This window comes from Natator depressus, chromosome 26, assembly GCF_965152275.1.
Source record: "Natator depressus isolate rNatDep1 chromosome 26, rNatDep2.hap1, whole genome shotgun sequence".
Taxonomy (NCBI): Eukaryota; Metazoa; Chordata; order Testudines; family Cheloniidae; genus Natator; species Natator depressus.
The window spans coordinates 14,348,432-14,419,688 of NC_134259.1; the positions used below are offsets into that span (position 1 = coordinate 14,348,432).

Here is a 71,257-nt window from a genome sequence, read left to right on the forward strand (position 1 = left end):
TTGAAGGAGTGGGAGGAGGGGGCTTCATAAGGCAACCCAAAAGGGGCCAGGAAAGTTCTCTCTAGCTTTTTTAAGTTTGTGAGTAAATCTAGTGTGAGTAAAAGTGAAGGGCTCCTGCTAGTGCAGTGGGAGCCGCTCCAGACACAGGCTATTTGCCACTTTATCCGTCTGAAACCAGTACAGTCCAAGGCTACAGCCCCAGCGTGGATGAGTTAAACCAGTCGAACAGTACAGCTCATTCTCCACTTGCCTCTGCACAGGGTTTGTACTGCTATAATTTAAACTGATGCTAGCCCCTAGTGTGGACCTAGGTTTACTGGTATAATGGTAAATATAGGAGAATAAGCTACAGGTATATGGCACCTTATACCGGTAAAACTGGTTCCACAGTAGGGGTTGTAGTGGTAACACTATATCAGTACAAAATCACACCCCTAACCAACATAGTTAACTTGGAACAATCAGCAGGTGTAGAACAGGCCTTACTCTCCACCCATGTTGCTCTGCCAGTTGCGACTCAATCCTGACCTGCAGCCCCCTGCTATTCCAGCCCTGGGCTCCCCACATACAGAATTGTGGGACCAGTGCAGGGAGGGATACCTACTGCCGTTGCTGTTTGTCCACCCCTCAATCGCAGCCTGCAGGTTCCCTGCTATTCCAGCCCTGTAGTCTTCTCTGAGTACCAGCTGTGCTAAATTTTTGGTGCTTTGTGACATGTGTGAACGGGGAACATCCCAGTGATGGGCACATTAGAAATGCCTACAACAGAATAGAATAATATCAGGAACATCAGAATGACCAGACTGGCTCAACCCCAAGGTCCATCTAGCCCAGTATCCCAAGATCTTTAACAGGGGCTAGCACTAGATGCTGCAGAGGAAGGTGTGAGAACTCTGCAGTAGCAGATGTGGGGATAACCTGGTCCCCATGTAGGTCCCATTCTGGGCTCTGAAGGTATGTCTACACAACAAAAAAAGTCATTTGGCAGCAGGTCTCAGAGTCTAGGTCAACACACTCAAGCTCACGGTACAGGGCTAAAAATAGTCACGTTCCACTTGAAACCCTCCCCCCTCGCTGGGTTTCAGATCCTGCGCTCCAGCCAGCTATTTTTAGCCCTGTAGCACGAGCCCCATGAGCCTGAGTCAGTTGACCCAGGCTCTGAGACTCGCCTCCATGGGGGTTTTGCTGTGTAGACACATCCTAATCGTCGGAGACTGGCTTAAACACTGAAGCGTGAGGTTTAATATCCCTGCCAGAATTTGTTATCAAAACTAGGTTTGAGGGAAACTAAGTGGCTAAGACCTTTTGCTCTAGGGTCTTCTCCTCCCAACATGATGCAGCAGCTTAGAAGCACGTAGTAAGTCTCTGGCTGCTCTATGTGTCGAATACTGCGGTTTGCTGGTCGTCAACCCCTTCTGTTGTTGCTCTCATCTGCGATGTGTATTGACTCATACATTCCTGAAAGTGTCCTCTGGTGCATTCTGAGAATTGGGCGCAGAGGCACCGACGAAGGAGGGGAGGACAATATCCCTGCATCCTGGATTAGAGTGGCGAAAGACTGGTAAAGCGAGGGGGCCTGGCTAAGGCAAAGAATCTCCCTGTGCCCCCAATGCATAGTGTTATCCACAATCCTCTGTGCTTTTCGGGGCAGCTCTGTGGAAATGACATAATCTCTGGAGCTGCTAAAACCAAGCGGATTGTGGGAGCAACCATTGTGTCATCATGTGGAGCTGAGCAAGCCAAGAGTGTGAGAAGGGTTGTTAGACATGGTGCTTCATGGCATGTCTCAGAGAAGAGAGCACTCGGCATGTTCCTGAAATGCTCAAACAGCTAGAGCTGGACAGAACTTTTCTGACAAAACATTTTTCCATCAGCAAACGCTGTTGTGTTGAAATGGAACCTTTGCATGGAAACATAGTGATTTCAGGTGGGGAGGGGACAGGACATTTTGACCTTATTGGAAGGGAATGTTTCCATTTTTTGTTCCAAAGCAATTTTTTGTTTTGAAATGTATTGTATTTGATAGTATATTATAAATTATGGTATAATCTAAAATATTTTAAAAGTCAGAATTGGAACAAAACCTTTGGATTTTATCAAAATGAAACATTGCAATTGACCCAAAAGAAAATATTTATGAAAAATTGGTTTCACAGGAAATTTGGAAGCGGAATGAAAACAAATTTGAAATGTGGGAAGGACCTATGGAATGGGGATTCTGAGTTTCAATCAGCTCTGCAGATGACACTAAATTGGGAGGAGTTGCCAACATCTGTGAGGGTAGAGAAATCACATGGATAGACTAAGAACGAGGAGTACTTGTGGCACCTTAGAGACTAACAAATTTATTTGAGCATAAGTTTTCATGGGCTAAAGCCCACTTCATCAGATGCATGGAGTGGAAAATACAGTAGGAAGATATATACACAGAGAACTGAGCAGAAAAATAACAATCTGAGCTTCAGTGTGGAAAAGTGCAGGTAATATGCAACAATCTGAAACCCAGGCTATGTTTACATTGTAGCTGGGAGGTGTGAATCCCAGGTTGTGTAGATGTACCTACGCTAGCTCTGATCGAGCTAACAGGCTAAAAATAGCAGCATAGCTGGAGTAGCACTGGTAGTGGCTTGGACTAGCCACCCAAGTACATATCCTCCCAGACCCCCTGGTACATCCTCATGCAGCCGAGGCACTACCCATGCTACCTGGTTACACTGTTATTTTTAGCACACTAGCTCGAGCACAGCTACCATGTATACATCTATGTGAGCTGGGAATAACATCCCATAGCACCAATGTAGACACAGTCGCAAATGCACAATGGGGAAGAGGCAGTGGGGAAGTAGGAATTCCAACAGACATGGGAGTGAGAGTGGATAGCACAAAAGGCATAAGTTTGCAATGCAAGAGGGAAGGAAAAAAGGCTAATGAAATTATCTATTCCCTGCTCATCAGCCTCAGCATGAAACAGGCATGTGAAAGTCCCCCACTCTGTGGCCCTGGTGCAGCCATTCCTAGAATGCTCCATTCAGGTCTGGGTCCCTGGGTACCAGCAGGATCCTGGTGAACTGGAGGCCATTAAAAGAAGAGCAACGTGAGCAGTCAGTGCAGATTGACCTGTGGAAGAAGATTAAAAGAGCTAAGTGCTGGCTGGCTAAGTGCTGAGACAGGGCATTGTGATAGCAGCCGCAGATAGCCGAGGAGAGGGAGAGAGGGTTCACTGAAGAGGGCACCAAGGAGTGTAAATAGGAGAGAGAGATTTAAATAAAGGGACCTGAAACTATCAGAGAAAACTGCCTCAGAGTGAGGTCTCTGAGGCTGTAAAACCATCTGCTGTGGGAAGGGGGAGAGCTCTGGCCTCACAAAGCCCTAGCACAGTGGTTTTCAACCTCTTTTTATTTGCAGACCCCTCAAAAATCTCAAATGGAGGTGTGTACCCCTTTGGAAATCTTAGACATACTCTGCAGACCCCCAGCGGTCTGTGTACCACAGGTTGAAAACCACTGTCCTCGCAATGTGCGGTAGGGAACAGTCCTGCACTGGCAGGAGGCGGGGCGGAACTGGACCCACTCATTTCTGCATGGAATTTGGGTGGTAGGCTGCTCTGTTGCTGAGGTTTCCCCCTCAGAGTGATGCACCACTGGCCAGGGCACATGGTGGCTTTGGCCTTCATCTGAAGCATCAGGCATTCATCACTGCCAAATGCAGAATCCTGGGACAGACCCAGCAGAGAAATTCCTCTATTCCCACTGCTCTGGGCAGGAAGGGGGGGCATTCATCTCATGGGCTTCTCGGCTCAGACTGCCAGCAAGGGGCCAACTAGTCCACATGACCCCTAGGCTGAGACCCACCAAATCTGTATCAGGCACAAAGCAGCGAACAGGTGGTGAAATCATTTGGTGCCTACCAGCTAGAGCTGGTGTTTTTGGAGGATGAATGGTTCAGTGTCCCATCATGGACGGCAGGGGCCATCAGAGTGCGGAGTTCAGATTGCTGGTTGCCCTGCCTGTCTGCTTCCCAAGCTCTCACTGATGCAGCGGTGCTGATACTACACCCAGCTCGCTGAAGAGGAAGCTTTTATTCTGCTATTGGAAAGTACGGCACACTCATTCAGCGAGCCACCCCGAGCCACAGTTACAACAGCCCCAAAAAGCCCAGGTGTTCCAGTAATGAAAGAGTTAATCACACACACATATATATACACACACAAGCCACTTCCCTGAGTCTTGGGATGACTCACAACCCACCACTCTGTCCGCTGGTAGAATTAACACAAGCAACCACAGAGCTCTTCCTCTGGACTCAGAGATGAACCGGTATTTACCACCACTCTCCTCCATCTTCTGCTTGCATTCTGGACCCAGCTTAACCAGCTAAGGCACCTATTGGAAAAACACAGCAAGTGTCCATTGATTGGACCGCGAAGACCATCTGGGCTAAGCATGGACAGCCCTCAGTGGAACATCTGTAGCAGGACCGTCCAGCTGAACTCTGAGCCCTCCTCTGAGGACAGAGCCCTCCTTCAGTGTGTCTAGAAGGTCGTTTGTGGCCGAAACGGTAACTTTTCCTGTTTCAATACAATAGATAGAAATAGTCTGGTTGAACAAGGCTCGGCCTTGAATGCCATTGACATTCAGAGAAGTACAATGTAAGACATGCAAATCTACAGCACGGCTCTTACCAGGTGTCCAGACTCCTGAGCTCTATTCTCATCTCTCTAATAATTCTTTGATTGGCCTTGGGCAAGTCCTTTCATCTTCCTGTGCCTCCTTTCCCCATCTCTAAGGTGGGGATAGTGGTTCTTTCCTGCCTGCTGTGAGGTTTAGTTCATATATGTTTGTCAGGAGCACTAAGATCCTTGGACAGAACAAGGGGTTGACCTGTATGAGGCATAAGCCCTCTGTGCAATAGTGAGACTAGTAATGATGCTCATGGAGGTTAAGTCCATTAATGGCTATTAGCCAGGATGGGTAAGGAATGGTGTCCCTAGCCTCTGTTTGTCAGAGGGTGGAGATGGATGGCAGGAGAGAGATCACTTGATCATTACCTGTTAGGTTCACTCCCTCTGGGGCACCTGGCATTGGCCACTGTCGGTAGACAGGATACTGGGCTGGATGGACCTTTGGTCTGACCCAATATGGCCGTTCTTATGTTCTTAAGGCCTTGGCAGAGATGGTGCCAGGGGTGTGCGTGGCAGCTGAGCACTGAGAACAGGAGAATGAGGAGTTGACTGTCTGGTTTTTAATGGTGTTGAGCACCTTTGAAAATCAGGCCATGTCTGTCCTCTCCTCTGGTACCTGGTTAACAATTTATGCTGTTAACTAAACACAGGGCTGGCTTCAGGCACCAGCTTTCCAAGCAGGTGCTTGGGGTGGCATTTAGAATGGGGCGGCAGTCCGTGTCCCGCCGCTGCAATTCGGCGGCAGCTCCACCGCTCTTCCCGCTGTGGCAGCTTGCGGCGGCAGCTCCGCCGCTCTTGCGGTGGTGGCAATTCGGCAGCGACTGCTTGGGGCGGCAAAATTGGTAGAGCCGCCCCTGACTAAACAACAGCATCTGCAGCCCAGCCATAAAGGGAAGAGTCACTTCCTAAACAGACGTGTAATGGGCACCATCTTGGCCAAGCAGGGACTCCAGCATTAGACAACTCCTCAGTTAGATGCAGGAGTCTTTACAGCTGGGACTGTAGCAGGCTCACGTCTTCTGTGGATTAAGCTCTTATGAGGAGTTGTCACACACTGACCTGTGGGTTATAGAATCACAGGGCCAGAATTTGGCAGCATCCCCTGGGCCTGCACAATTGCCGTCAATGAAATTGCCTGGGTGTAACTGAAGGTAGCCTTGGCCTGCTGAGTTTGTGCTTCCTCCAGGGCCTGTGTGGATTCTTGTATGAGTGCAGTCCCAGCGGTGGGGTACGTGACATGAGTGAAAAGGTCACTCGCACATCTCAAGCATTTCTAGTCTTTGCAAAAATTACTTTTTGATCACAGGCTGATTAGTACACCAGCCAGTGGTTACCAATATTTGCTATTTGCATGGTATCTTGGGCGAGCTGAGTCACAAGGCATTGTTTCTGGGTTCTGACTGGATGATCTAAGGCAGCTTTATTAAATGGGAGGTGGTTCTTTTGGTCTGTTTTGCAATTCATCCATGAAAATTGGTAGCTTTTCAATTAATCTATTACGCAGGCAATAAGAAGAGATTTTGGAGGGAGCTGCATTGGGCATATCCAGCGTATATACATTTGGGATATACATACCAGTGTAAGTCACTGTTGAGTGGGTTGTCACCCTCTGTGCCAAATCCAGAGAGGATGAGTTCTGTTATAGCTGTTAGCTACAGGAGCCATAACGTCAGGTCAAAAGTCGTCAAACTGTCGTGCCCTGTGCTTTTAGCCCTGGAGCTTACTGGTTCAGTTCCTGATCACGATAACCATTGCACTAGTATTCACAAGGCTTTTGCTTTCTGACAACAGGGGTGAGAGTGAGACTTGCTGGCCTGAACATTTGTGACTTATGGGCACTAGTGCACACCAGTGAGGTGCATAGCAAAGAGCTTGAATCCCAAGAATATCCACAAAGATTTCCTTTGCTCTACAGCTACACTGTAAGAAGAAACATGAGTTAATGCATGAGGCACCAAACAGGGATTGGAAGGTGTGAGTTCTAGTTCTGGCTCTGCTGATTTTTGACCTGGGGTAAAATACTTCTGTGTTCTATGACTTGGTTTCCCCATCTGTAAAGTTGGGACTAATGATGAAACTGACCTTGATGAAATGCTTTAGGTTAGCGATGAAAAGTGCTATGTAAATTCTAAAAGTTATTATTGCCTCTGAGCCAACTCAGCCTCAGCTTCTTGTGGACTTTGTCCTTGTTAATTACAAAACCTGGTGCAGGTCTCCAAAATGCCAAGAGAAGGGGCAATATAAACATATTTTTAATTATTTTAAGCCACTGTCTAATTTCTCCCTGAGTTGTGGATCTCTCATCTGTGTTTTATGTCCAGCTGTTGCTGCTTGGAAGCGAGCACATATTTTGCTCTGAAATCTGTACCCTGAATGAGCCATTCATTTGCCCTCCAGATCTTACTCATGATTTGCAATCCCAGTGTAACGTTTTCACATTGTGTATGCACATCTCATCCAGGCTAAGAGCTGCACTTGGTGATGTAAGCTGATATTTTAATTCTCTTACAAGGAATGGTGTTTAGAGGAATGACTTAAGTGGATTACTCATCTTCTGTAATAACTTGGCAATGCTCCCGTTCTATTCCTAGACATGACGCTTGATGCTTTGATTCTTCTTCTTTTTTTAACGAGAAATTACACTCGTGTGTTTTTCAAAGGCTGACTCCTCCCCTTTTATGAGCACTGCATTCTGGGAAATGTAGTACATCTGCATTAAAGTAACAGGGCAGCTCTGAAAAGCAAACTGCACACTTCTGAGTATTGAGAGCTATATCCTCCATCCAGCACCCACCACAAGTAGCTGGGCCAGGTGCTGAGCAGATACATAATGGGGAAGAGGGAGAAAGAAAAGGATGAATCCTTTGCATGAAGGCTTCTTTACGCCAGCTACGAAGCTTTCCTGAGCCCCCTAATGTGATCTTAGCAGAGGGAGTTAATTACCATTACCAGTTAATTTTCTTGTGATGCATTCAGATACCATGCTGCTGTGTGGGATGGATAGATACATACATCCATCTTCCTATGGATGGAAGGAAGGATCCTCCTGTGGATGAATGGATAAACAATCCATGCCCCTATGGACACTCTGGTGCTGCCCCTCTCTCTGCCAACTGCTGTGCAGAGTCCCTGTGAAGTTGGGCTCTGTGCCATGCAGGGGTTATGCACCCCAATCACAGCACCTTTGCAGGAGAACAGCAGCAGAGGAGTCTCCAGGGGTGCAGAGGAGGGGGCTGATTTAGCCTCTGATTGCACAGGAGATGCATTTAAATAATATTCTCGGTGGAGCTTTAACCTCAAACAGAAATGACAACACAAACCCCCAGGAGTAGGAAAACATCATGCAGGGACTTGGGTGGGGGGACTGTTCTTAAGATCAGCACTTTGCAGGAACCCTTTTCAGGAGCATAACAAGGGCTCAGTCCATCTGGGCAGAAATATAGGCTGCAGTTGGTGGTTTACAGCATGACTATAACTGCTAGCCCCTCACATCTTCTTTCACACCATACAAAAAGGTACTTCATCCAGGGGCTCCCCACACCCTGAGATTGGCTTGGTTCAATTTTGTTTGGCTAAAGGGCCCGCTACCCATGCCAAGCCGCATTGTTATTGGTTGTTCAGATACTACAGCAACAAGCAGAGTATAAATACTGAGTTAGGTTATTACTGAAAAAAGCCACCGAACCATTGTCCTAAGCACACTCGCATAAGAAATGGAAAGGAAATTCACACACGTAGGAGGAAAGTGTGACTCAGTCCCTCTGGTATTCAAGCCTGAAATTCCTAGGAGTCCAGGTATTTCAAAGTTGAGGTTTAGGCATGGGAAACCATCCCCTCTGCTCTAAAATCTCAGTGCTTGGCTGAGGTTAAACAACACTGATTGTGATCACAGAAGCCCATAAAGAGCTATTTTGTGGCCTGGAAACCAATCCAGCTATTCCAGGCAGAAGGACAGAATACAGAGTGAAAGATACAATTATCCAATATGGCCTAGATCCAAAGTCCAATTAAATGAGTGAGAGTCAATCAATTGACTTCAGTGTGTTTGGATCAAGACCTATATTAGCTTTCTTACCACAGTGTCTCCAATTAATTTACAGCTCCACATCCTTTGGAAGCTGTAAACCCCATGTAAGCACCAGGGTTCATTAATTTTTATTATATTAATAGAATAGTTAACACTCAGGCATGAAACCATCATCGTCTCCATCTGACAATACAGACTATATCTCAGACAACGTAGCTCTCAGTTCAAGGCCTACACAGTATTCAGAGTAAGTTCATCCATTTCTAACAGTTAACTTATTACATTATCCCACTCTTACCCCACACCCCTTCCTCAGACAGAAATCTCTGCTAATTCAGTTTTACATCCCACTGCCTTATGAAGCCAATAAAACTGTCTATGATTATATTTTTTGAATACCTATGGCTCTGGGCAATACATACAGTCACAAGAACTATGTATAACACCGAGCAATATTTTACTGATAGTGCCTTCTGTGCCAGTCAGAGATCGATTTCCAGTAAATCCTTAGCTTGAGTCCCCACATGGCTAGATAGTTAACTCTATGTGGCTTTTCTAGGGACTGGCACCTCACTCATCCTCTCTTTCTCTATCTAATCTCATACATGTGGATGATACTCACATACTGTAATGCCCAATCCTGCGAGGTACTGACTGCCTTAACTCCCAGAAATATCAATACGAATTGAGGTCACACAGCAGGACTGGACTCATAATAAATTGAGGAACCATGTAATGAATTGCAGAACCATTGTATTCAGCTGCATTGCCTCACATGAGTAATGTGGCCAACCTCAGTCCAACAAAACCTGTATCCCACATTACCCATCATGTACTATCTAGGTCATCTAGGGACCAGATGTTCAGTAGCATGGAGCAGACACCTCTCCTATTGGTTTCATTTGGAACTTCAGGTGTGCAGCACCACAGAAAATCAAGCCCCATCTCTCTGTCTCTGTCTCTGTCTCTAGCTCTGTCTATCTATCTTATCAACTCATTGGGGGATTATTGTAGGAAAGTTTCTTGGAAGAGATTATTTGAACCAAGAGAAGGAAGTCATAAAAAAGTATGAATCACTCACTGTACCTTACACCACAGCCCTTCCTGTGCTGTCCTTTCTCTCTGATCAGTTACAACAATATAGTAGAATATTTTTCCAGCCTCCCCCTCCTCTCCTGTGCTATGGCACTGAAAGGAGCACAACTCCAGTTTCCTGTTTTTTCACAAAAGAAAGGAAATAATGCAACCCTTTCCTTTTAAGTTTTTGCAATGACAGTAACACAACAAAATGTGAGACAACAGTGCAGTCATAGCTGGAATGTTATATAAAGCCGGCTGGCCTCCCCCGGCTTCACCTCATCATAACAGCCTCTTCCAGTTTATCTCTGACCGTGACACTCACCTTACCCTTCCCTTCCCCAGACTCCTCTCTACTACAGCCCTGAGTCAGCCAGGTACTTGTTCAGGACTTGTCCACATTTCAAAGCGTGGCTGGTATAGGCAGACCACCAGCCCCTCTTAGTTTATGCTGGCCAAAAACAAAAAGGGGGGTGTGTGTTTCAGTGGCACAGATTATACCAGTTCCCTGAGCAAAATAAGTTTCAGTGGCAAAAGCACTTTTTGCCCGTATAACTGTGACGATACTAGGGCTTTGGTTGGCACAGCAATATCATGAAAACTCAAATAGCTCTGCTGGCAAAACTTTGAAGTGGAGACCTAGCCTCACACCTAGCTACATCATTACTGCTTAGAATTTTTTTATTTTGAAATGTACTTTGTTTTTTTTTTAACTGCAGCAGCTACCACTGTGAAGGCAATGAAGCCTATGTGGAGAATTGCCATGTTCTTTCATAACAGAGATTCCAAGACAATTTAAAGATCATTGCAAAACTCCAGAATGTTACAGAGCCTTTTAGCAACACTGTATATAACAGGCTCTGGCAACCTGAGACCCCCCTGGTCACTCCACTGGCTGGGCCATGCGGTTTAGTGGATTCTTTCAGCACAGGCTAAAATCAATTAGTTTTTTGTTTCCACCCAATGAACCCTTATTTTAAGTCTTCCAATTTTTCAGGGTTACGTGCTCCTCACTAGTTGCCATTTGAGTGTATGATTCAAAAGCTGCCCTATTAAGCCCTATTCCCCACGACTGCAGATCACGGCTTTATTTTAAATTAAGTCCTCGCCACAAGGCAGCAGAAGCCAGAGGGGGGGAAAAAAGGGCAAATTTATGTGCAGAATGTAACGTGACCGATGGGCCATGCACAGGCCCCTGGAACTAGAGCCTGGAGCCTGGAAAGAAGGTTGAATAACAGTAACACGCCAATGTCAGAACCAGTGCTTCCGGAGGGACAGACATCTCAAGCCCAGAGGGGGCTGCGCTGTGAACACAGCCCTGCCCGCGGGGCCGGAGCCAAAGCCCGCTGAAGTCACCGCCAGGGCTTGCACTGGTGTCAGCTGGACTTTAAAGGAGCTGCCCAGAAAAGCCTCTGGTTCGGTAACTCCGTCCCACCGGTTGGTCATGCCGGGATAGGGGGGCGGGATAGCTCAGTGGTTTGAGCTGGGCCTGCTAAACCCAGGTGTGTGAGTTCAATCCTTGAGGGGGCCATTTAGGCATCTGGGGCAAAAATTGGGGATCGGTCCTGCTTTGAGCAGGGGGTTGGACGAGATACCTCCTGAGGTCCCTTCCCACCCTGATAGTCTATGAAGGAGCCTGGCACGGCACGTCTCCGCCCGGCAAAGCCACCAGGGTCCAGACTTCCCTCCCCCCCCTGCAGGGCACATACCCTGCCCGCAGGCCGGGGACGGCCCCACGACACCTCTCAGGGGAGGGTCTCTCTCTGGGGTGCCGCCTGTCCGTCCAGGGTGCTGGCGCGGGTACGCGTGAGCCGGCTCTCCGCTGCCCTGTGCCCGGCTCACGTGCCCAGAGGGCCACAGCGCCTCCCCGGTTACACCGGCGTCAAACCCTAGCGATGTGAACGGGTTACACCGGTGTCACTCCGGACTAAGAAAGGAGTCTGAGGGGAGAGCGGCGCGCGCGGGCCGGGCGGGCTGAGGGGACAGCGGCGCGCGCCGGCTGAGGGGAGAGCGGCGCGCGCGGGCCGGGCGGGCTGAGGGGACAGCGGCGCGCGCCGGCTGAGGGGAGAGCGGCGCGCGCGGGCCGGGCGGGCTGAGGGGACAGCGGCGCGCGGCAGAGCGGCCGCGCACCCCGGGCCAACTACAACTCCCAGGGGCCCGAGCTGCGCGGGGCGGGTCCAGCCCTTAACTGACTGCGCCCTTCTCCTATCGGCCGCGCCCACCGGCCACCCCTGCCCAATCGGCGGGGCGGGGCGGGGCGCCAGGCCGGCGAGGGGAGCGAGTTGCTGCCTTCTCAGCCCGGACACTCCGGAGTCTCGCATGGGGCGGGCGGCGGCGTGGGGGCCGGGCGGGCGCTGAGGCCTCGGCGCTGCGGGCGATGGGTAAGAAACAGCCCTGCCGGGTCTTGGCCGGGCAGCGTGTCCCCGCGCGGGGCGGGCCGGGGGGGGTAAGTTGAGGGGGAGAGTCGGGGGGGCCGGGCTGGGCGGGGGGGGGGGTAAGTTGCGGGGCCGGGTTGAGGTGGGGGGGCCGGGGGGGCCCGCGCCCCAGGAGCTGCGACCGGTTCGGGGTTGGGGCGGGAGCCGGCTTCCGACCCCGGTGACGGTAAAGCCCCGCGCCCCTGCCCGGCAGCCGGGGCTCGCCGGCCCTGTCCACACGGCCGGGCCGCAGTTGTCCTCGGCGGCAGGTTCTTCAGAAGAGGCGGGGCGGGGGCGGCGGCGGCGGGGGGGGGGGGAGTTTTTTTCTCCTTGTCTCAAAAGTTTCTGGCTGCCGGGGGCTTCCCAGTCACTTTTTATCTCGCAATACACTTTTCTTTCTAGTTGGTAAATTTCAGCGCCGCGTCGGGCTCTGGCATCCCACTTCCTGTTGTGGTTTGCGATCTGTAGCTGTTCTCAGCTAATTTGTTGTGACAGCTGTCAGCAAGAGCCTCCCTCCCTCTCTCTCGCTGGTTCCCAGAAGAATCTGCCTGTTTTTCCCCTTCCCCGCCGCGGCCCCCAAAGGGTTAAGCGGCGGCACGGTGCAGTGTGTACGCAGAATTCGGGTTCCATTGTACTCTGTCATTTCCCGAAAGCGGCTCGCTCTCCTCCTTTGAAGATGCTAACGGCCCCTCCTTCCGAGCCAAGAAATGGTTTGACCTTTTCAAGAACACTTTTTTTTTCTTTCTTTCTTTCTTTTTTTCACCCCCTACGGCCGCGGAGAGGAATGAAGCTGAGCTATTCCCATTTGCCCCCCTGCTCACCCGAGCACGCTCCCGCGCCTTGGTAGTGTGAACAAGATACATGTTCAGTAGTGGGGGGGGGGGGGGGGTGCCTGCGTGAGTGAGTGACTCTGGAAATTGCAGATTGCTGCTGTGAAATACAAACATCTCCTGTCATTGCTGGCAAAGGCAGAACCAAAAATCCAAAATGCCAGAGGACTCTGCTGTTCCAGATTAGATTGGAGTCGTCCTTCCTTGGGGGCTTCGTTAAATCGCACTCTCCCTTTCTCTATGCGCTGGAATATGTATGAGGTTGAGCACCCCCCCCCCCCGCTGCCCCTTTGGGTAGGGTTTGGATGAGCTCATGGGTCATTGGCATCTCTAATTTCTGTGATTCCCTGAAGTTTGGGAATGGATTTGCTGCACTTTCTTCCTTGCTGGCATTGGCACCCTACTGGTTTCTCTCTCACACTCTTGTTTGTACTGAATCCTTGATTTGTTAGCAAGGTTGGGGTGCTTTTGATTTAAGGTTTCTTTTGTAGCAGGGTAATCTCATGGCTGAAGCACAAGGGTCGGAGCCTGGAAAACTGGCTTCTATTCCTTGCTCTGCCATTGTGTGACCTTGGGTTAGTCCCGCCCGTCCCCATTCTGTGCCTCAGTTTCCCCACCTGTAAAATGATGGTTATGATATTGCCCCATCACATTTGATGCTGTGGTATCAACATTAATCCACTAATGATGGGAGGATAAAGAACTGGTTTAAAGCAGCATGTCCAGCTCTCCTCTCTGGACTGGTGAAAGGAGAGTGCTGGCAGAGGAAGGGACACCACCATAAACTGTGTGAGCCCCCAACTGTGCAGAAGGGCAGCCCCGAAACAGGCACTTTGCCATCCTAGTAAAACTGCCAAGCAGGGTCCTGCGCGCAGCTGCCTTGCAAATAAACAGGTGCTTTTCAGTGTTGCAACCCAGATAAGACACATCCCAACTGGCATGAAACAAAGAACAGTATAATATTGGATCCTCAGGATAGGAAATGAGGGTGGGGGGAAGGAACAACTGCTGGGATCTGCATAGGAAGAATGAAGCAGGAGCAGCAGGACTCTACAGAGCAGAGGGGCAGATTCCTACATGTGAGGAGAGCCAAGTTGTGCTCTCACTCCTCCATATGCAACCCCCCTCCCCCCCATGTCTCCAGTGTCAGCACAGGCAGGGGTCTTCCCTGTTTATATAAGGAGAGGAGGGCACAGCTTGTCAACAAGCTGTGATCCATCCAGTATAACTGTTAGGAGAACTCTCTAATTAATGGTGTTCGGCTTGCGTTGTAATTAACAAAAACACCTGCACTTGACTCCTTTGTTTATTGGGAGTTGTGCTCTTGCCTCAGTGAGGGGTTCAGGTGTCTTTGTCCCTTCCTCTCCCTGCCTGTTCTCTGTGCCATGTTGATGAGCCCAGGCAGTTGGGGGGAGGGGGGGAAGAATTGACTCGCCGCCTTCCTCCCTCCCCCATAGTAGCTTCTGCCATAAGCTGGGTAAAAGACTCAAGCTGTTCTCTGCTCTGTTTCCCAAAGTTGTCATCATGTCCAGTAATCCTCTCAGAAGCCGGGCTTGTTTTGGCTGCCGTGCGTGGTGATCTCATGCCCAGAGAACATTAAACCGGCCAGTTTTCTCTCCCCTTTGTACAGTATGTGAAAGCGTTTTATGAGCTCGCTGACCCTGTGGGGCTGAGAACGACACAGCAAACACGAACTGGAGTAGGCTGGGCGGTCGAGCCTTGGGAACAGATCAGCGCTTGTTGTTTGAAGGGCTCCAGAAGGAGAGGTGGATATTTCACTAGCGTCAGAAGGAGAGACTGATGTGGCCTGGTTCTGATCCACCGGCTCTGGTTCCGATCTGCCCTCCCCTCAGCTTGGAAACAGGGGTTGTTGGAGTAGTAGGTGACCTCAGCCCGGCAGATGTTGCTCGCTCAGGCTCTGGCACCAGCAAAAGTGCAGAGTAGGAGGGGTTTTTTGTTTGTTTGTTTCTCTTCCTTCCTTGTTGTGTAAACAGAATCTATATTAAGCAGTTATGCAACACGGAATGAATCCCACAAGTGAAGAAGGATGGGGCGGGGCCTCTGCCCTGAATTCACAGCAGATCATGTACCATTCCAAGCCCCTTATTTCCAGAAACGTTGTGTTGTGTGGGAGTCGCTCAGCAAGGTTGCTTGCTGGACCACAGTCAAAGACAAGCTATGTCCCAGGTTCTGACTGGGGGTGGCTCCATGCAGTCCCAACTATGGCAATCAGGGGCCCTCCTCAGGAGAGGCCTCAGGACTGGAATTTGGCACTGGAACCTTGCTCTGCCACTGTCCTGCTGTGTGATCTTAGCCAAGTCACATCTCTGCTCAGTGCCTCAGTTTCCCCTCTTTCAATTTAGATTGTAAACTCTTCAGGGCAGGTAGGTGTCTGTGTAGCACCCAGCACGGCGGGGCCCTGATCTCAGTGTGGCCTCTAGACGCTACAGTAATACACCTCTTACAGTGTCCTGGCTGTGCTTCCCTTGGCCTGGCCCTTGGGCAGGAGTTTCCTGCTGGTTCTCTAGTCGGGGGTGGGCGTACTTTTTTGTAATTGCTCAATTGTCAGTTACTTTCGGGCTGTATTGGCAGCAGCACAGACCCAAATACTTGCTTTAGGCCTAATGGGGACAGTGCAGGGCAGTCTGCCCAGCTCTACCCCCCTACTGACTTGGAGGGGTTGGGATTCTTCTATGAGCCAGGTGGGAACTGGTGAGGATTATTTAACTGCTGGGCGGTGGAGGGAGGTGGCCTCTACTCGGCTCTCACTATCTATGGGCTCTTGTTGAAGAGCTTGAGGGGTGAAGGATAGGACGTTTGACAGGGCAGAACTAGCAGGAGTGGTTAGGGGCTGCAGGAGACCTAAGGCAGGTCTCCATGTCTTGCGTTGTCTCAGGAAATGCCTGGGGAAGTGGAAGGGTCTCTCCACTTGCTCGCTGGGGGGGTTTCCCATCCCTCCTCAGCAACTGAAGGGAGAGTGAGCCACCTGCCAGAGGCAGTTAGCCGAGCGTCTGGCAGGAACGGATGTGGCTGAGGTGGGGAAGCGTTCACAGCTCTGCACTGGCTCCCACGGCTCCAGGAAGCCACCCTGAAAGCGAAAGCAGTGGCCAGACGGCCCACCATTAGGAGCTGTTGACAAACATGCATATCTCTGAACAGGAAGCAAGGCAGATACCTGCGTCACAGAGGTCTCTGTTCTTGGAAAGCCTGCTTGTCCTTGGGCCCAGTCCAGGGCAGTGGGTCCCTCTGGCATGTCTGAGGCTGAAGAGTGTCCCTCTCTGGAGTTCTGACTGGGTTCAGCTGCGGGCTGGCCCCCTGTGCAGAGCAGGGACCTCCCTCAGAAAGGGTGGCGTGTAGCAATGAACCATGGGTCTATGCATGAAATCCTGAGAGACCCAACTGTTCCCTGAGTTCAGGGCTGTGCAGATCTGGGCACCCGGGTCTCCATCCATTGGAGAGTCCTGGGAAGTCTGGACTGGGAAGTCTGGATCCAGATCCAGCTCTGCACCCTGCGTTTGAGGGGAGGGAAGGTTGGATCCTGGGTTACTGATGCTGGAAACTGGGGCCCTGCAGCATTTGAGGGACTGATCACATGTATTCCCTAGTACGTGTATCTACCTGTTTGGTGTCTCACTCTGCTGTGTGTGTGCGCAGAGTATGGAGAGAACCTCCCCTTGATTTGCATGGTTGTTTGGGCCTTTCGCTTCTCAATGGTTTCTCCATCTTCTTCCTTGGCCACAGCACTCAGCTTCAAAGGGAAGAGGAAGAAGAAGACATCCACAATGGAGGCTGCTGGGCCAGGGCCTGTGGAAGAGGCTGATGCTGTGAAGCCTGGACCCGAGGGGAGCCAGAGCACTGTGGACCCACTGGACCGGGTGGTGAGTGAGAAACAGCATGAAGTTCTCTCCTCGTCTCCCATTGGAGTTTCTTGAGTCACTCAGCCTTCTCCGTGAGATGAGAATGGGGAGCTTGAAACCTCTGAGGGAGGTGTGTAAAGGATGCTGTCATTTTGTTATTTGGGTACCTGTGTCCATAGCTGCACTGCTGTTCGACAGGCAGCAACTGACAGCAATGCTCCGGGAACAACAGCTGAAATTCCTGTGCAGCCTAGCGCAGGGGGAATCTCTCTTCTTCCCCTTGATGGCAAACAGTTGTTAAAGGCTGTTTCATCGCTGTTCCAGCATACCCCGATAGGTGTCTGTATGAAAAGACAGCCCTGGACTTTGGGTTGGTCTCACTCTTATTCTAGATGAAGGGAAAACAACAAATTGTAAAGTCAAGCCTCCAGGGAAGAGGGGGTTGTTTTATTTGTATTATCGTAGGTGCCCCAGTCCTGGCCTGGGACCTTGTTGAGCTGGGTGCTGTACAGCCCCAGAACAGAGAGAGGGTACCTGCACCAAAGTACATGATGAGAGCCGACCGGCAGAGGTAGAGCACAAGGAAGCAATGAGACAGTGTTGTCTACCTGGGCAGGGCAGACACAGGGTGGGTGAAGGGGCAGAACGCACCAGCAGAGTGAACCATGGGATGCAAGCAAATGGCAAGTTAGTGCCAGGATTTTTTTTCTTAAGATCAGCTAAAGGGAAAGAAAAGGGACAGGGATGAGGGGCAGATGTGGAGTGACACGGAGATGAAGGGACTATGGGGGAGACTGTGTGCATCGCCTTTATAACCTGCTGCCTCAGCTTGGCCTCAGTCGCCCGCTCCCCCTGAAGCCAGGCTCCTTGGATGCAGAGCCATTCCATAGAGTGGCTACGGAATTCTGCATGGGGCCTGTTTGCGTGGGCAGGGCTGACTTGCACCTGCATCAGTCCCTTATTTGCACCTGCAACATGCAGCAAAGGTGTGTCCCTTACCATAGAGAAGACCCAGAACTTGGTTTTTATAAATAGAAGGGGATGATTGATTGAGGCTGCTGGATGCAGATAAGACTCAGGGGTTCTCCTGAACTTCCAGACAAGTGCAACCTGTGCTGCTGAAGCAGTTGTGCAACAGACTACTGATGCTGCTGCACTCCTAGGTGTGCAAACCTGCCCGGTGCTCAGTTTGTGCACACAAATGGCTGGTGTGCACACACAGGTGTGCACCATCTGCAGCAGGGAGTCGGAAGCCAGGCTGCGACTGAGACACTGAGAGTGTTTTGGGGCAAGGCACATTACAGGCCTCTGGAATAATCGGTGCAGCTATGGAATTGAGACCATTTCCAGGAATGGTGACAACCAAAAGAGAAAGCAGATGCTCAGATTGTCCGTCTGCATCACGTGAAACTGAGAGGGGAGCCACAGGGCCAAGGAACTAGTGAGGGGGAAATGGGTGAAGGGCAGTCGGGAAAGTCATGTCCACCTTTGTCTCTCTCTGAGCATTGCTGCCCTTGCTGCATGGAGCATGTTGCATAGTTATGTATGCTGCTGGGTGCACATGGCCCCATGCTGCTCTGTGAAAGGCCTGCAGGAGCGCACCCAGCCCAGTGGAGGTCACTGCATGGAGCATGTGGGCCATAGGAAGCGTGTCCGTTCTCTCTTTTGGGGGAGATGCCCCTTTAGCTCACCAGAGGCCTGTGGCTTCTCCATTGTGGAAGGTTGTGAGTTCTGTTCCTCCTGTTGCTTGTAGGCATCTGCCTGCCTGCGGGGCCTGTTCCATGGCTCCTGGCCACAGAACCTTCCACAGGACTGTCGCGTGAGACTGATGTGTCCCTCCTCATCCACTTCCACTGTCAATTTAAAGTCCTCCTAGGTTGCAGCCATGGGGTGGGTGTGAGTCGCACAGCCTCCCTGGGTCGAGTGTTGGGTTACACTGGTTCTTGTCAATCCATTATCTCCCCAAGCACTATGGAAACTCACATATGATGCCTTGTGCCTTTGTGGGCACATTTAAGGGGCACCTGCCACTTCCATCGTGGTGGGGAGAGAGATGGGATGGATACAAAAGAGACCTCCCCCTTGGTGCTGAGAGTGAGGGGTGTAGACTGCGTGAGTCCTCAGCACTGGGTGGCTGGTGTGATTGCTAAAGATGGGACTAGAGACAAAGTGTCCCCAGCAGTCCCCTGCCGTGGGCCTAGCTGCTGTGACAGCCATGGCAGGACACACCATAACCCTGCTCCCATTAAATGGCACTGGATGTCTTAGGTGACCAATAATGGCAGACCATGCCTCTTGCTCTGTGGGCCACCAGTGTTGATCCAATCTAGGAAAAATTGTTCCTCACTGAGAGTTGTTCTGGTGAAAGGAGTTTGGTGAAGTGGTTCATTCACTCAGTCTGGTGTCCAACAGGCAGGTGGCCGCTTCACCGAAACCACTGCCACAGCCAACTTGAGTGGGTAGGCTTAGGAGAGCGGGCGAGGACCAGATGGTGTACAAAGCATGTCTCGTGCCCTAGAGGAGAGGCCTGGCCCATCAGGGGAGGCCTGAGTGGGTTGTGGTGGTGCTGAGTGGGTTTGAGAAACTTGCCCTGTGGCAGAGGCCTTGAATTGCCAGGACTCTCGCTCACGCACCAGTCTCTTCCCTGAATTCACTGAGGTTTAAAAAAGGAAAAGGAGGCCCAGAAATAGCTCAGCAGCTAAAATAACACCACTGTCACAAGCAGTTAAAAGAATAGAAAGAAGAAAAAGTGCTGGGAGCTGAGCAGCTGCTTTGCCCAAAAATAGCAACAAGTTTTATAACTCTGGAAAATGTAGAACAAACAAACGAGAAACATTTTTAGCCGAGAGAGAGAGAGGATGAGAGCGAGTATTTCTGCCCTTCTGTTTTCCTGGAAGCTGTTCCTCGTGTTCTCACACAGCTCCAGTGCTCTGACCAACTTGGCTGCCTTCCCAGCCGGGAGAATAATAAACTCTGGCTCTCACTCTTTAGTTGCACAAGTCTGTACTCTCTGGAGCTAATAAAATGCCTCCGACCGCAAAACGCCTCTCGATGGTATTTAGAGCAGTGGTACAATGCAGCATGGCATTCGGTGAAAACCCCACTGGTGGGAATAGAACCCAGGAGTCCTGACTCCCAGTTCACTGCTGCAAGTGTGTATCCAGCAGGCAGAGTCGTGCAGATGTGTTTGGGGGTGTCCAAGATTAGGTTGAAAAGAGGCAAGAAGATGCGAAGCTTCAGTAACTCTCTTATCATCCCTGCCATTCTGTAAGTTGCCTTGCATTGTTCCCCTCCTTGCTGAGGGACTCTGGGGGCAACTGGTCCTGGATCCTGGCCCTCCAGCCTGCACAGCTGTTCTGAAGCAAACATGAGCTAGGTCGTGGGAGCTGCTGCTGCTCCTCAGCTGTGCATATCTAGGAGGGTTAAGGAATTAATACAGTCCCCCCCACACACACACACAAATGCAGTCTTCTCTGGATTCAGGATGGCTTTAGCCGGCTCTGTGTGGCAAACGCATGTAAGTTGGGTGACCCAGTGGCAATGGCCTGGCAGTCAGGACTCCTGGTACAATTCCTGGCTCTGATAGGAAGCATGGTCCAGTGAGTAGAGTGCGGGCTGGGAGCTAGGACTCCCGGGTTCTATTCCTGGCTCTGCCATGGACTCTCTGTGTGAGCTGAGGCAGGTCCCCTCCCTCTCTGTCCTTTGGCTTCCCCACCTCAGTTGGTGATTGCCTGGCTGTGTTTCTCTGCAGGACTCGCCAGCGCTGAAGCCAGACAGCAGCTCCGAAGAGGAGCAGAAGAGGCTGGTGGAGGAGATGGGGGATGAGCAGGCATCGAGCAGGGAGAAGGAAGAGGAGCAGGCCTTCCTGGTCAATCTCTACAAGTTCATGAAGGACCGTCACACGCCCATCGAGAGAGTGCCTCATCTTGGCTTCAAGCAGAGTGCGTCCATTTACCTTGCACGCGTCCACTCATTTCTCCTGTCACAGCTTACTGCTCAGCTTCTCATAACTGTGTCTTGAGGTGGGGGGGAGAATTCCAGAAGCCTTTGCTGGTTCCCAGCGCAGGTGGCACTGCAGGAGTGGGTTTAGGAGTGACATGCCAGCCACCTCTTCAGGGCCGGCCTGTGAGAGGCTGACACATCCATGTAACAGCCAGCCATAGACTGGGGGCAGGAAGTGGGGCTACCCCAGGACAAGTGCCAGTGATTCCCCCTCCACGACTGGCAGGCCCAGGCCTGTTGGCTGAGTAACCTGCCAGCGCCATGAGCAACGAGCACCGCTCAGTGGTCCAAAGGAAGCAAACTGTTGCTGCTCATGAGATCCTTGTGCAGGTGGCTCACAACAATTCAAGGGTGGCTTTTTGAGTGACCAGAACTCCCCTTCCCAGGCCCTGCATGGATGGGGGTGTTATCTATGCTGCACCCTCTGGAGCAGGGTGTGGGGGGGTGCTAACGGCAGAGAGTGAAAGGAGAAAGCCATCGTGTGTGGTGAAGCTTACTGCTCTGATCTCTGTCAGTGCCTTGGCCATGCCGGCCAGGCGGGCAGCTTCCTTGCGACAGTGCCTCTGTGCTCACTGGGACCATAACAGTCTGCTAATCTTCCTTGTGGCAGTGCCCTGCCCAAGCCACCCAGTGTCCCAGCACTAACCTCTCCCCAAAAGGCAGCACAGCAGCTGGTCTCCAGGCATGACACGCTGCGGTGCTCCCTATACATCCTGTGTATGGAACCCTGCCCTGGCTGACGACCCTGCGTCGTGTTGCTAATGGCCCATCTTGTAGCTCCCATTAAAGTCAATGGGGCTGCTCTCACACAACCTCCAAGAGTCTGACTGACGGGGCTGCTGGTGACGAAGGGTGAGTAGTGCCGTGGGACAGGTGTCATGAAACATTTACCCAGTGACCTGTCCTCACTCCTTGCCCATTCCTTGTCTTTGTCTAGTTAACCTGTGGAAGATCTACAAAGCTGTGGAGAAGCTGGGAGCATATGAGCTGGTAAGAAGCGTGGAACTGAATTACTGGGGCAGGGACCCCGCTGCCATCACCCTTGTGCTGCCCTGTTGCAGGGTCATCTCTTTAGCAAAGTGGGACACAACTTCCTCTGGAGCCTAAATCTGTTGCTATGTGCAGCAGCTGGGAGCAGGACAGGGTTTAGAGGATCATGGCGGACTGTCCTAGCCTGTGGCCAAACTCCTGTTCAAACAGGTCTCAGCTGCAATGCTGCAGCGCTGGGGCAAGGCTTCTTGGCATGGAAGAGACCTCCCAGAGTCTCTCAGCTGAGGTGGAACTGCCATTGCTTCCAGCCAGAGTCATGCCCGGAGGGCTGAAGGTAGTCCCTGGTGCACAAAGCTGTGGTGGCCAATCCGTGCTGTTGATGCTGATCTCGGCCCCAGTGACCCCACTCGGAACGAAGAGAAGGGGCTCAGAAGCGGGTGTAGACTTTCCTTCGGGCTCTTCTGCAGCAGAACTGCAAAGATGGTATCGCTGGGGTGTCCCAGCTGATTCATGCCTCCCTGCAACAAGCAAATCCACTGCGTTAGAGGGGGAGGAGCAAGGTGAAGCTCATGGTTCAGGTCCTGGAGCAAAGGACAGCGCACACAGCTGCTGATTGGGACAGACAGTGCAGTGCAATAAGCAAAGCACAGTGCTGGACCTGGAGGGAGAGGGGTGGAGAACCTAGTCCCTGGGGACGTTGGCAGCCAGGGCAAGAGAGTTTGGGGGAAAGGGAAAGGTACCCTGCTCAGCCCCGTAGAGCAAGAGCGGTGCGCAGAGTCCTGGAGCTGGCCTTTTAAAGGCCCTGCCCTGCTGAGGCTGGTGGGCATGAGAGAGTTAACCAGGCACCTGGTGATTTATCTCTCTGAGCAGAGCAGCGCTGGCATCTCCTGCTGCCTCTTCCTGTCCCTGGTGGATTTAACGGGCAGAAGGGGGAGGGGACTTTGCTGCAGAATGAACATTTTCCTTCATGTTGGCACTTTGCTTGGCTCAGCTAATTTCCTCCCCGTCGCTCCATCTGTTCCTGCGAACGGCAGCAATGAGAGTTGCTGGCGCCAGCACCTGTGTGGAGCGCCATGGGGAGGGGAGGCTGCCTGGAGCCCGCAAGAGGGGCTCTCCAGCTCCAGACACCAGTGGGATGGAGCATGTGGTGTTTTCAGCAAGTTGACCAAAAGCCCTGCCACCTGCAGATGACCCACCCTGGGGTGAGGGGAATGGATCTAGTTAGCGCCCATCACTTAACTCTTTCCTGGCTCCCAGTGCAGCACGGTGCTGATTGCTGCTCAGGGGAAAGATGGCTTGGGGGGTCAAAGCAGGACAGCAGGAGGTCCCAGCATAAGCAAGTAGGGCCTGCACTGGCGCTGACAGGTTGTGCCTCTGTACACCAGTGCTGTGCTGGAACTGGAAAGCCTGGGTTCTGTTCTAGCTGTGCCGTTGTTGCTCTGTGGCTCTGTTTCCCCTGCTGTAAAACATGATGGTCACAGCCTTAGGCTGGATCCCAACAGGTGTCCCGTGATCTGTGTGCTGGTATCCTGTCCTCAGCCATGGCCCTGTCGTGAGGCTCCATGGAGGGCTGGATGTAGTCTCAGGCATTAGTGCAATGAGCATCCATCAGCAGGTCCAAGAGCCTAGGCCCAAGGATGCCAGCTCTAACATAGAACCTGCGGTCAGCTCCTTGGGTGCTCCCCAACCCTGAGCTTTGGAGGGGAGCTGCTGTCGCCACCCCAGCCCTGCCCAGGCACCCCAGATTCCTGTGCTGGCAGGGCCTCTCCCTGCTCTGCAGCAGGGCACATCGCTGGGGTAAGGCGGGCTGTGCAAGGTGCTCCTGGATGCTGTGGACACAGCGTCCCCAGTAGGTCTCATTCTCCCCTCCTTTTGCAGGTCACAGGAAGACGCCTCTGGAAGAACGTGTATGATGAGCTGGGGGGCAGCCCTGGAAGCACCAGCGCGGCCACCTGCACCCGGAGGCACTACGAGAGGTACGGCCCTCCTGCCCATGCCACAGCCCTGGAGGCACAAACAGGAAGAGCAGCCAGCCCTCCTGGAGTGCCTCACCTCAGCTAGCTGCCAGTGTCACCAGGAGCAGCCACGGACGGCTGCCCTTGAGGCCTCGGTTTGAGTGTCCGCCCTGCCAGCCAGGCTGTGAGGTCTGTCCCGGCGACCGGCACTGTCTGTGGTGCTGAGCCCACACTAGCGCAGCAGGGGGCTTGCTCCCTCTGCGGCACATGAGGTTTGAGCTGGTTACTGTGCCTCTCGTGCAGGCAGCAGAAACTCCTGCTCCTCAATCCAGTGGTCCCAGGTCTGACCCCTGCTGAGGTCACTCTTCCACTCCTGGGTCCCCAGATCAGTAGCTTCCAGTTAACATCACCCTACATCTGCTGCTTCCCGCCTTGTGCCCACCCTACGTGTAAACTGGGTACCCCGGCAAGTCCTGCCCCTTTGCTCTGTGCCTCAGTTTCCCCATCTGTAAAATGGGGTGTGGTACCACCCTTACTCTGCAGGTTGTGGCAGGAATGCACCCAAACATGTTTGAGGTATTTGCGGATCCTCCGATGGAAGGGACCAGAGAAGAGTGGGGTGGGGGGAGCAGCCCAATTGTTGGCGGACATACAGGTCCCTGAGGATGCTGGTTGCACCTGCTAGGGTGTAGTAGTGCTGGAATCTGGTGCTTCCTCCTAGGAACACGGGTACTGCTGCGTAGGCCTAGTGCCATTGCTGTGCTCTGCCCGAGCCCAGCCAAGTCCTCTGCAGTGGGTCATGGTTAGGGTGGGGAGGGCCTGCACGTCTCAGTGGAACTGGGCTCCTCTGGGCCACAGTCCCTGATTCATGCACTTGGCCTCTCTGTCCTGCAGGTTGGTCCTCCCGTACGTGCGACACCTGAAGGGCGAGGATGACAAGCCCCTGCCCCCTGCCAAGCCCCGGAAGCAGTACAAGGTCTCCAGGGAGCCCCGTGGGGAGCAGGGCGATGACACAGCTGAAAAGAGCAAGAGAGTCAAGAAGGAGAAAAGCGGAGACCAGGTGCAGGGCTGGGCCAACCCCTCCTCAGGGTCTCTCAACAGCAGCCTCCAGACCATTGCTCCTGACAGTGCTCATGCTGCAAGGAGAGATACTGGGGGCTGTGCTGGGGCAAGGGACTGGGCAGGGAGAAAAGCTTCTGAGAGAAGAGAACTGCAATGGGCTGTGGAGCAGCAGGGAGGAGGAGGAGGCTGTGACTGGACGCCTGGGGGAAGAGAACAAAGGAGTGGGCAAGTGTGGGAGCTGGAGTGTTGGCCCCCCATGGCTTTCAGGGGGGACTCCAACTGGTCGGTGGATCTGGACAGCTGTAGTTAGAAGTTCAGGTTAGAATGGGGAGCTCTTACTACAGCGGCTGAGGAGGAGTGGGAGCTGCTCACCCAGGTCAGGGGTTGGCCTGGGAGTGCCCCTCTTCATTCAGCAGATGAGTGGGGGCTGTGTCCTGTGCCCCCTCTGACCCTACCCTGGCTCTGCTCACAGGAGTGTGCTCAGCCCTTTCCCAGCGCTCATGGTCCCATCCCTTGGGTTGCAGGTTTTGCCTGAGAAGGTGAAGCCGGATACCTCTGCCACTCCAAAACGGGGCAGGGAGACTGTGACAGATGGCCCCGAGCAGAGCCGACCAGGAGACCGAGCTGAGGGGCTCCCCCTTTCGAACACCAAGGACTTGGCCAAGAGCCAGCCATCCATGAGCTGCCACAGCAACTGCAGGGCCCACGGCTGCTCGGAGGCCTACAAACGGCTCTTCTCCAGCTTTTACTTCAAAGGGAACCATGGCATCATGTCTCCCTTGGCCAAGAAGAAGCTGCTGGCTCAAGTGAGCAAGGCTGAATCCTTGCACTGTCATGAGAGACATCTGAGCCATTGCCCAGAAGGCAAGAAATCCAGGTCTGCAGGGCTCCCCTGCCCCAGCCCAGAGCTCGACTCCAACAGGCCATCAGTCATTCATCAGAGCAAAGAGGGAAGGAGCCCTGTGCCAGAGAGGGATGATGCCAATGACCCAGCCCAAGCGTGTCACCCTCCTAACAAAGGGGAGGGGGCACCGTGCCCAAAGGGATCTCTGAGCCCCAGAGGCAGCCAGATATTTCCGAGGACAGAGGACGGGAGTTCAGGGCGCCACCTCTCCCCTGCTCCTGCCATCTTCACTGGCCACTTCCATGCGTACAGAAGTGAGGTTCTGAAACCCGTGAGCTGCCACCCCCTGCGAGGCCCGATGGAGTATTTTCGGGGCTTCAAGGATTTCCCAGAGTCTCTCTCCATCTATCAGCAGCCAGGCAAGGACCTGCAGCCAGCCAACCTCACTCGGAAGAGGCAGGAGGGTACGGAGGGTTGTGTGGAGCAGCCAGAAGATCTGCGCAGCAAAGCGAGCCAGGCCCCGCCCTCCTGGAGCAGAGACAGCCAGGGACCCTCTGCTTTCTATAAAGGCAGCTCTGCCGGGAGCAGAGGCTCTCCCTTTGCCAGTGTGAAAGCCTGCTGGGTCCCACCCATGGCCAGCTTTGCCAAGGCCAGTCCCCCGCTGCCCAAGAATGGCGGGCTCGTCCAGCCCATCCCACAGAGCCAGGTGGGCAGCCCTGCCCTGGGCCCCGGGCCGAGGAGCAAGCGCAGTCTGGAGGAGGAGGGCTTTGTTCATGGGAAGAAGCTAAAGGCTGTCTCGCCTCTCATCAAGGGAGTGGAGCCAAAGGACAAACGCGGTGAGTCGCCGAGCCTCCAGCAGGGCCTGGCCAAGCCCCAGGCCGTGGTGCCAAGCCCCAGCTTCCCAGCACCACTCCCCTCTGCTGCAGGGCAGGATAGTTACAAAGGGACGATGCTGAGGTTCCCGGTGAACTTTGGCACCCCCGCGGACCATTTAAAGGGCCAGTCCTCTTCACTGATTCCTTCGCTCTCTGTCAGCCCATTTGTCATCCCTGCGTTTCCAGGCCACTTATTAGCTGCCTCCACTCAATCCTCAGACTTCTGCCGGCCGCTGGCTGCCAGCCTAGTGCACTACCCTACGTCTTACGACAGCTCGCTGCGCCAGAGGCTGTACCCTGTGTCGACGTGGCACAATCAGCCAACGTACGCCTCCCCTCACGGGACCACCTTTCACCGGAACAACAAGCTGTAGCCACTGGCATGGACCTTGTCACTTGTGGAGAGAGAGGTTTTCTACTGATGGGAGTGGGTCCCAGCCAGCCATGGCGCAGGACTAGGACACTCAGTAACATTGCAGCTGTGCTGCATCTCGCCTTTGGAGCTGCCCCAGTCCCGTGGCCTTGTATTGCAAAGCAATCAGAGAATATACGGACAGTGTGGACCACATCATTTTTACTCTTGATCTTTGAGCTTTATTTGTAACTGACATCGTACGCTGGGGACTTCAACACACACGTGTTGTGGGTTTTTAAAAAAAAAAAAAACGGGAGCAAAATAGGTTCTGGAGATTCCTCTTAATGCCAGAGGTGACCCCATCCATCTTGTAATCGCTCAGACAAGTAGGTTCCAAAGTGCAGCGCGAACGTGGATGTTGTCGGTCCATGATCCTTAATAGCAGGACTGAAAATAGGAGTGTAAAGACAGGGAGAAAAGAAAAATTCAAATGAACTAACCAGTACTGTTTCTAGGGTATCCCAGTATGCCAGCTGAGTTTTTGGGGTGCTCTATGAGCCATGTTACAGAGCACTAGCTCTTCTGATCTAAAACAGTGCGAGTTTATTTCAGTTGAGTCGCCTCAAGGACAGGAATCATGGGTTTAAATTTCCAGAGGCTTGGGGGAAGGGAGTTAAAACACCCATTGGTTTTGCAGAGCCCTGAAATGCTTTGAGACGTTCCCAAGCTACTCCCATCCCAACGTGACACTGTCTGTGGAAGCTCCTGTGGATCTCTCCAAAGACTGCGTTGGTCTGGTTGGAAGCATCTAGGTGGTCTACAATAAAACTGCCCAAGATGGTGCAAAATGGGTAGAGTGTTTGGGGTCTGTGTGATCTCTGGGACTGTGGCGGGAGGAGGAAGAGGCCCATCAGGAGTGGTCAATACTAAGCAAATAGTGTGTGCGGTGCGTATGCTTTGTGATGATTGCATTGTCACTTAAGGAAGCACATGTGATGGGGACCTGCTGACCCGGCACTATGTCCAGGGCTGGTGAGGAATAGCTCTCTTGGGAACAGGCTGGCACCACCTTGCAAGAAGGTGGTTGGATGCTGCTGCAGGAATGAGCAGCAAACGGTACTGCCTGTCCTCACATAGGGTGTAAGCACTGGTACAACTCCACTGACTTCAGCGGGGTTAATCACACTGATGGGACCAGGAGATGTGAATTCTGACTCCTGCTCCTGTCTGTTTCGATGCCAGACCTGTCCACTCACTTCAGTGGGAGCAAGTTCAAGGCCTTGAAAGGGTTAAAGATGCAGAATCTTAAAGTTGGCAGGAAACTAAGACTTTTTGCCACCTCAGCTGTGGGATCTTGGGAGTTGCTCAGCTTCTGCAAGTGGTGCTGCGTTCAAAACTACTGCTCCGACTGAAATGCCTCCTGCATGTTAGAAATGGGAATTTCTGCCTGCCCCTCTGGCCATCCTTCCCTTGTGTAGTGTTGGTGAAGGGCATATCTGGACTCTCCTTCTAACCCTTGGTTCAGCTTCCTTGAACAAACCCTCTTCTCTAATTCAGTGACACACACACCCCCCCGGAACTCTGGCTAGTGTCCTGTGCTGCCTAACTTCTGCCTTTGGGGATTTTGCAGCCCACAGAGCTCTCGGGAGTGCAGGGACAACTTCGGAGGTGAGAGTGTCCAAGAGTCTGAAGTGGTGTGACTGATACTTTCCGTTCCCTTTGTGTGTGTTGCACTAGTTCAAACAGCCGCTTGCCAACATGTAACTTACGCAGCTCATCTGCATCTGTCCCCACAAGGCTTCAGCTAGACCAGGATTTAAAGGTGCAGTATCAGATCGTGTCAGCTGGCTCGGACTAACCAGCACCTTTGAAAGCCTAATCAAGACCAGGCAAGTTGTACCTTCACATGACCTAGGTCTCAGCTCCCATCTAGCTAACAGCATCCCTTTAAATCCTAGGCTAGGCCAGGCCTGAGTCTAAGATGCTGTGGCTCGTGTGGCCGGAGACTAGAAAAGAGGAAGGAAGGAAGAAAAGCATCAACACAAACGTGGCAGAGAGAATCACCTGCCATTTTACTTCACCCTTCTCTCCGGTCCTTTGATGGGACAGTAGATATATGTACCAAGTTGTTGTGGGAGTACAAGTTAAACCAGACTTGGACCTTACCCCTGTGTTGGTCAGTAACACTAGTCACTGTTGTCAGAGGAGGATCAGGCCCAGGGATTCCAACTTCCATCCTCTCTCAACTGCAGCCATTGCTTTTTGTGCGTTTTGGTTTTTATTTAAAAAAAAAATCTGAATTCAGGCTCTGTTCCCCCCCCCCCCCCCCAACTAGAGCTGGGACTGAAGGGGCTAAGCTCAGGCTTACGGGCCGCTTCTCTCGCGCTGACCATGCCAGCACTGCCCGTTCCTGGGGTGGTAACAGAAGAGCGCAGCTTTTCACTGCAGGGTTCTCAAAGCAGGGAGGTCATTGTTGCATATTGTGATAGGAAACAGGGAATGGGACTGGCAATTTTGATGACTATTTTAGCAGCACAGTCTCTGTGGGATCTGAGCCTTCCAGATCAGGAGGAGGTAGAGATGGGAGTGTTAACAAATGCTGCTGTAGGTAAGGGATAGAGAAATTGTGTCCAGATGGACAGGTGACCTAGCCACGCATTCCCAAAAGAGACAAGCTCCATTTGTCTCTTACTCAGCCTTGTATTCAGCCTTCTCAGGCTCATGATTCTGCAGGATCGTGTTACCAGCAGACTGGCCTAAATCCCTAAAGATGAAAGGCATTCCCTCCCCTGGTTGGCCCCCAAGTGTCTCCTGTGAAGCATTCCTGCTGCAGGAATGCTGCCTGCATTGCCCCCTCCTTTATTTCTGCACAAATACCACGCTGCCTGAGGCACGGCGCAGTGCTTCTAGGACTCTGAATTTTGCCTTGCATGCATTCAAGGGGACATGTCTAAACTAGGTATGGGCCCAAATGTCCCTTGACCTTTGGGGAAGCTGGCTCTCGCTGCATAAGGGGGCATGGTCACTGTTTTATCCACTTTCTCACCCATTTAGAGCTATCTGCTAATTCCACTGAACAGGGGCCTTCACCTCATTGCAAATCAGCCTTCTCTCTGCAGGGAGAATAGACTGGGCAGCCTTTCAGTGGCATGCTTCCCACCCTGAGTCCAAGGAGCCCTGGTGGCCTCCACCCTAAGGGGCCCTGTGGTTATCCTAAACAAGTGCCTTATTCAGGTGAGCCCCATGTGTTTCAGAGAAAGCTGCTCCATTCTCATGTGCTTTCTCCTGGCCTTGGGTCTAATTCCTGCTCCATGGTGCTGCTTTCTCTGCTGGGTTTGACACACCTCTTCTGGAGCTGAAAAGAACACAAGTTGGAAAACAGACTAGTCTCAAGCCGATCCACTTCTCATGGCCAGACCCACATGCTCTAGCTCCAAAAGAGTTGACTGTAACTGTTGGGTGCCAGCACACCTGTTGGTGAAGTGTAGATGCACTGAAGTAGCTCAAGATGCTTTCCTTGAGAGGGCGCTGTAGACAGATTTCCATATAGACATCCCATTACAGCACTACAAGTTCTAAACTTCCCCTTGCAGCCCTGAGGCCCTGTGAAAACAAACCAGAGAGCTCCCTCCCAGCAGGACAGGTGGAATTCGAAGGCTCCAGCACTGGATCTATTTATGGCCACTGTATAATTAGGTATGGGTCAAAGTATACAGCGGTTACTGTTCAGAGCCCTGGGCAAGCTTCACCCAGACCTGTGGCCAGTGTTCCTGCTCATTCACGTGCTCTGCTAATGGGAGTTGCTGAGGGCTATGAAGGTGGAGAAAACTGGGCACAAAGGTGAGAGTTGTCTTGTGAGTTAGCATGATGTTAGAGACTGTAGAATAACATGCTATTTTGAGGAACTTGTGACTGGCTGAGAGGGTTTTAGGCTGTTCTTAGAAGTTACTTGAAAATGACTTGTCTGTTTTCAGTCCCCCAGTGCAGTATTTAAGGTTCCTTGTTAAGCTATTATTTTGAATGAATGTATTTAACTGCAGTTCAGGGTTAGGTTTCCAATAGCCCTGCAGCTGGACAATGTGAGGCCAGTTTGCTAAGCACTGAAGATCAGTGCAGGGATGCTCACTGATTTTGCTGCTGTAAGTGCTACACCAGTGACCCGAATATAGTAGGTCAGCGTCTCTCTCTGGCCACCAGCTCTACACATGCATGCTCCGATTTACCGAGGGTCTTAGCTGGGGCTCAGGACAGCCTCCGGTGACGTGAATGGGAGGTGGTGAATGCTACGTCATCTAGCACGGGCTTAGTTTGGCAGAGTTACTACAAACCACTACTCTAGCCTGAGGAATCCCACTTGTAATGGGGTCTCTCTCCTGGCAGAATCCTGACATAACAGGGTTAAAAAGAAACCTTCTGCAAGTATGTTATGGTTAAGGTGACCAGATGTCCCGATTTTATAGGGACAGTCTCGATTTTTGGGTCTTTCTTATATAGGAGCCTATTACCCCCCACCCCATGTCCTGATTTTTCACACTTGCTGTCTGGTCACTGGTCAGCCTAGATGAAAATCCCATCAGGCGTGTTCTGAAACACCTGCAGGTGTTCAGCGCCCCCAAGTGGCTAGTCAGGAGTAACAACTTCGTGTTCTGAAGCTTACTACTGAATTATGTTACTGCCACATCCTGGTATGTAAATTCATTACAAGAGCCTAACAAGGACACGAGTTACTTTTCCAGCTGCTGCCATGCCTTGGTTTCCAGCGCCAACAAATCCGGCTCTTGCTTCTTCCTCTGTGGCCTTCAGAGGAGTCGTGTAGGAAGGCAAGCATTGCATACTAAGCTCTGCTCTTCTCCTTGGGATCCCTTCTCAAATAAATAAATATATTACATATACTGCACGGAAAGAGGCTTCAGGCAGAGACTGGAACAGCAGCACCAGAACCTGCTATTAGTTGAGGGAGTTATGTAGTCTCACACTTGTTTTTGCCAGTGTGTCCTTTCAGTTTGAATTGTCTCATTCTCTGGTTTCTGAGCATCCACTGTGCAAGATATGTACAGGAGTTTCCCTGTCTGTCTACTTGGAGATCGAGGTGTTCTTATGTATGTCTGATTATGCATATCATTTAATTTCTCTGTTGCGGTTTTGGGCTGTACCTCCTTTTCTCACTGGTTTGCTGAATGTGTGCTCTAGCTCTGACCCAGCTTGTTCTCTTGTATCCAAGGTGAGAATGTTAATTTTCTCACTTACAGCTTTGGTTTTGCTCTCTGGTCTTCCAAACCTTTGCTCCAGTACCCAAATCACACCAGTCAATCTCTGGTGGTGGTGTTTGTTAGCTGTGGTGGGGTGAGGAGGGTATTCCTCCATTCCAAACGCTTTTTCTAGTCTTCCCCTTTTTTCATTTGCTGACCTCTGTTGGCAAATCATGTGCCCTGGCCCATCGTTCTGGTAAACCCATTGCATCAGGAGCTGGTTCCTGTCGAAGATGTTGGAGTTGTGTGTTTGCTCAGTGAGGTGGGGAGCGCTGGAGATGCCAGTTTCACACTGACATGCAACCTTACCCACCTGCATGGCAGGATTTCCTTGGCAGAGACTAGCTGCCATCAGCGTCCAGTGGAGAAGCAGGTAAAATCTGGCAGCTTTATGAGTCTGGCATTAGCAAGTAAACAGTCAGCCCCTGGAAATCTTAGCCTCATGGAGGCAGGCTGTTTTACTCTGTCATTCACTCGCTGTGAGCCCACCAAGGGAAAGGTGCACTGTGCTGTGATGAAATGTCCCTTGGTGCTCTATAAATCGAGAGGCTGAAGATCACGTGAAAATAAAAATGTGAACCTGGGGACATGTTGTGCTTTCTTCCTATGTATTTGTCTAAGGTGCTTCCTATTCCATTGGACTAGAGGTTTATAGCCTTAGAAAGTATCTATTATATATGGTCTCTGTGTTGGCTAAATGGGCAAACACGTTGGCTCCTTTAGATCTACTTAAGGGTCTCATTTAGGAAACACTAACAGGTGTGACGAGGCATGAATTGTAATGTGTTACTGAAGTCTCCTGGCAGCAGGGAAGTGCAGTGTGAATGCATATAATGAAGTGTAAGTCTTACTGCAATTGTGAAATGTTGTTTTTGTTGGTCTATGTATAATAATTAACACTGCCTTACCAAAGCTCTTTGCAAACTGCTATATACAGTAATCACTTCATGCACCGCTAAACTGCAGGAGATGTGTAACACCTCCCATCATGTTTGGAATAGGAACCGAAAGCACTTCTTTCAGCTGGGATGACAGAGTGTAGGGGCAAGATATACTTACTCACGTTGGAATTTGGGATGGGAGAGCTGCTCTGTCTTCTAAAACATGCCAGGGAATGTTTAGGCACCAGGTCACTGAGCCTGAATCTCCGTTGCCACATCCCATGTGCAGGCGTTTACACGAGTGCAGAGTGGATGCAAAATGCTGCCAAAGCTGAATCTCTGCTTTTTCCACGGGTGATAATGACCATGCAAGGGGTCAGATCTTCAAAAGAGCCTGCATTTAGCACCTCTATTTGGATACACATGGTCAGATTTTTCAAAAGAGCTCAGTGCTCAACAACTGAGCTTGAAAATCTGGCTACCAATTTGGGGGCATAAATGGGTGCTGAGAAAGCCCTTCTGAAAAGTGGGGCCAAGGTGCAGGGCACTAGAGAATCAGACCTATTTTCTTTTCCTTCTCATCTGAGAGCACCAGGCCAGCTGCTGTACCTTGCCATAGTTCTGCTGAAGTCCGCTGATTTACACTAGCTGGAAATCAGACCCTGTGGTGCTGATGCAGTTGGAGGCCAGTAAGTGGGGCAGTAGGATAGCAACTGCTCTTGGTGGAAACAAAAGAACAGATTACTTTTGTATTAAAAAATAAATAGGAACTTTCTGATCCCAAGCAGTTCTCTAAGGCAGACAGGACATTATTTCAAAACACAGGTTTCCAACAAAAATATCTGGACAGTCAATTTCTCCTTCACGCTTCTGCCAAGATTTTATTGTGGACCATTGCATACCTTTAAGGGGCCTGTTATCATGTACCCACATTTCATGGCATTGCTTAAATTTTGATGTTTAACATTTCTGAGTTTGAGGAGCAAAACCACGATGCTCCCCTGCAGTTATAAATACAGAGAAAGGAGAGAGACCTTGCCAGTCACACAAAGCAGTGGTAGGCAAACAGCTGTATCAATCCATCTTTCTAAACATGGCCAAGCTTATTTCTGATGGGAGCAGACTGCAGAGGGAGGCAATTCCATTGCAGGTAAAACCGCTGGCTGATATCTCCAGTATCTAAAGGTGTGGTTCTAATCCCTGTTACATGACGTTTCTGTGAGCAGTATGCCGGTTCTCCTTCTTGTGTCCTTCCACCACAATCCTAGGGTTTTCCCAGTGTTGGGCACATGAAACGTCCTGGTCTGTAGCCCTAGTGAGACCTCCCATGGTGTACGGTTCCTCCAGGAGCTAGCAGACCAACAGATGTTCCAAGGTCCACAGTCACAAGTGTGAGAGTTGTTGGAATAATCCCACTGCCGGATATTGGCTTTTGGCCTGCTAACTCTTGTTCAGCAGCAATTTAAACATCTCCAGGTCAACTAATGCTCCTCCGCACCTGCGGGAAGGTAAAGTCCATGTGCATTTTGATGTCCTTGGTGAGTATTTTGAGCGGTGGGCATCACATTTCCAGCCATGCACCTGTCTGTGGTGTTTTTTTTTTTTTTTTTGAGCAGTTTCATTGCAACTAGGAAGCTTTTTTCAGGTGGCAAACTGCCATGGTGTGGCCATGTTGTCTGGCATCTTCAACTCGTCCTAATCATTCCATTTTGCTAGTGACCACTCTGCTAATGTCTGGTGGAGCAATTCCAGCAAGCCCCTACAGGCTGCTCACCCGTCAACTGCAGACATGACTTTCAGCTTTGATGTTTCTTCAGTTGTACTTTTGTCCTTTCCTTCTTTTTTTTTTAGACATTCTAGGATGGACCGGCAGCTGTCCATTCAGCACACGAACCAGCTGCTTTGTGTGAACCGACCTTTCCCCCACCAGCCATGCATATTCAGCCATTGAATAGCAAAGTGCAAGGAGGGTGACTCTTAGTGTTACTGGATTGGTTCCCCATTTTGAATTTTCCAGCTTCCGGAATATGTTGCTTGGTACGCAGGTGCTTCAGCCTTAATGAAGGCCTTCTATGCTGTGGCTCACCCTCCTGCTGCTGCTTGCCCAGGGCCGTCCTTACCCATACACAAAGCACGCAGCTGCGTAGGGCACCAGGAAATTTGGGGTACCAAGTTTCCTGGTGCCCTGCGCAGCTGCGTGCTGCTCCAGCCCCTGCTCTGGCTCTTCCCCAGGCCCCCACCCCCCCCCCCGCCCCAGCCCCCCCCCCCCCACTCCCCTGAAGATTGCAGCCAGGCACGACCCGGCCCCAGCCTGCTCCGTTTCCCTGGCTCCCAGCCGCGCCACCGGCGAGTGCTGGGGGGCGGGTTGTTATGCAGACAAAACTACACAGGATCGTTTCAGGGGACAACACATTTATTATAACACAATTTGATTTATGACCAATAACTAATATCTAATACCTATGTGTACACACACACACACACACACACACACACACACACACACACACACACACACACAATGTTCTGCAGCTGCTGTATAGTTACCAGTCCTGAATGTAGCTTGAGTTCGTGGCTTGGGTTCGTAGCTTGTGGCGGCTAACTGGCCAGGAAAGCCAGGCACAAGGAAGGGCTGGGTCTCTGTGGGGCATGCACCGATGCCCTTCCATGTTGGCAGCAGAATGTTACCCTCCAAAGTCTTCCCTTTCACCCATCCTTTTTGTAGGCTTCAGTTTGAATCCAGAGTCTATAGGTCTCGCTGTGTCACTCTGCCTCTGGGTCTGGTGTGACTGATCACCCATCAATTTCAGACCTGACTTTCAGCTTTGATGTTTCTTCAGTTGTACTTTTGTCCTTTTCTTTTTAGGGTGGACTCTTCTTGCTTTGTCAGGGCTGTTGTCTGCATCTTCAGCCGTTAGTGTTTACACTTATTTCATCAGGACAGGCTGGGGCTGGAGGTTGAGTCCATCATCCATCCATCCCTCATCCCCACATCTAAACTACACTAATCAGATTACAGCCAGGTTTTGCAAAATGAAGGTTGCAGCAGGGTTTACAAAGTGAAGTGAGCATTTTAAAATGGAGTTTGGGACAAGTTAAAATGGAGTTTGAGTTATACCATGGACACGTGTAAGGAACGACAAACAGGGAGCAGAAGTTCCAATGTTGAAGCCATGCAAGTTTCAGCGATTTAAGCAGCAATTGGGTTGAAAGTGAAATTCAATTAGCCAGTTATTGGGATAACCGGTTTTATGAATGAATGTTCCTGATCACTTTCCTCTCCTCTAAGTGCTTCAGAATATAACTTCATAAGCAAAGTTTTATGAATGAAACAACAGTCAGCATGGATTCACCAAGGGCAAGTTATGCCTGACTAATCTAATTGCCTTCTATGACAAGATAACTGGCTCTGTGGATGAAGGGAAAGCAGTGGACGTGTTATTCCTTGACTTTAGCAAAGCTTTTGACACGGTCTCCCACAGTATTCTTGCCAGCAAGTTAAAGAAGTATGGGCTGGATGAATGGACTATAAGGTGGACAGAAAGCTGGCTAGATTGTCGGGCTCAACAGGTAGTGATCAATGGCTCCATGTCCAGTTGGCAGCCGGTATCAAGCGGAGTGCCCTAAGGGTCGATCCTGAGGCCAGTTTTGTTCAATATCTTCATAAATGATCTGGAGGATGGTGTGGATTGCACCCTCAGCAAGTTTGCAGATGACACTAAACTGGGAGGAGTGGTAGATACGCTGGAGGGTAGGGATAGGATACACAGGGACCTAGACGGATTGGGCCAAAAGAAATCCGATGAGGTTCAACAAGGACAAGTGCAGAGTCCTGCACTTAGGACGGAAGAATCCAATGCACCGCTACAGACTAGGGACCGAATGGCTAGGCAGCAGTTCTGCAGAAAAGGACCTAGGGGTTACAGTGGACGAGAAGTTGGATATGAGTCAACAGTGTGCCCTTGTTGCCAAGAAGGCCAATGGCATTTTGGGATGTATAAGTAGGGGCATTGCCAGCAGATCGAGGGACGTGATCGTTCCCCTCTATTCGACATTGGTGAGGCCTCATCTGGAGTACTGCGTCCAGTTTTGGGCCCCACACTACAAGAAGGATGTGGAAAAATTGGAAAGAGTCCAGCGGAGGGCAACAAAAATGATTAGGGGACTGGAACACATGACTTATGAGGAGAGGCTGAGGGAACTGGGGATGTTTAGTCTTCAGAAGAGAAGAATGAGGGGGGATTTAATAGCTGCTTTCAACTACCCGAAAGGGGGTTCCAAAGAGGATGGATCTATACTGTTCTCTATGGTAGCAGATGACAGAACAAGGAGTAATGGTCTCAAGTTGCAGTGGGGGAGATTTAGGTTGGATATTAGGAAAAACTTCTTCACTAGGAGGGTGGTGAAACACTGGAATGCGTTACCTAGGGAGGTGGTGGAATCTCCTTCCCTAGAAGTTTTTAAGGTCAGGCTTGACAAAGTCCTGGCTGGGATGATTTAGTCGGGGATCGGTCCTGCTTTGAGCAGGAGGTTGGACTAGATGACCTCCTGAGGTCCCTTCCAACCCTGATATTCTATGATTCTATGATATTAATAAAGTAAACAATTTCATTGATCAATTCTACAGGTTCTCCTCCTTCCCCAAGCCTGGGAGCCAGGGGAGCAGAGCAGCCCCCAGGCCTCAGCGGGTAGGAGGGCCCCAAGCCTCCGTGGGCAGGAGGGAGGCTGGCCACTTCCTGTGGGAAGTGGAGTGAAGCAGGCTGGGGCCGGATCACTCCACTTCCCGCAGGAAGTAGCCAGCCCCTCCCCCCCCCCCAAGGGAGGCCTGGGGCTCCACACAGCCTCCCTGCGGGGGGGCTGCATAGGGCACCAAAATAGCTAGGGACGGCCCTGTGCTTGCCAGCCATTGGTCTGTGTGTAAGCTAGCCTTCCCTAGAGGACAAGCTGCTCCCAAATGCCATCTTTCCATTTGGAGAAGCCCTTGGAGTTGCAGCCTGGAATTCTCGTAACTGAATGGGGGGCAGGCACTGTGACTGCCAGAAGCAGCGGAGAGGCCAGAGAGGCTCCACATGCTGCCCCCACCTGGAGCAACACCCCTGCAGCTCCCATTGCCCGCAGTTCGGCCAATGGGAGCTATGGGGGCAGCGCCTGCGGGCACCAGGCAGAGCTGTCTGACCCCTCCACCTAGGGGCTGGGCATGCAGGCCACTTCCGGGAGCAGCGTGGAGCCATGGCAGGCAGGGAGCCTGCCTTAGCCCCATGGCACCGCCAACCGGGAGTCGCCTGAGGTTAGTGCCCCCCCCCCGGCCAGAGCCCACACCCTGAATCCCCTCCCCCAGGTGGTAACCCACTCCCGCACCCTAACTCCTTCCCAGACCCTGCATCCAGCACATCCACCCACACCCCAACCCCCTGCCCCAGCCCTGAGCCAACTCCCAGAGCATGCACCCTAACCCCATAACCCAGCACTGAGCTCCCTCCTGCACCCACACCTCCTCCTGGAGCCTGCACCTCACACCCCAACCCCTTGCTCCAGCCCTGAGCCCCCTCCTGCACTCTAAACCCCTCATCCTTGGCCCAGTCCCAGAGCCCTCGCCCCCTCCCACACCGCAACCACTTGCCCCAGCCCAGTGAAAGTGAGTGAGGGTGCGGGAGAGCGAGCAATGGAGGGGGTGGGGCCTCAGGGCAGGGGCGGGACAAGGGTGTTCGGTTTTGTGCAATGAGAAAGTTGGCAACCCTAGGCTACAGAGAGATTCTGGGGCTCTCTTTGCCCCAATTAATATTTAATTATTCAATTAAAGGGAACAACATCAATAGGAGAGCTGGAGGGAGTTTTCCTTCTCAGACTGTCTTGTCGGACATTCAGCGGAGAGGTGGCAGAGCCCTTCTCCTCACCAGAGAGTAAGTCCAGGCCTCCATCACTGTTCATTCCCTTCTCCCTCATACTATGACTTTGGGATGGCAGGGGGCCAAGTGACCCTTCTAACGGCCACTGGATTCACATAGGGCTTGCTGAGCCCTGAGGGAAGCTTTGGCACAGACTGCTGGCAGGTCGGGGCCCATACACCTCTGGAGACCAAAATGCAAGCAGACTGGGAAGAAAGGAAAAGCACTGACACTCGCTCCACCTGGCAAAACCCTTCTGAACAGCTACCGGCACTGCCCAGGACATCCCGGACAAGCTCCAGCCAAACCCATTGTTTGAGTGTTCACAAAACTTTAAAGAGAAATTGAAGGGTGTTTCTAAACAGCCATTTCTGGGCTGGGGAGCAGATGAGAACACGTGGAGCTAAATTCTCATAGACTCAGACATTAAGGTCAGAAGGGACCATTATGATCATCTAGTCTGACCTCCCGCACAATGCAGGCCACAGAATCTCACCCACCCACTCCTGCGAAAAACCTCTCACCTATGTCTGAGCTATTGAAGTCCTTAAATCATGGTTTAAAGACTTCAAGGTGCAGAGAATCCTCCAGCAAGTGACCCATGTCCCATGCTGCAGAGGAAGGCAAAAAAACCCCCAGGGCCTCTTCCAATCTGCCCTGGAGGAAAATTCCTTCCCGACCCCAAATATGGCAATCAGCTGAACCCTGAGCATGTGGGCAAGATTCACCAGCCAGATACCCAGGGAAGAATTCTCTGTAGTAACTCAGATCCCACCCCATCTAACATCCCATCACGGGCCATTGGGCCTATTTACCATGAATAGTTAAAGATCAATTAATTCCCAAAATTATCCCATCATACTATCTTCTCCATAAACTTATTGAGCTTAATCTTGAAGCCAGATAGGTTTTTTGCCCCCACTGCTTCCCTTGGAAGGCTCTTCCAAAACTTCACTCCTCTGATGGTTAGAAACCTTCATCTAATTTCAAGTCTAAACTTCCCAATGACCAGTTTATATCCATTTGTTCTTGTGTCCACATTGGTACTGAGCTTAAATAATTCCTCTCCCTCTCCGGTATTTATCCCTCTGATATATTTATAGAAAGCAATCATATCTCCCCTCAGCCTTCTTTTAGTTAGGCTAAACAAACTAAGCTCCTTGAGTCTCCTTTCATAAGACAGGTTTTCCGTTCCTCGGATCATCCTAGTAGCCCTTCTCTGTACCTGTTCCAGTTTGAATTCATCCTTCGTAAACATGGGAGACCAGAACTGCACACAGTATTCCAGGTGAGGTCTCACCAGTGCCTTGTATAATGGTACTAACACCTCCTTATCTCTACTGGAAGTACCTCACCTGATGCATCCCAAGACCGCATTAGCTTTTTTCACAGCCATATCACATTGGTGGCTCATAGTCATCCTGTGGTCAAATACTCCTCCAAGGTCCTTCTCCTCCTCCGTTACTTCCAATTGATGCGTCTCCAGCTTATAACTAAAATTCTTGTTATTAATCCCTAAATGCATGATCTTGCACTTTTCACTATTAAATTTCATCCTATTGCTATTACTCCAGTTTACAAGGTCATCCAGATCCTCCTGTATGATATCCCGGTCTCTCTCTAAATTGGCAATACCTCCCAGCTTTGTATCATCCGCAAACTTTATTAGCACACTCCCACTTTTTGTGCCGAGGTCAGTAATAAAAAGATTAAATAAGATTGGTCTCAAAACCGATCCCTGAGGAACTCCACTGGTAACCTCCTTCCAGCCTGACAGTTCACCTTTCAGTAGGACCCGCTGTAGTCTCCCTGTTAACCATTTCCTTATCCACCTTTCAATTTTCATATTGATCCCCATCTTATCCAATTTAACTAAGAATCCCCATGTGGCACGGTATCAAACGCCTTACTGAAATCTAGGTAAATTAGATCCACTGCATTTCCTTTGTCTAAAAAAATCTGTTACTTTCTCAAAGAAGGAGATCAGGTTGGTTTGGCACGATCTACCTTTTGTAAAACCATGTTGTATTTTGTCCCATTGACCATTGACCTCAATGTCCTTAACTACTTTCTCCTTCAAAATTTTTTCCAAGACCTTGCATACTACAGATGTCAAACTAACAGGCCTGTAGTTACCCGGATCACTTTTCTTCCCCTTTCTTAAAAATAGGAACTATGTTAGCAATTCTCCAGTCATACGGTACAACTCCTGAGTTTACAGATTCATTAAAAATTCTTGCTAATGGGCTTGCAATTTCATGCGCCAGTTCCTTTAATATTCTTGGATGAAGATTATCTGGGCCCCCCGATTTAGTCCCATTAAGCTGTTTGAGTTTCACTTCTACCTCAGATATGGTAACGTCTACCTCCATATCCTCATTCCCATTTGTCATACTACCATTATCCCTAAGATCCTCTTTAGTCTTATTAAAGACTGAGGCAAAGTATTTGTTTAGATATTGGGCCATGCCTAGATTATCCTTAACCTCCACTCCATCCTCAGTGCTGAGCGGTCCCGCTTCTTCTTTCTTTGTTTTCTTCTTATTTATATGGCTATAGAACCTTTTACTATTGGTTTTAATTCGCTTTGCAAGGTCCAACTCTACTTGACTTTTAGCCTGTCTCACTTTATCCCTACATGTTCTGACCACAATAAGGTAGCTTTCCTTGCTGATCCCTCCCATCTTCCACTCCCTGTAGGCTTTCTGCTTTTTCTTAATCACCTCTCTGAGATGCTTGGTCTACAACTCCTGCCTGTGAATTTTTTCCCCTTTCTTGGGATGCAGGCTTCCGGTAGCTTCTGCAGCTTTGACTTAAAGTAATTCCAGGCCTCCTCTGCCTTCAGATCTATAAGTTCTTCAGTCCAATCCACTTCCCTAACTAATGTCCTTAATTTTTGAAAATCAGCCCTTTGAAATCAGAAACCCTAGTCACAGATCTGGTTTTGATTATCCTTTCATTCGGTTTGAACTGAATTAGCTCATGATCGCTCGAACCAAGGTTGTCCCCAACCATTTCTTCTATGAGGTCCTCACTACTCACCAAAACCAAATCTCAAATGGCATCCCCTCTTGTCGGTTCAGCAACTACTTGGTGAGGGAATCCATCAGCTATCGCAGCCAGGAAAATCTGAGCCCTATTATTATTATTAGCACTCGTCCTCCAGTCTATATCTGGGAAGTTAAAGTCTCCCATGATCACACAATTCCCACTAGTATTTACTTAATTAAAAACATTAAAGAGGTTTTGGGGGGAGGGATAGCTCAGTGGTTTGAGCATTGGCCTGCTAAACCCAAGGTTGTGAGTTCAATCCTTGAGGGGGCCATTTAGGGATCTGGGGCAAAAATTGGGGATTGGTCCTGCTTTGAGCAGGGGGTTGGACTAGATCTCCTGAGGTCTCTTCCAACTCTGATATTCAGTGATTCTATCCATATCCACATCCGATCCCGGCAGTCTATAGCACACCCCAAGCACTATCCCAGGGGAGACTCTAGTAGTTTTCTTACCCAATGTGGTTTTTGCCCAGACAGACTCTGCCTTATCCATTCCATCGCTTCTTATTTCTTTACATTCTACCTCATCATTGATAGACAATGCTACTCCACCACCTTTGCCTTTATTTCAGTCTTTCCTAAACAGCACATACCCTTCAATACCCGTAGTCCAGTCATGACGACTATTCCACCATGTTTCTGTTTTCCCTATAATATCTGGTTTCACTTCCTGCCCCAGTAGCTCTAGTTCCTCCATTTTGTTACCTAGGCTCCTCGCATTGATGTACAAACATCTTAAATTTTGCTGTTTGGCCTCGCTCACATTCTGTACCCTATTAGGCACGGTCATTCTGCAGCCAGTATGACCTATTAGACTGGTATCCACACTGCCCTTCCTCCTTATGTCCATTCTCCTACCCACGGCTGTATCCCCTCTTACTTTGTCTTCTTCCCTCTCAATGCTAAAATCCAGCGTGGAGATTACCTGGACATCTCCCAACCATCTCCCCCAAATTCCTAGTTTAAAGCTCTCCTAATCAGTTGTGCCAGCCTCCATCCTAGAAGTCTATTTCCTTCCCTACTCAGGTGAAGTCCATCCCGAGAGAACAGTCCTCTGTCCATGAATATCTCTCAGTGGCCATACATCCCAAAGCCCTCCTTATAGCACCACTGCCTAAGCCATCTGTTGAGCATCATAATCTTGTCACACCTTTGTTGCCCTTCTCTAGGAACAGGCAGAATCCTACTGAAGATCACCTGAGCCTCGATTTCCTTAAGTGTCTTCCCCAGCCCGGCATAGTTTCCCTTGATACGTTCCAGCGAGAATCTATTGGTATCATATTCCCACATGAAGGACGATCAGTGGATTCTTTCCCCCTCCCATTAGGATCCTCTTCAACCTCAGGTCCACATCCCGTATCTTAGCACCCGGCAGACAGCACACCCTTCTGTTCTCTGGAACACGTCTGCTTACAGGCCTGTCCATTCTTCTCAGTAAGGAGTCCCCAGTCACGTAGACCTGCCTTTTCCTGATGATGGTGCGATTCTCTGATCTATCCCGTTCCCTCTGGCTGCAAGTCCTTTCCATTCCTATTCTCCCTTGTAATCCTCTTCAACCCATCTTGTATCCTCCTGGGGCTCATATTTGGTGTTGTCTCCATTGACTCTTCCCCTTTTCCTATAGGACTAGCAGCTCTTCTCTTCTTCCTTGCCCTTCCACCTTCAGCGACCACCTGCTGTGCCCCTTCTTCATTTTCCAACTCTGCAAACCTGTTCTTGAGCTCTATTTCTCCTTCACTAGCCCGTCTTTTCCTCTGCCTGGTTCTCTTAGTCCCATGCTTCCACTGTCCATTTTCTTCACCCAGCCGTCTCCCCTCAGAGTTCTTCGGTCCTGCTTCCATCTGCAAGTCTGAGCTTTTCCCTTCAGCCGCCTCGTGTCTTTGCTCCATAATCCGCTCGAACCCCCTTCTAAACTCAACCAGACTTTCCACCTGCATCTCCAAACCTCAGATCTTTTCTTCCATCAGCTCTATCAGGCGGCATTTCATGCAGACGAAACTCTTTCCAAGTCCCCCGTCCAGGATCATGGACATACGGCAGCTTCCGCGTCCCGTCATCTTCATTGTGTTTTCCCCTACTTGGGTCATTACTACTGCTGCCGCTGTATCTGTCACAGCCTTCCCACCTAAATCCTGTTCGTCCGGGAAACAAACCACACCAAAACACCACCCCCCACAGCAAAAACAAACCCCAAACGAGCACTGCAATACAAACTCCCCTTTCAAACTCACACGCATGCTCTCCTGTTTGCAGCTCTGTTTGCTGGCTCCTGTGCCCTGCAGCTACCTGTCCTTACCCGCTGGGGCACAGACCGAGGGCTCCAGTTCATTCCCCTGGCTGCGTGAGGAAAGGGCCCAGATCCCCGGTACAGACACTGAAATCACATGCAGCATCTTTGGGGCCCACACTGTAGTTTATGTTTAAAACATTAAAACCTTTGGAACCCCATTGTACTGAGAAGGGCCGGACAGCGCGAGGTGTCAAATATTCGCCGCTCTTTGTAGCGATCCAGGTGACGTGTCTTCCTGGCTCCCTGGGGGTGGGTTTGCTGCAGAATCTGGAATCACTGAGGGGTGATGAATACAGATGACTCAACAGCCCTTATGCAAACCCCCCCAGCCTTTTCACGCTTTGCCCTAAGGAAAGGGCCAGCGACTGATGTTACGGGAGCCTAGAGAACCAAGACCCAGGCTGTGTAAAGAAACAGCTGAACTGTGCCAACATGGTTCTTGTTCTTCATCTAAAACCTGCCATGAACAGGTAACCAAGACAGCAAACTCTCAGAGGGGTTGAAAGCCTGATACCTCCCTGAGGCTGGAGCGGGGGGGGTGACCTCTGGTGTGGGTTTAGCACGCCCGGGGGACTTTTTAGATGATGCTTTTGCTCTAAGAATAAATGTCTTTTTGAAGAGCTTGGTAGTGACTTGTACCTGCTGGAGCCCACTGACCATTGTCCTGGGAGAGAAAGCACAGCCCAGGGGCTGGCCCATGGGCAGACCAGCTTGCTGGGGATAGCTCAATGGATGGCAGGGGCTGTGAGCATTAAAATCCCCAGGCGGAGGGAAAGAGACCCGTTTCTCTGCCCACGAGAGGTGATGGCTGGGAGCCTGAAACCTTATGCGGGTGCCCTTGAGGGCCCACGGGGGGGGGGGGGGGGGGGGGATGGACGGACAGGTGCAGTTACCTGTTCTTTGAGCCATCAGGTGTCTCAGAAAAACCCCCTGAGACCCGCAGAATAGCTGGGGGAGGGTTGCTTTACAACCTGGAAGAGGAAAGGCTTTAACCTGACTGAGCAAAGGTAGAAGAATGTGCCTGGTAATCAGTGAGGTGTGTCCAACAGCTGCCTGTTCCACACATCCCTAATGATTCCACACTGCCACTGAGCTGATCCAGTGCAGGGACAGAGCTGACCGGCAGGCACCGGTAACGACCCAGGCACCACTCATAGAATCTCAGGGCTGGAAGGGACCTCAGGACGTCATCTAGTCCAACCCCCTGCTCAAAGCAGGGCCGATCCCCAATTTTTGCCCCAGATCCCTAAATGGCCCTCTCAAGCATTGAACTCACAACCCTGGGTTTAGCAGGCCAATGCTCCAACCACTGAGCTATCCCTCCCCAACACACTCCTGGGGCCTTCCCTTTGCCTTCACCGTCAGGCAGGCCTCTAAAGTCCATTTGTAAGGCTTGCACCCAGGGTTGAGATGCATCAGATGCATGTGATGTTTCATTCTTCTGAGCTTCCTTCTGGAGAGGAAAATCCACCCGCTAGCAACATTGACAGGCCAGGCCTTTCTGCCCATTCACACGACAAGAGACAATGCAAGTTTGCAAGCAGGTCGTGCTGTCTACTGTGCTGGAGTAGACACTTCCCTCCCCTTGAACAATCTGGTCTGTTTTGCACAAGGCTTTCCAAAGAACAAGGCCTTCCCTTACAGCCCATCCACTTTTTCTTTGTAAACTCCTTGGAAATAAAGTGTCCCATTCTGTGTAGGCAGCGTGGACACTTCACAGGAGCAGAGAGTCACAGAGTTAAGTACTTAGCTGGATTTTTTGTAAGGGATTGGATAATTTGACAGCAGCTAATAACATTTGCAGTTATGCATTTATGCAAAGATAAAAGTAATGTAATCACCTACAGGGCGAGATGGACTTTCCCCCTCACGTGCAGTTGGCCAGATGCAGGCTGAGGTTTGTATCTTTCTCTGAAGCATCAGTCCTTGGCCATTGCCTGAGGCACGAACCTGCACTCAGTGAACACGGTGTAATGGCAAAACTAGTGGGTGTTGTTGTCCCATTGCACAGATGGGGACACTGAAGCAGACAGAGGAAGAGAGTCTGATTGGCAGAGGTGCTTCAAGTTTCACTGAAGTCCATGTCTATGGTCACATGGCGAGCCACCACGCGTTTGCACTCCCACCTTCCCCGTCAGCCCCATTCAAACTCTGCCCAGACAACCCTGCTTCTCTAGTGCAGGCGCCCGGCACAAGCTAGCTGGAGAACAATGTAATCCAGCAAGTGATTCTGTTTTAGAGGCCAACTTCCTTCACATGGTTGATAATTGCAATTTGCTGAAGAGGTCGTCACCGTTTTCAGTGCATACATATGCTCTGTGGCTGTGCACTGGCATTTATCAGGTAATGATCCAGAGCTCTGACTAGCAAATTAAGAATCGGCATTTAAAACTATCGCCCACCATCAAGGAGCTATTGCACGCTATTGGGTTTTTACAAACTTACAGGTCACAGGTAAATAATGGCTCCACAACTCTCGGGGGGGGGGGGGGGAGGGGGACAACGAGTAGCAGCTGTGGGGATGGGCTCTGGGGAGCTGCCTGTACTCATCCCAGAACGCGGCTGTGAGATAGTGTGTGAATACTGAACATGACCTGGCCGGCGAGGCACATTGCTGTATGGGCTGCACTGGGTGATTGGACGCTCCTGGGTGAATCTATTTGTCTGACTTCATGGGCAGCTGTTAGAAAAACAAGCATGCAATTAACACAATGCCTCTAGATAAGCAACCCCCTGGCCTCCATTCCAAGAGAGCGGAATTCTTCCAGGCTCCAGCTGTGATGTTCCACGGCGTGGTGACCAGAGGAGTCTCTGGAGGGGCAGCGGACGGGGATTGGACTGGTTTCTGAGCTAATGGAACAGGGTCTACTACCCAATCCCTAGAGGCCTTGGGGGGGTCTAAGACAGCTAGGCCTACCAGGATCCGCATGTGGACAGTGGCCAGATACCTGGTCTGAGAGTGGGAGAGTCGTGTGATCGCACCAGGCGAAAAGGGGCGGTCTGCAGCTTGAGTGCGGGGCACACTCGAGGAGACCAGCCAGGGGTCAGAGAGGCCGTGAGCCTGGGACCTGTGACAGTATTTACGGCCTGTCCTGGATAACTGTTGCACTGGGAATTGGACTGAGACCCATCTACTCACTTTACATGTGCACTGAAAAGCCAGTAGATGGCTACCAGCTACTACTGCTTAGCAACTGCACTTGTAAAAAAATGGTAGGGCTGCCAAGCGATTAAAAAAAAAAAAACCAATCACAATTAATCGCACAGTTAAACAATAATACAATACCATTTATTTAAATATTCTTTGGATGTTTTCTACATTTTCAAATCTATCGCTTTCAATTACAACCCAGAATACAAAGTGTACAGGGCTCACTTCATATTTATTTTTGGTTACAAGTATTTGCACTGCAAAAAAAAACCAAAAGAAATAGTATTTTGCAATTCAGTACTTACTAATACTGTTTATCATGAACGTTGAACTTACAAATGTAGAATTATGTACAAAGGAACCTGCATTCAAAAATAAAACAATGTAAAATTTTAGAGCCTGCAAGTCCCATCGCTCAGACAAACAAGTTTGTTTACCTTTGCGGGAGATCACGCTTCCCGCTGCTTGTTTACGGTGTCACCTGGAAGTGAGAACAGGCGATCTCATGGCACTGTTGTAGCTGGCGCCGCAAGATATTTACGTGTCAGATGCGCTAAAGATTCATATGTCCCTTCATGCTTCAACCACCATTCCAGAGGACGTGTCCATGCTGATGACGGGTTCTGCTCGATAACAATCCAAAGCAGAGCGGACCGAAGCACGTTCATTTTCGTTATCTGAGTCAGATGCCACCAGCAGAAGGTTGATTTTCTTTTTTGGTGGTTTGGGTTCTGTAGTTTCCGCATAGGAGTGTTGCTCTTTTAAGACTTCTGAAAGCATGCTACACATCTCATCCCTCTCAGATTTTGGAAGGCACTTCAGATTCTTAAACCTTGTGTCGAGTGCTATAGATATCTTTAGAAATCTCACATTGGTACTTTCTTTGCATTTTGTCAAATCTGTAGCGAAAGTGTTCTTAAAATGAACAACGTGTGCTGGGTCATCATCCGAGACTGCAATAACATGAAATATATGGCAGAATGCGGGTATAACAGAGCAGGAGACCTACAATTTTCCCCACAAGGAGTTCAGTCACATTTTTTAACAAGCATCATCAGCATGGAAGCATGTCCTCTGGAATGGTAGCTGAAGCATGAAGAGACATACGAATGTTTACCATATCTGGCACGTAAATACCTTGCAATGCCGGCTACAAAAGTGCCATGAGAACGCCTGTTCTCACTTTCTGGTGACAGTGTAAATAAGAAGCAGGCACCATTATCTCCTGTAAATGTAAACAAACTTATTTGTCTTAGCAATTAGCTGAACAAGAAGTAGGACTGAGTGGACTTGTAGACTCTGAAGTTTTGTTTTTGAGTGCACTTATGTAACAAAAAAAATCAATCTACATTTGTAAGTTGCACTTTCATAGCAAAGAGATTGTACAACAGTTCTTGTATGACGTGAATTGAAAAATACGATTTCACTTTCACAGGCCTTGGGAGGCAGGCCAGTCCTCGCCCACAGACAACCTGCCAACCTGAAGCATATCCTCACCAGCAACTACACACCGCACCATAGTAACTAACTCGGGAACCAATCCATGCAACAAACCTCGATGCCAGCTCTGCCCACATATCTACACCAGCGACACCATCACAGGACCTAACCAGATCAGCCACACCATCACCGGTTCATTCACCTATATGGCCACCAATGTAATATACGCCATCATGTGTCAGCAATGCCCCTCTGCTACGTACATCGGCCGAACTGGACAGTCCCTACGTAAAAGGATAAATGGGCACAAATCAGATATTAGGAATGGCAATATACAAAAACCTGTAGGAGAACACTTCAGCCTCGCTGGACACACAATAGCAGATTTAGAGGTAGCCATCAGCTCAGGATTAAACAAAGACTGTGAATGGCTCGCCAACTACAAAAGCAGTTTCTCCTCCCTTGGTGTTCACACCTCAGCTGCTAGAAGAGGGCCTCATCCTCCCTGATTGAGCTAACCTCGTTATCCCTAGCCTGATTCTTGCTTGCGTATTTATACCTGCCTCTGGAAACTTCCACTACATGCATCCGACGAAGTGGGTGTTCACCCATGAAAGCTCATGCTCCAATCCGTCTGTTAGTCGAGAAGGTGCCACACGGCTCTCTGCCGCTTTTACAGATCCAGACTAACACAGCTACCCCTCTGATACTATTGCTTTTGTTTATCATTTTTACAGTTCAAATATTTATAATACAAAATATATACTTTGATTTCAATTACAACACAGAATACAATATATATGAAAATGTAGAAAAACATCCAAAATATTTAATAAATTTCAATTGGTAAGCTATTAACAGTGCTATTAAAACTGCAATTAATCGCTATTACTTTTTTTTTAGTTAATTGCGTGAGTTAACTGCGATGAATCGACAGCCCTAAAAAAATATCTAAAATTACAGCACACTCAGGTTGTGAGAGAGCCAAACATACCCAGGGCAGCACTCCCTCTGGCACACGCTGCCCGTATCTCATCTTTTTAAAATGACAGCTTGCGTATGAGGAGCGATTAATAAGACTGGGACTTTTCAGCTTGGAAAAGAGACGACTAAGGGGGGTATGATAGAGGTCTATAAAATCATGACTGGTGTGGAGAAAGTAAATAAGGAAGTGTTATTTAATCCTTCTCATAACACAAGAACTAGGGGTCACCAAATGAAATTAATAGGCAGCAGTTTAAAACAAAGAAAAGGAAGTCTTTCTTCACACAACTCACAGTCAACCTGTGCAACTCCTTGCCAGAGGATGTTGTGAAGGCCAAGACTATAACAGGGTTCAAAAAAGAACTAGATTAGTTCATGGAGTATAAGTCTATCAATGGCTATTAGCCAGGATGGACAGGAATGGTGTCCCTAGCCTCTGTTTGTCAGAAGCTGGGAATGGGCAACAGGGGATGGCTCATTTGATGATTCCCTGTTTTGTTCATTCCCTCTGGGGCACCTGGCATTGGCCACTGTTGGAAGACAGGACACTGGGCTAGAAAGATCTTTGGTCTGACCCAGTCTGGCCGTTCTTATGTTGTTCTTACGATGCGAGCCTGAACTCTGAATTTCCTGGTTTTGTGTCTCAGCCTTTATGGGTTTTTAGACACTGCAATAAAAAACCTGCCACACCATGGGTCAGAGCCCGGGTCAGTTGACGTGGGCTTGTGGGGTTTAGGCTGGAGAGCTAAAAACTGCAGCGTAGACATTCGGAGTTGGGCTGGAGCCTGGGTTTTGAGACCCTCCCCTGTCGTGGGGTCTCAGAGCCCGGGCACCAGCCCAAGCCCGAACATCTACACTGTGATTTTATAGCCCTGCAAACTCACGTCAGCCGACTCTGGCCAGCCATGGTCGTGCTGCAGGTCTTTTATTGCAGTCTCAACAAACCCCATGGTATCTAAAATAGCTTTTGGCTGGCTATGCGCCTAACGTGTGCGTTTGTGCAGCTCTCACTAAGTGTGTCTTCACTGCCATGCAAGCCTCATGTTAGCAGAGCTCAAGTCAGCGAACCTCGGGTTTGGGAACCCAAGGCTCAAGCAGACACATGGCCTGCTGACCCGAGGTTGAGAATTTTTTAACTCAAACCCCCAACCCAGGGCTCCAGCATCCTGAGTCCAACCAACTGTAACCCCTCTGCCAGTCAGGGTTGGCAGCAAGGGCTGGGTTCTGTATCTAGGGGTTCTTCTTCCAACAATACAACACAGAACCAGCTCGAGCCCCCACCCATTGACCTGGGACAATTACACACACCCCTGGGGTGCCTCTCGCCAGCACAGAGCCCGAGTGTAGCAATGAAACTTTCAACAAAAGGAGGGAAGTAACGGCATTAATTTGGGAAAACACCACGAACAGGGTTCATATACATGAACCACGAGCAGAAGACCAACCCCCAAGTAAGTTGGGCAGTGTCCTTTCCCTTCGGATTCTTAAGTCCAGCAACCAAAAGTCCCTTTAATGTGTCTGTCCCTTCTCTTCACCCCACTCACAGTTGTTGTCCTTGGTCAGTGCAGGCCCAGAGTTCAGAGGTGCGTCTGCAGAGTTCACCTCCCACTCTCGGCAGAGAGGGTAGGAAGGCACCTTACTTGCTCCACTGCTTGGGCACTTGCTTGCTGCACCTCTCTGCCAGCCACCCTGCTGGCTGACTGCTGTGCCACTCTGCGGGGCTCCACTCCAGTCCTCTCCACCAGCCACCTTGCCAGATAATTGCTGAGATGTCTTCAGGTCCCTCCACTTAACACAGCTCTCAGTAATTTCAGCTGTTAGCGGGGGAGGCTCACCGCTGGTGTCTTTTGCACCAGACACACTGTCCCAAAGCAGGTCTAACACTTAGACCTAGGGATCACTGATTTCAGTTCTACCACATATAATGACTCTCAACTGAGTCTAAATCAGCTCTTTGATTATACAGAGGCCCCCCAGGATCTCTGCAACCCTTAAGCAATACCCACACCACCAAGTACAAATACCCATCCCTACCCTCTCTCAGCTCACTGGGCTTTGGAACCCTTGTCCCCTGTCTAGCAAGTGTCTTTTAGTTGAGGGCGAGTCCCTCCATCAGGCTATGCCAAGTACAGTTCTGCTGCCCTTGATTCACACAACAAGAATGACAACCCTTTATTACTCCTGCCCCAATAACAAGAAGACTGGGGATCCAACACCAGCCAAAAGTGATCATTTGGGCAAGCAATCCCATCATGCAGAGCACCTGAGCAGGGTGGGTCTGCCCAAGCAAACGAGATCAGCTCCTGAAGTCCTCTTCCACAGCTCACCACTAGATGTCAGGGGAGAGCTCATTCAGACTCTGCTTACACAACCATATCCCAGACTTCCTAGCACCTTCCAAAATGTGGTAGCTCTAGCCCTTTGCGCATGCCCTGAGTATCCATCCCTGCATGTCACTGGAAGTTGAGTGGCCTGCCAGCACATCCTGACAAGCCAGGCGCTCCCAGGGACCAGAGCCAGCACCGTGGAGGCGTTGCTATTTGAAGAACTTCTCTAGCTTGTGCTTTCACTTTTGTTTGAGGAAACAGACAGCACTTCCGTGAGCTGCTGGTAGATGTTCCAGCAGCATTTCCTGACCCACCAAAGGCAGGTGACACCACTAATGCCGGAGGGCATGGCAGACTCAAACGCGAACTGCCTGATGCTGCTCATGGCATTCGGTATAGCTACGGACACCTCTGATGTGGACCAGTGCTTCAGAAGCAGTGCCAGAACCACAGTGGTGGAATCATACCATCACGCAGAGCTGGGGTGAGCAGCGGCAGGCCCAGAACTTTTGCATGCAGAAAGCTACATTTCGGGCTTTGTGAGACACTTTTCCCAACCCTCCAGCATCAAGACACACACAGGAGGGCTCTGGCCGGTCCAGAAGAGGGCTGCTATAACTGTCTGGGAGCTGGCGACCCTAGACTGCTACCGGTCGATTGCCTGTTACCCAAAATTGGGCCAGCTAGTAAGCTTCGGGAGGACTAATGACCCACCAGAGTTTGGCAGAAAGCAGCATGTTTATTATACTGATAGCTAAGCTCAAAAGAAGAGGTGGGGGGATGTCACACTCACACTCGCATACTCACGTGCCCAGGACAGGCCCAGCAATGGAGATGTTAGGACCCTCGAGGTAAGTGTCCCACAGCGCAGCGATGGACGGGGCGATGAAGGTCAGTCTTTCCAAGGCACGATGGAATGCAACGCGGCGAACCACTGGCCAGGCGGTCTGGGCGAAGGGCCTTCACGGGAGGTACAACCTTGTGAATGCCCTCCTGACCACATGGCCCCTTCCCCTTTTAAGGACCTGCTCCTCATGGCCTGCGACTAGAGGTGTCTTGGCTGCGTCTGGTTGGTCACATTCCACCTCGGGCAGTGTCCATGCATTGAGCATGTGATCGCTGCCTAATTAGAGTCCTAGACACCTTGTCTACCTGGGAGCTCTTCTGATCTTCCAGCTATTCAACCAGCCCATTCATCCCACAAGCATTCCAGGAGGAAGGGGGAGAGGGAAAGCCACTTCACAGGTATTCAAAGAGGGAGAGGCGACAAAAGTGGGGGGGGGAAGGTGTAACAGACCTTTTGAGCATACAGGTTTCACATAGCATACAGATCACTGCTGCTTCTACAACATGGCCAACCAGTTTGGGGATGGAAAGTAGACTGTGTGTATTTGGTGGCAGAGGTTTCTGAGGCTATCAGACATGTGGCTTACCCCCGGTGCCAGGCATTAGAGATATTACTGAAATAATTGTTGGGTTTGAGCAAATGCAGTTTCCAAACTGAGCCAGGGCCTCTGATGGGACTCATGGGCCCGTAGCTTGCCCCTCCCAAGGAGCACATGAGTACATAAACCACAAAGGGTCATGGACCACAGAGGGTGGTTTATGAATATCTTTGTGGGTTTTACTGGACAAGTTCCTGATGCCAGGGTTTTCAAGGACAGGCTGGGACACTATTCCCACCAAATGACACTGTCATAAATGGAGTTACTGTCCCCACGATTAGTCTGGGGGACTCTGCGTACCCTCTTTCACCTTGGTTTATCCTGATCTCAGAGGCCCTGGAGAAGGACGGTTTAATTTCTCTCTCAGCAGGTGTAGAATGGTGACTGAATGTGCGTTTGACAGATTGAAATCCCGCTGGCGATGCCTAGAGACCCATTTGGATGCCAGTGTCATCAACGCTGTCTGCATTACTGTGGCTTGCTGCGCTCTTCACAATCTTTGTGAAGCCCAAGGTCACCTATGACAGCAGGGGCCCATTGAGCCAGTGCACTCAGTCAGACAATGCAGCTACCACAGCTGGGGCTGGCTGCACCAGGGCAACAGAGAGCAGGGATGCTCCGTGCACCCACGTCATAGACTTGCATGGGCCAATGGAGGAGGGAGAATAGTACCTTTCTGAATGTGCTCGTGCAGTGTTTGCCGTCCATTAGGTAAGTGGGGGCAGGGAGTTGAGTGCCATGCATTTTTCTTATGAATAACTTGACCACTTATGAAATAAGGGAAGGAGGGTAAAACTACAGATTAAGGTATCTGGACTGACAAATACATCCTGTTTGCATACAACTTCAAAGTGGCCACTTATCGTGTGTTTATTATTTGAAACACATGTTCTGTGATGTGATGCAATGAGGGTAATACGATTTCTTAATAAAATAAAAACCTTTCTTTTTGAACACTTCTTAGAAAGGCACAATATTAACCCTCACCAGGCAGACCAGCGGCCACTAGCACACCGAAACACCAGTCAGAGCAAAACCCTTAACACAATCAGGAACTGAGTGCACAGACACCTGCAAACAACAAAACAATTTCCAAGACAGAACCCCATAGTGTAGCATGTCCCGGACCCCCGTTCTCCTTTCCCTTCGTTGCATGTTTGACAGGCACTGGCACCGGGGCAGGAGGTGTCCATGGGGGAGGGGTTGTTCGGTCTGGGGAACATTTGGCCTATGCATCCGCTGATAGGGCCCAATTGCATGGCCCACCCACTGTTCCTGGTCCATCGTCCCAGGGAGGGAACTCAGGCCGGTGGGCAGGTGCAGCAGGAACCTGCAGTCTGGCAGCCATTAGTGAAAGCGGCTGCTCAAACGATTCTTTTGCTGTGCTCTGTCTTCCTCCCTTAACTGCCATTCCTCTTCCAGGACCTGGGGAACAAGTGTCTGCTCCTGTGCAGAAATCCTGCCCTCAGGCTGCGCAGCCAGCCGGAGCCTTTCCACTTGCTGTAAGTCCCCCTCTCTTTGCTGTTGGCCCTGTCCAGAATGCCAGCCAAAAGTCCATCACGGAAATGCTTCCTCTCGGACCGGTCCGTGACTGTACGGTGACGCAGGCACGCCCCACAGTTTGGGGACCACAGAGTATTAATGATGCCCTACTCAGCACCTTCACGAGCCTCTGCGTCCCCTGGCAGAGTAACACTAGGAACATGGATAACATCAAAACCAGGGGGGAAAACGTGGGGCCGTGTGCTTTTCGGCTCTCTTCCTGCTACCATGTGCTCCGTGCATGGCTTTAGATAGGACGCAGCCACAGGCTGACATCTGTCCTCTACCCTCCTTCCAACTGTCCCAGCGCCCCCTCTCTCCCCCAGCCCTGCCTGGAGCGGGCCCCCCCATGCGACCCCCCCCGGAGCGCCCCACGCCCCTCCCCGGAGCGCCCCTGCCGCTGGAAGGAAAGCTTGCCTGCCTGCGCGCACAGCCACCCCTCCTGCCCCACACTGGGCAAGGGGCAGCCCCATCCCCCACCCCCAGTGAGGCTATGGTCAGGGGCATGGGAGGCCTCACATGACAGCAGCCCCCACCCAGTACCCACCATAGGGGAGGCGAGGGGGCTTCCTGGACCTGAGTGGGGCCCTAGGAGCACGTGCAGAGTGAGTGTGCTGGGGGGTCAGGGGGGGAAGAGGAGGGGTCCCTCACCCAGAGCTCGGTGCTGCCGGCGGGGAGGGGCGGGGAAGACTCCTCTCTGACCCTAGCCCTGGGGCAGCCTGTTTGCACCCCAAGCTCCCCGGCCCTGCCCCACCCCAGAGCCTGTGCCCCCAGCATCCCAACCCTGAGTCCCAGCCCTGAGCCCCCTCCTCAGTGTGAACCCCTCATCCCCAGCCCCATCCCAGAGCCCTCACCTGAGGGGAAAAACACGCAACTTAAATTCTGACGATCAGTCTGGGGTATGATCGTGTTTAGCACAATACTTGATTATTTTACACCCTTTAAAGTATATAATTGGTCGTATACAGGTGTGACGAAACGGGAATGTTCTTAATGTTTTCTCTGAATACTGTGTGGGTGCCTCAGTTTCCCCTAGGCATTTCTTAAGTCTCTAGGTGGTGGGATAAGGGGGTGTGATTGTTGCAGAGCCCTAGAGGGCCAGTGTGATGCTGTCTGCACAGAGAATGGCCGACACCCTGTCTCCTGGCAACTGAGGGCCTGGGCCCCTCCTCTGCAAGGTGCCAACTGAAAGTGTTGGAGAACAAAAAGATCAGGTGGCCTCCTGGCCCGGGGAAAGAGACAAAGGCCAGAGGAGGGGCCGGAGGCAGTGTCCGTTTGGAGCTGGCTGGGGAAACGGGGAGAGGCCCAGAACTTGGGTCTGGGCTCCCCACGCCCCAAGTTGGAACTGACTGAGGGGTCCTGTTTTCTGTACCTGCAACAAGCTCTGTTTTATCCTGTGTTCCTTCTGTTTTACCGGCTGGCCGAGAGTCACGGCTGACAGTGGAGTTGGGGGGCAGGGCCCTCTGGCTTCCCCAGGAGCCCTGCCCGGGCGGACACGCTGCAGGAGGTGCACGGTGTGACAGAGAGCATCACACTGGCTCTCTAGGGCTCTGCAACAATCACACACCCTTATCCCACCACCTAGATCCTGAAGAAATGCCTAGGAGAAACTGAGGCACCAACACAGTATTCAGAGAAAACAGGAAGAACATTCCCACTTCGTCACAGCAGGTACAACAAAATATAATATATTGAAGCTGCATCTGACTTCCCACTTTTAATTGACCCTTGAAATCTTCTGGAGCCGGCGTGTTGTAGCTTCATTTTATCCCAGCAACGAATTCTTGATTTGTAGGACCACTAACAACCAACAACCCGAACCCTATATTTGTTTTCATTTTAGAAAGTATTTGCTTTTGGGGGTTGTTGATCAAAGAGTGCTTAGTTGTTTCCATATTCAAAAGAGTATTAATAACGTTGATATTCTTAGTTAAATAATTTTTTCTTACGAGAGTGATATTGTGCAATAAAGGGAAACTGTTAAACGCTTACAGTTTCCAGTCCATTTTTACATTATTTAATAAAATATATATCGGCTTACAGGGCGGCGGGGGGACTAGACCCAGTCTGGGCACCACCAAAAATTATACAAACCTGCCGCCCCTGTGTGTGTGTCATTTATCACATGCACAGAGGAGCCATTGTTCGGGGGTTTTATGTAATAACTACCTACATCCAAACTACCTGCAGAGGTTCCCAAAGTGGAACAACGGCGAAGGAGAACCATTCTGCTCATCTGGTGTATTCAGAAAAGCGGCCTCATTTGTAACTTTCCAAGTACAGGGGTTGTTGTTTTTTTCTGAGAAGCATTTAAGATTTGGTGCGCAGCCCCAGGTAAAATGGGTCAATGCTGTGATAAGGAAACTCATGTTATAAACAGAAGACAAGCACTACCCCAAACTGAATCAGACATTTAGCTGCTTCCGGGCAATTTATAAGATGCCAAGGAAAAGCAACTACTCGATTTAAATGCTACACCACTGAAAATCTTTCATCGTGATACTCCCCTGAATGTGATCAAAGCTGGTGAATGACATCAGGCACGGACAGGCGTTAGAGAGAGAGAGAGAGAGAGAGAGATCCATCTCATGACTCAGCTGATACAGAATTCAAGGTTGGGAATATATTAATAGCAGCAACATAATTTTTATGGAAACTAGGTCTTGTTAAATGTAGCCCATAGGATTACTTTGCTGGCTATTATATCCTACTAATCCAGCCAGCCGTATCAAATAATATGTTTCTCTTTCTGAATTAATCCTTTTCATTCTTATATTTTATCAGTATTAATTCCTTTGAATTTAGGATGTGCTGAGGCATATGATATGTATTTCCTAATAATTATACAGAGAATAAGTTTTGCTGAAATGCAAGAAGCCTGCCAGCCTGTACCCGGTAAGATATGCCATATAGCTAAAAGTATAATCAGTTAAGAGTAAGTCAGCAGAAAAGCTGGTAGCCTTTGGCACAGATAAGAATGGTCCCTGAACTTTGGGGAACCAAAGGGAGGAATGACACACATCACTGAACAAGTTTATCCAGCGTCTACAACCGGTTAGTAACCACAGGGTACACCACGACTTGGAAGTCGCCAAGAGAGCCTAGGTTGGCAGTTTTTGGAGGGAGATAATCCTTTTTAATATATAGAGAGTAAGTGTCATAATCCACTAACCTATCGGAGAAGGGGACCCCTACATTTCTTAGGGTACAGAAATAAGATTTGGGTACAGTAGGTTAGGCCTGAATTACATAGTGTCAGGATCCTATAAAATACCATGTACGGAAGAAGTCTGGAGCTTCTTTTTATGAGCTCTCTTTTAGCCTTCTTTTAGTCTTTAGCTCTTTCTTTTCTTTGTTCTCCTATATTCTATAGATTATCTTTTTTATCTACCTATCACTCTAACTTCTATCACGCTGTCAGCTCAGCTTGTGCAGTATAGTATAACTACTCGACATCCTAACTACTGGGGAAGCCAGCACCATCCTGTTATCGGGCATGCCAGGAGTGAGGCTGGTCCTTCACCTCCTATTACCGGGTCCTCAAGGAAGGGTGCGAGTATGTCAGGTTAAGGTACTTATAACAGGAACGTTACCACCAGGAGTTTTGGAATTCTTCTACTGTTTTTCAGTCATAAGTTTCATAGCATTTATTATTCTTTTGTTGCTCTCAATGAAGTTTTTATCAATTTGGTATTGTCCTCAGTGTAAGTGTTTTTGCCAAGGCACCCCAAAAGTCCTCTCCCTATATAGAACTCTCTGCGTTCTCTGACCCTGTAGTCTGAATTGGACAAGGACCGATGAATCTTCCGGTGGGATGCGATCAGTGGCGAGCCATAACAACTAGCCCATCAAATTCAGGGTAACACAGACTGATTTCATTCATCGATAAGCTCACAAGTTTGGCGGATAAAGGTAACGGCATAGAGCTGATACTCCTGAGCCTTCTGCAAGGCATTTGACTTAGTACCGCATGACGGTCTCATAAAAAATTAGCTCCACGAGAGAGCACCCATTAACTGGGTGAAGAAACACTAGCCAAGTGACAGATCTCAACAATCTCGCAGTGTGTCTGCAGTGTTGTTGTAGCGACCTCGGTCCCAGCACATTAGAGAGACAAGGTGCTGACGGGCGTATCTTTTAGCTCCAAAGCCTGGTTCTCTCACCAACAGAAGTTGGTCCAATAAAAGACATTACCTCACCCATCTTGTTTCTTTAAGATCTCAGAAAGTTACTGTCAGCCGGGACTCATCATTGACTGGGGGTGTTTCTAGTGGGGATCCACAGTGATTGGTTCTAGGCCTGATGCTATTCAACATTTTCATCAAAGATCTGGAAGTGAATGTAAAATCACAGCTGATAAATGTGTGAGTGGCACAAAAATTGGCAGAGTGGTAAACGATGAGAACAGGTCCCTGATACAGAGATTGCTTGGTAACCAAAATACGTTTTAATGCAGCCAAAGGCAAAGGTATATCTTGATATCTTCAGCTCAGACCTAGGTACCTTGCTGGAAGAAATGCGTTAGCCAAAGAACAGTCATTGAACAAAGCAATTATTAACATTGCAAATCCACTTGAAATATTCAACTGCCTGGATACAGCTCAGGAGCTCTTGAGACCCCAAGAATCCCCTGTGCGTCCACACTTCCCAACCCAAGGGTACGGCTGGGATGAAAAGGGCAGCACAGAGACAGATCTCAAACCAAGTCTTTGTACAGTCAGAGGCTTTGTGTCCAGAGTAGAAACTTCTTAGTCAGGACTCCGCAATGGATTCACATTTGGCCTGATTAAGTGGCTGTTCCATTTAAAAGCATCCATTTATTTAAGCATCAATTAAGGTTATAAATACAGGTCTCTGAAACTGAGGACAATCAGCAGAAGCCTTTAACCAGCACATTGACACCTCTAATTGTAGCCAGTGGGGTAAGAAGATTGAAAATCATCCCAAGCAAGGCATTTGAGCAATTACATCAGCCCCACTAAACGAAGCATGCAAAAAAGAATCTCAAAACAATGTAAGAACATTAGAAGCAGGAAGCCTGACAAACAATCCGTGGGGCCATGGTTGATTGAGGTCCTAAAGGCACACTCAAGAAAGATACGGCCATTGCAGAGAAGCGTAAATTCTTTGCATCGGTCTTCACTGCAGAGGATGTGGGGGAGATTCCCAAAGCTGAGCCATTCTTTTGGGGTGACAAATCTGAAGAACTGTCCCAGACTGAGGTGAACTAGCTCCACTCAGGTTGGAACAGGATCCAGACGTGCTGATGGGGACCTGCACGCCCTGAAGCCCTATTTGGTTGGAGATCAGGCAGGATCTCCAGACCAAGCTCTGGGGAATTTCAGAGCTCCCTGCTCTGGCGCTTCGGGCAGTGTTTCAGCAGTTTGGGCAGGTGGGATGAGGCCGGAAAACGAGTGAACAAACTCAAAGTTCACCAGGTATTTTCACCCCCAACCTAAAGTTTCGATTCAGTTTTCAGGAAAGGTTCCTCCCTCACTGGGATGCTGTTGAGTCTTAACTCATTAAGGAGTGAAACTCAGTCCTACGTGGAGAGCTAGCACCAGGTCTGTGCACCACCGACCCCACGTAAGTCCTGAAAGACCTAGGCTGGACTGAAATTCAATGGGACTTGAGTGGCTACCTCCTGCAGACTCCTTTGAAATTCAGTCTGACCCTTAGATGGCTCACAGGTCTCGTGCTGGCCTTCTTTGCAGGGTGAGTTAGAGCCTCATATGGAAGGTGCTGGGAATGCGCCAAGTGCTACTTACTACTCAAGTGTCTTGCGTTTTTAACTAACCCATTTCACCCACCCATCGTAATTACCCACCCTTGGTGCATTAGGATGAGCGCCGGGTGAAAAAGGCGGACGAGGTGACACCAAAACGTGTCATGTGTTCATGTCGGTTTCACCGAATTGTATCGTGATGAATAAAACAAAGAAAAATAATTCTAAAAAAGTCAAACTTTAAAAAACATTCAAAACAGAAACAAAACATTTTGTTCAACCCAAAAATGAGTTGGGTTTTTGTTTTTGTTTTCTTTACCTTTTCAATTAATCAAACATTTCATTTTTGGTTTGACCTGAAACGATGTTTTAAAAAAGTTTTCTGCACTGCCAGAAGCTGACAAATCCATTATTTGCGCAGGTCTGCTTAAGGTCTATGCTGTACATTTGGCAGGGGGGTAAATGCCAAGCCTATTTGGTACAGGGTCCTGTAACATAATTACTTCGCTAATTAACATGCTTTGCTCAGTGAAACGCTCAGGAGTGTGGCTTCACCTTCCTGCAAAGGCTTTCCAGAACTGCAGCAGCTCTTAAGCCGCATGCCCATGATCCATTTCTGCCTTTTGACAGTCTCTTTAATAAGCCCCAGCAGATTGCTGATCAAATGCCTTTGTATGAGCCTGGCAGCAGCGCTGTCATAGTGCCGTGTTCTCACCCTGCACACGCTGCCAGGGACTTGCTGGGAGGAGTGGCCTCAAGAGAAGGGTAATGAGTTTCATAAATTGGATTTGGTTTATTTCTGAAGGTTACTTTGTAATGGAGAGCCACCTGTAGTCTGTAATGGCCAGATCTCAGCTGTGAGGAGAACGAAGTTCACCTCGGCCTTTTGGCTAAGATCAAGTGTAATTATACTCCACACCTGAACATCGCCATTGTATGGACAACATACCCCCATATCTCAATGTCTGTACTTTGACCCGTTAAACTTTTACCCCCAATCGGGGAGACTGCAGATTATGTATTCCTTACGCCACCCGATCCTAAACCGAATTTCGCACCCCTTGATAATCTGTACCTTATTCCCTGATAACCAGAAACTTCTATGCTTAAACTCTGTATCGTTTTCTTTTTACTTCACCATAAACTCACTGAACATGAAATCTCACCAGATGAGGGTAAATCCATCCTCATCATCGTATCCACTCATTATGCTCCACACCTGAACATCGCCGTTATATGGACAACATACCCCCATATCTCCGTGTCTGTACTTTGACGCATTAACCTTTTATCCCCAATCGGGGAGATTGCAGATTATGTATTCCTTACGCCACCCGATCCTAAACCAAACTTCACACCCCTTGATAATCTGTACCTTATTCCTTGATAACCAGAAACTTCTATGCTTAAACTCTGTACCGTTTTTTTTTATTTTAGCATCATCTTAATAAAATTTTTAAATCTGTTCTTATCCGTTTAATGTCTGATACGTCCTCTATCTGAGGACTATATAGTAAATGGACTTGTGAAAGAAGAAATTCCTTGGTTCCTGGGCTCTTTCTCGTAGGGGTGCCTCAGAACAGAGACCTGCTCTGCAGAGTGGCTGTGAGTGTGTACAGGTGGGCATGCGTACATGGAAGAGCATGGAAGGACAAAGACACAGGACAGTGAAGGGCTGATAACACTGGCTAGAGCCAGACATTTGGTACAAACAAATCTGAGTCCTGACCTGCCATCTCACTGAGCGCCTCACCTCCAGCTCCAGCAAGGCACGTCTCTCCTGGCCTGCAAGGCCCACAGCTAGTCTGGGACTAGCTCAGAGTCTGCCACTTGTGCCAAATAAACATTTGCCTGAAGTAATAATTATAACTTTACCCTCTTTTATCTGCTCGTTGTTCATCAGAGAGCCGACTCTACAGCAGACAGCCAGGCTGGCACAGACCACGGTCAGACAGAGCAGGGTCTTCTGCAAAAGATGCAACAGAATTCATGGAAGCAGCTTCACAGGCTCCCTACAGAACCACCCTGGAGTTCACGCCCTCCAACACCCGGCTGCATTCAGAACACGCAGCCTTAGCCAGCAGCCGTACAAGAACGGGCATCGTTCTCATGAAAGAAAGCAAGGAGCTATCCTCTTGGTGTGTCCCTCCAGCAAACCCTGGCAGAGTGCAAACCACAGAGCAGGTCCAGCACAAACAGTGACCATGTGAGTTTCCCCACACTGCCCTGCCAACATAGGTGCTGGAACTAGGGGTGCTGCCCCACTCCCTGGCTTGAAGTGTTTCCATCATACACAGGGTTTACAGTTTGGGTCAGTGGCTCTCAGCACCCCCACTCTACAAATTGTTCCAGCCCCGCTCCCTGCCAGTGTGTACTAACTCTGATTTTCATGGCTTCGAAGGCCAGAAGGGACCATTGCGCTCATCTAGTCTGACCCGCTGAACAACACAGGCCATGAAACTTCCCCCACAATAATTCCCGGTGCAGATCTGTTAAAAAACCCCGCCAGTCTTGATTTAAACAATGTCAGGAATGGCGAATCCACCAGGACCCTGGGTGAGTTGTTCCAGTTGTTAATGACTCTCACTGCTAAAAATTTACATCTTGTTTCCAGTCTGAATTTGTCTAGTTTCAACTCCTAGCCATTGGATCGTGTGAGACCTTCCTCAGCTCAACTGAAGAGCCCAGTATCAAATCTTTGTTTCCCGTGTAGATACTGATAGGCTGGGATCAAGTCACCCCTTGACCTTCTCTTTGTTTTCTAATCCTTTGATCATTCTCGTGGCTCTTCTCTGACCCCTCTCCAATTTATCACCATCCTGCTTGAATTGTGGGCACCGGAACTGGACACCGGATCCCAGCAATGGTTGTGCTACGAGCTGACATCACCTTTCAACTCCTGCTCCAGATTCCCCAGCTATGCACCCCGGGATGCCACTAGCTCTTTTGGCCACGGTGTCGCACTGGGAGCCGATTATCTACCACAATCCCAAATCTTTGCCAGGGTCCCTGCTTCCCAGGACAGAGTCCCCCAGCCTGTAAGTGTGGCCTGCGATCTTTGTGCCTAGATGTTTACATTGACATCTAGCCACATTAAAACGCATATGGTTTGCCTGCACCCAATCAACGTATCTCTACTGGGGACAGATAGTCCCAGGACTGAACCCAGTTTCCGTGGCCCAGTCAAACCTTGAGTTCTCTGCTGAGTCTGCCAAGTAGAGAATCAATTAACCCCAGCTGTGAGATGGGCAGTTTTTGCTGCAGGAACACCTGCCCGCGAGGCATGGGACACGGTCAGACGTGTGTTTTCTTGACAAAACTCAGCTCACACCAGCCAAACAGCCACAAGGTGGCAATAACTTTCTGACATTCCCAACCTGGGCTGGATTGGAACCAGTGACCCAGATGGGAGGGGACATTATTATTATCGTTTTAGTTTATTATTCAAATAAACCCCCAGGCTTTACAATGATCAGCTGTATCATCATCAAACCACAGCTCAAATGAGTGCTGCAGGGTGAACGATACGTTTGTTTTCAGACTGCCTGGGGGACCGGCTGGGACGAAGAACACGGATAAAGGGCTCCCCCAGCCTGGTGCGGAAAGGAGCAGGGAGGTAACAGTCCTCACATGTCTGCCCCCATGGGATCCTACCCAATGCCACGGGGTGAGATTTTCCAAAGGAGCACAAGGTCCATTGACTGGGAACCTCTGAAAATCTCATCCCTTGTTGATTACCAATCATTCTCTTATTCTGGGGGACAGTCCTCCCAGAGTACCCCTTATCTCCTCCCTTTTTCACAACCCCTCCCTGCCATCATGCTAATCTGCTCTTCTGCGTGAGGGGCATGTTTCCCTTTGGGTCCCATCACAGCCATGCCAGAGTGAGCCAGAGGCTTCTCCAAACCCACTCCCGCTGCCCTCGGCAGCTACAAGCTGAAGCAGGGGGAAGAGTCACAACAAAGAATCTATTTGTTCCTGAGGCGGACAGAGATTTTTGTGTTCAACTAGGGAGCGCAGGATCAGGCCCTAACTGTGTTCTCTGAGTAGGTCTACACTGCAAAAGCAGACCCGTGGCAGCGCGTGTCAGTGACTCAGACTCACGGGGCTCGTGCCACAGGGCTAAAGATAGCAGGGTAGATATTTGAGACCCTCCCCACGTACCAGGTCTCAGAGCCCAAGTTCCAGCCTGAGCCCAGTCATCTCCAGGGCTAGTGTCCGCCCCACAGCGCAAGCCCTGTGAGCCCGAGTCAGTTGACCCAGGTCTGACACTCACTGCCACGGGTCGTTTTTTGCAGTGTAAACATACCCTCTTGGACTTCAGTTCTTGGGCCCTGGACTCTCCCTCCTTCGGAGGTTTCCCTGACAGACTGATGTTTGAACAGCCACAGCTTGGGCTTGGTTACGACACTTCCACTTGAAGGGACCTTAGAATCGGGGCTTTAAACCCAGGCCCAATATGTCACAGGCAACCCCAAGGCCCCGTCTGGCCTTGCAATCCATGACTGTGACTCAGGACAAAGGATGCTTTATGGAGGGGTTCGCTCCCAGTATCAAAAGAAAGGGGAAGGGTGGATGGGAAATCAGGACCCTGAGACTGACAGTCCCCAGGGGCAATGGGGAGAGGCCAATGCTCCAGGTCAGCCGGATTGACAGGGCAGGCAGGCTAATGATGTGGGAGTCCGGAGGCCGGGGGATGAGCGGGAATGGCCTGGAACAGAGTGGGGGCCGAGCTAAGGAGAGATCAGGGGCCAAGCTGAGCTGGGGAGCAGGGCTGGGCCAGCCAGAGAAGCAGTCCAGGGAGCAGACCTGTGCTGGGAGCAGAGCTGCAGTGCGTAGAAGGGCCAGAAAAGGCAGCCCCGGGGGCTGGGGCTGGAGCCATCCGGAGCCGGGTGCGGTGAGCAGCTGGACAGAGCGAGGGGGGACCCTGGGCAGCCGGCCCAGCGCAGGGAGACGCCCCCAGCCCAGAGGCCCTGCAGGCCGGACTTGGAAGGGGGTCGTAACCCTGCCAGGGCGGGAGCGATGCTGGGAAGAAGGGTCCTGCCACCGAGAGCCTGAGAGCGTGTGGCCACCGCCAGAGCAAGTGTCCGACCCACAGCCTCTCTGCTGCTCAGCCAGGGCCTGGGCAGGGGCTGGGACGTGTGAGGAACAGACTGAACTGCCCTGACATCCCAGAGAGGCTGGTGGTGACGTCCCCGGGCCACAGAGCGGGGTGTCGGGTTTTCCTTTAGCCTTTCCCCCTTTTCCCTTATTTTTTAATTGGTTGCTGTTTAGTAAATCGTATTTGCTTTGAACTGTGTGTAATGATCAGTGCAGAGAGAGCACCCCGGCGTGGGGACACCCTCACCCCTGCCCTAAGTGACCACGACCAGGTTGGGGGTCAAGCCCCCAGGAATCCTGGGTCCAGCCTTGTTGGGGTTCCGCGGACTCTGCACCACGGGAGAGTGGGAGGGGAGCCCTCGAGGTCAGGCAGGGCTCTGGGTAAAGGGGGCGGGAGCGAGGACTCAGATCCTTTCGCGAGCCAGGAAAGTTCTCCCCAATAGCCGGACCATTCCCCCGCTTACACATATGTACCCTTTGTAAAGACTGATTCTCCCTTCCCCCAGCCCCACCCCCATAAAGTTCTTTGTTTTCATCAGCAGATGTAATATTTGCATTTGAGATTATGATCTAATGTAGAGCTTGGCAAATTGCAGGGAGGGAATAGTTTATTCACACACAAAAATGCTGTTTTGGATTGACTGAAGCTATTGGCAAATTCAGGTTGAATTCAGTGAAGAGTTTCAGCCAAAAATAAATTAAATTTTAAAGCTGAAACACTTCATTTCAAAAATGTCAAAAAGGAACATTTTGACTTTTTATTTCAAAACAAATCTTTGACCCAAAACAATTTTTTTGTTTTTATTTTTCGGGTCCGCCACTGAACTGAAAAATCAGTTCTTTGCTTGGCTCTATTCTAATGGAGAGAAGTCTTTAGATTCCTACAAGTTCAGCTAGATCATCTGTAACCCAATGATGGCTTGAACGTTATTTCTCCATCGTAAAGAAAGCCCTGACGGAAGAGAGAGAGAGAGATGCATGACACAAAGCAGAAAGTTCAACTCACCATCTTGGCTTTTCAGTGTCCTACAGATGGAGCTGGAGTTCGCTAAGAAATGGCTCCAGGGGTGAGACAGTTCCCTATGAGGTCTGTCAGAAACCTGCTGCCTGGATTTATAGTCACGCCGGAGGACCCTGACTGTTCCCTCCCCTTTTAGAGGAGCTAATGTGCCCAAACGTCTTTCAAAAAAGGAGAACCTTTACTCCTGAGTTTATGTTTATTTTGTGCCGAGATCCTGGGGCACCTGGCAAAATGTCATTACCTCCACTGATGTTTGCTGATAAGGACGGGCCAAACTCGGAACAGGATCTTCTCATGAAATATCAGGATGAGGCAGTGCCTAAAAGGAATCACAACGTTCACCTGCTGTGAATGGAGAAGGAAATGCTGGGTCTGGGTATAGACATCAGGAACTGCAGATGTTTGTTAGCAGATGAGTTACATTTGTATAGCCCTATTCCCAACCCCAAATGCTTCACTGATGATAGGCACAGATACTCCTTCACCTGTCACTGAAATCCAATCCCTTCTGGGTTGTGTTAGAATCACAGAATCACAGAAAATTAGGGTGGGAAGAGACCTCAGGAGGTCATCTAGTCCAACCTCCTGCCCAAAGCAGGACCAACCCCAACTAAATCATCCCAGCCAGGGCCTTAAAAACCTCTAAGGAAGGAGATTCCACCACCTCCCTAGGGAACCCATTCCAGTGCTTCACCACCCTCCTGGTGAAATAGTGTTTCCTAATATCCAACCTAGACCTCCCCCACGGCAACTTGAGACCATTGCTCCTCGTTCTGTCATCTGCCACCACTGAGAAGAGCCGAGCTCCATCCTCTTTGAAACCCCCTTTCAGGTAGTTGAAAGCAGCTATCAAATCCCCCCTCATTCTTCTCTTCCGCAGACTAAACAAGCCCAGTTCATAGACTTTAAGGTCAGAAGGGACCATTCTGATCGTCTAGTCTGACCTCCTGCACTACACAGGTTTCATATCCATGGGAAAAGGCACAGTAGACTTGGCAATGACTGACACCTCCCACTCAGGGGGCACAGAATAGGATACAAGTGAAGTCTGGCATTCTCTGTACACATCAATGTCCCTAATCTGACCAAGAAATGACACCCATGAAATACAGTGCCAGAACCAATGGGACGTCGCTCCAAACAGCTAGGCATTATTACGGGACAATGTCAAGCAATCAGATTTTTGAACAATATGTATTTAATAAAAGCGTGGCCTGTGAAACTGGAGGAACGTAGCACGAAGTGGACATGGTCGGGTTTCCAACACTGCAGGGTGCGGGTTAGATTTGTAAAAAAAGTTTTCATTGACATACAAATAAACAATGTGACATTTTGATCCCGGTTGGGATAGGTTTGTAAAGATTGGCCCTGGCTTTTGCACCCACAGCTTTCATGTGCCAATGTGGCTGAGGGCAAAGTCCTCCATTTCAGACTCTGCCCACAAATCAAGGGACAGCCACCTCTGAATGACCTAAAACACACCCACACATCACTGCCGATGCAAAACTACCACATCACAAATTCGCTACGCAAAACAGAGGTCCAGTTAAGGCCAGGCTGAAACACAGACTCCCTGGGTTTATCAGGTATCAGAGGGGTAGCCGTGTTAGTCTGTATCCACAAAAACAACGAGGAGTTTGTTTGTTTGAGTTTATCAGCTCTCCTTTATTTGTTCTTTTTGCTTTAGCAGTGGATCGATCCAACCTGACAGCGTCCCTTTAACTGGTCCCTCCCCGGTACATTGTTACGTCCCTGCCGCGGTTTGGTTTAGATGTAACATCTCCGTTTGGTTTTGAGTCCACTTTCCATATTTGAAAGCCAAGCGCCCGCTGACAACAGGTCAGGTCTCAGCACAGCTCCCGACGGCGCCGATCCCAGCGGTGTGATAGCTGCACGGGCCCTTTCCTGGTTACATACTGCAGCGGCTGCCTCCCCAGGCCACTCGGTCCAACAGATGGCATTGACAAACAGCAGCCCAGTCCCAGCCAATGGATATGCCAGAGTGGCACAGCCTCGCATGCTGGGCTAATGCCCATGGGCACGCACTGGGAAGCCAGGTTTCCAGCCTCCGAGAGATTGCCGGGCTTGGGCAGAATTCGTCCGGAGTCTGAAGCAACGACGGGTAAAGATGCCGTTGATGTGGCCACTGGCATGTCCAGGAAAACGGGGGGAGACTCGGGAACCAGCACCTCTAAATGTCGGGGGGACAGCGGGCAACAGAGGGGCTTTGTTCAACCCACCTCGTCTTGAACACAGCCAAGGGAGGCTCGCTCTCTTTCTCTCTCTCTCTCAGTTTTTATACCCCACACTCCTCCCCATAGTCTCTAAGCCCCTGAAATATCAGCCTGAATGCCTGGCCCAGGGTCATACGGCCTGCAAGGGCCAGGCTGGGATAGGCCTGAGTCTGATCTCCCGTGAGTTCGACCTCGGCGTAACGCCTTCGACGTCCGAGGAGTCATTATGGCTGAGACAGCGTGAGGGGCAGCGGAGTCTCACAGAGCAAGCCCCTCGCCCCTGCACCAGGCTTGTCTCCCATGCTTCGGGGGGCTGCTTGAGGACTAGATTGTGCGTGTTTGCACAGACCTCTCAGGGACCGTGTTGCTTTCCTGCCCGCAGACACCTGCCCAGAACAAAGCTGTGTGTGCCTGGTTGAGGGACCTCTCCCCCTGAGAGCGCAGCTCTGCAAGGCGCAAGATCTCACCGCGCTACGATTACAGGCTCTCACGTCATCGGATGCTGCGATGTAGCGGGCCAGGCTCTGCATGGAAGAGGCTGGAGCCTGGGGGGAGCATCTCTTGTGTGTAGCGGGGGACAGTGAAGCTAATGGCTATTGAACAAACAGAAACTGCCGAGATTTTCCTTTCTTCCCACAGATAACTACTCTAATGACAGCCCCAGGGTGCCAGTTTGTTATGTTTTGTGTACAGATTGGCTTGTGGATTTTCCCCACCTTAGATCGTATGCAACTAGGTCTCAGAGGGGTTGCATCTGAAGAAGTGGGTTATTTACCCATGAAAGCTTATGCCCAAATAAATCTGTTAGTCTTTAAGGTGCCACCAGACTCCTCGTTGTTTTTAGGCAGCGAGGGACCAGACTAATGCCTTTTTGCCTCCCTGCTGGGCTGCTGCCTTAGAGCCCCATGTTCTGAGAGCTCCGGCTTTGGCCTAGTGCATTGAGCATGGGCCCGGCAAGCTGGACTCCTGGGGGGGGTCTGTCCCCTGCTCTGCCACTGACGTACTTTGTGACCTTGGGCAAGTCACTTTGCCAGCTGGTGCCTCCCTTGCCCCATCTTTAAAATGGGGATCGTAAGCCTGCTGAAAAGGCTTTGGGATCTAGTGGTGACCCACACTGCATATGGCAGTGACGTTTGGGGAGCTCTAGTCCTACACCCCACCAGTTCTGCATCGACTCTTGTTGTGCTGTAAGTATCTAAGAACATACCGGAGGGGTTTAGGGTCCCCATCTTGGATGGGGGAGCCACTGATTGTCCACCCCAAACCTGGGTATTGTGTAAGAACCCTTCTGGGCCACTCTGTTCTCAGCTGGTGTTTGCATTCTGCTTTGACACGTATTGGGCTTATCAGGAGGGGGTTGATATGTCTTCATTCGCTTGCAGGGTTAGCGGGAGTGGGGGGTGGGGGTCATGTGCTCTGTGAGCGCATAGCTGGGTGCTTGTCAGCACCCCCTGTCTCCTGAGCTTTTGTTTCCCTGGGGGCTTTTTGTGTGTTTGATTTAGTCTCAATAACAGTTTTGTTGAGTCAGCTGTTATGGTTGATTGTGGGGGGGATGACGGGGGATGGACTAATCTGCTTATTTGGTGACAAAGACAGTTTGCTCTTGATTCTGGCTCTCAGCAAAAGGATTCTGGCAGAACTTATTTTCCTGCATATAAGAATGACCAATATACAGCACTGTTGATTTGCAGCTTATTTGAACAAACAGTAATTGGTCCTTGCAACACTTTGTGCTTTGTCTCTCCTCTGATTTTGACACGGCTGCATTAGCTAGTTAATGCAGAGGGCAGTAAAGGATCTTTTAAAATAGTTCGGTTTCACGAGCTAAACAATGGTTGATGACTGGCGTGGCTTGGATTTTACAACGGTACTGCCTTTGCACTCGACGACTGAGCAAACCGGAGCAGAATGCAGTGCTAATCCACGTGACCCGCCCACATGGAAAGCTTGTAGTCTTAGAG

At 50.3% G+C, this 71,257-nt stretch overlaps 1 protein-coding gene across 3 annotated transcripts; it reads left to right on the top strand.

Moving 5' to 3' along the window:
- Window positions 1–12,070: 12,070 nt before the first annotated feature.
- Window positions 12,071–29,205, top strand: ARID5A (AT-rich interaction domain 5A). 3 transcript variants are annotated; one of them, XM_074940307.1, is made up of 7 exons: window positions 12,071–12,166; window positions 16,771–16,907; window positions 20,638–20,827; window positions 21,826–21,878; window positions 23,757–23,854; window positions 24,728–24,893; window positions 25,420–29,205. In XM_074940307.1, exons 1-7 carry the CDS (start codon window positions 12,163–12,165, stop codon window positions 26,986–26,988), a joined length of 2,217 nt encoding a protein of 738 aa, XP_074796408.1. In that variant the 5' UTR covers window positions 12,071–12,162; the 3' UTR covers window positions 26,989–29,205. The 3 variants fall into 3 exon arrangements, with proteins under 3 accessions (XP_074796408.1, XP_074796409.1, XP_074796410.1); XM_074940308.1 differs by having other exon boundaries at window positions 12,116–12,231; XM_074940309.1 differs by lacking the exon at window positions 12,071–12,166 and having other exon boundaries at window positions 16,893–17,016.
- Window positions 29,206–71,257: the final 42,052 nt, after the last annotated feature.

Excerpts from the sequence above, each read along its gene's own strand:
- ARID5A (XM_074940307.1), top strand. Across the intron at positions 16,908-20,637 it reads TGGACCCACTGGACCGGGTG|GACTCGCCAGCGCTGAAGCC; the intron begins GTGAGTGAGAAA and ends GTTTCTCTGCAG. Across the intron at positions 21,879-23,756 it reads AGCTGGGAGCATATGAGCTG|GTCACAGGAAGACGCCTCTG; the intron begins GTAAGAAGCGTG and ends CTCCTTTTGCAG.